This window comes from Vigna angularis, chromosome 3 (genome assembly GCF_016808095.1).
Source record: "Vigna angularis cultivar LongXiaoDou No.4 chromosome 3, ASM1680809v1, whole genome shotgun sequence".
Lineage (NCBI taxonomy): Eukaryota > Viridiplantae > Streptophyta > Magnoliopsida > Fabales > Fabaceae > Vigna > Vigna angularis.
The window spans coordinates 42,074,660-42,146,748 of NC_068972.1; the positions used below are offsets into that span (position 1 = coordinate 42,074,660).

The 72,089-nt window shown below is 29.3% G+C and overlaps 4 protein-coding genes and 1 pseudogene across 7 annotated transcripts; 2 read left to right on the forward strand and 3 right to left on the reverse strand.

The window, feature by feature from the left end:
- Window positions 1-5,891: 5,891 nt before the first annotated feature.
- LOC108326672 (uncharacterized) lies at window positions 5,892-13,178 on the forward strand. 2 transcript variants are annotated; one of them, XM_052875146.1, is made up of 9 exons: window positions 5,902-6,177; window positions 7,015-7,108; window positions 7,195-7,245; window positions 7,354-7,527; window positions 10,546-10,722; window positions 10,834-10,953; window positions 11,835-11,893; window positions 12,018-12,151; window positions 12,894-13,178. In XM_052875146.1, exons 1-9 carry the CDS (start codon window positions 6,032-6,034, stop codon window positions 12,980-12,982), a joined length of 1,044 nt encoding a protein of 347 aa, XP_052731106.1. In that variant the 5' UTR covers window positions 5,902-6,031; the 3' UTR covers window positions 12,983-13,178. The 2 variants fall into 2 exon arrangements, with proteins under 2 accessions (XP_017415772.1, XP_052731106.1); XM_017560283.2 differs by lacking the exon at window positions 11,835-11,893 and having other exon boundaries at window positions 5,892-6,177.
- Window positions 13,179-18,203: 5,025 nt separating this feature from the next.
- LOC108325100 (protein IQ-DOMAIN 19) lies at window positions 18,204-20,883 on the reverse strand. 3 transcript variants are annotated; one of them, XM_017558107.2, is made up of 4 exons: window positions 20,123-20,883; window positions 19,665-19,898; window positions 18,650-19,295; window positions 18,204-18,453 (listed from the first exon to the last, which is right to left on the reverse strand). In XM_017558107.2, exons 1-3 carry the CDS (start codon window positions 20,534-20,536, stop codon window positions 18,657-18,659), a joined length of 1,287 nt encoding a protein of 428 aa, XP_017413596.1. In that variant the 5' UTR covers window positions 20,537-20,883; the 3' UTR covers window positions 18,204-18,453; window positions 18,650-18,656. The 3 variants fall into 3 exon arrangements, with proteins under 3 accessions (XP_017413596.1, XP_017413595.1, XP_017413594.1); XM_017558106.2 differs by having other exon boundaries at window positions 18,204-18,459; window positions 20,123-20,882; XM_017558105.2 differs by having other exon boundaries at window positions 18,204-19,295.
- A 7,443-nt stretch (window positions 20,884-28,326) lies between these two features.
- LOC108325707 (uncharacterized) lies at window positions 28,327-30,664 on the forward strand. Its single transcript, XM_017558803.2, has 6 exons — window positions 28,327-28,521; window positions 28,780-28,938; window positions 29,556-29,636; window positions 29,712-29,837; window positions 29,988-30,086; window positions 30,486-30,664. The coding sequence occupies exons 1-6, from the start codon at window positions 28,434-28,436 to the stop codon at window positions 30,560-30,562; spliced, it is 630 nt and encodes a 209-aa protein (XP_017414292.1). The 5' UTR covers window positions 28,327-28,433; the 3' UTR covers window positions 30,563-30,664.
- A 1,879-nt stretch (window positions 30,665-32,543) lies between these two features.
- LOC108326369 (uncharacterized) lies at window positions 32,544-41,152 on the reverse strand. The gene is made up of 12 exons (XM_017559846.2): window positions 40,834-41,152; window positions 40,413-40,523; window positions 39,109-39,195; window positions 38,293-38,346; window positions 37,987-38,132; window positions 37,674-37,824; window positions 37,458-37,595; window positions 36,462-36,533; window positions 36,307-36,380; window positions 36,065-36,206; window positions 33,918-33,996; window positions 32,544-32,899 (listed from the first exon to the last, which is right to left on the reverse strand). The coding sequence occupies exons 1-12, from the start codon at window positions 40,990-40,992 to the stop codon at window positions 32,802-32,804; spliced, it is 1,311 nt and encodes a 436-aa protein (XP_017415335.1). The 5' UTR covers window positions 40,993-41,152; the 3' UTR covers window positions 32,544-32,801.
- A 2,056-nt stretch (window positions 41,153-43,208) lies between these two features.
- Window positions 43,209-48,085, reverse strand: LOC108324373 (DEAD-box ATP-dependent RNA helicase 57-like; annotated as a pseudogene).
- Window positions 48,086-72,089: the final 24,004 nt, after the last annotated feature.

The window sequence follows — 72,089 nt, forward strand, 5'->3', positions numbered from 1 at the left end:
ATAGAAAATAGTTTATAATTTGGTGCAAACCTCACTCTATAAGCCGGTTTTATGGGGTTGAGTTAGACTTAAAAATTCACTTTATAGTAAGCCTTGTCGTAGAATATATGGTGAAATTTATGATTCAGTCTTTAATTATGCAACATGTTATGGTAGAGTATTTTGTTTAATCACAACTTACGATAATGATGATTAATTGTGATAATAATTGTATTGTAATGGATATTCTTTTATCAAGAATCTTTATGGTGGTGTGTTAGGTGAAATTTGATTCCTTTACTAGTATGTCTTTTTTTTCTAGAATACCATTTTCATTATTAATAGTTTGCAGGGTTTAACAATTAGATTCAACTCATAATTATTTAACAATAATTCTTATTTTTTTGACGTTTAAGAAAATCGTTTTGCAAAAGAATTAAAAATAACTTTTAAACACCTAATATGCATGATGAAAAGAAAGATTATAACATTGATAGATTAATTATAATTTTTTTATAATAAGTAAAAAAGTAATAAACTTCAAAGTAAAAACAAGCAAAAACTTGAAAGAGATAATAAATCAGTTCAAATACAAAAAAAAAAAAACTGACAATAATAAGTAAAAAAAAAAGTTAATACTAAATCTTAAAAAAAGCAAAAACTACAAAAAGAAAAATTTAACATCGGAGAGACAAATTATAATTTTTTTAATATATTATGTTCTTTTCCTAGTATATAGAGTTCAAAATATAAAATGAAAGAAAACATAATTTTGTTTTCATAATAATCTTTTTTATACGTAGTTTTATCATAAATTTAGTATAATTTTTATGTGAAATTAAATATATGATTATTAATCTAAACTTACATTGATTAATATCAACGTTACTTTAAGTATATTCTCCAAATTGAACTTAAACATGCACTAAATTCGGTATGAAGTTTTAAAGTTGCAATTGCGTTTTACAAAATGTAATATACACTACACTAACTTAATAATTAAGTATTCTATCTTTTTTTTATCATGAGCTATTAATTATATCATTTAAAGTGAACTAATTTAGTTAGAGCAAAGTTATTGTGGTAGATCTAATTACACTTTGAAGGTCTCAGTTCATTACTGAATTGCTTAACTTTCTTATTTAATGATGAAAAAAATTGTTTTAACACATGTGGTTATGTGTTTTTCAATTAATTATGGATATTGAATGGGTTCAATAATAATAAAATTTGTGGATAAGAACTTAAGAAATTATAGACAATTTCAGGTGCTATTTGACATTAATGTTTGTTCACTTTGCTTAAGTTCATAATTATGGTGTAATAGTTTAGCAAATCACTCCATTTTTTTTACACGTTCGTATGTATACACCAAATCATATTTCCGTTTTCCATAGAAATTTTAAGGAAACAAATTTTACTGTTCTTTTACTTATTTGTGACAATTATATAATAGTTGAAGATAAGATAAGTAAATAAAACTCTTAAAAAATAGAAAAGAAACAAATACCGTAATACAATAATTCATTTGCATTTGTAGTATTTGTAGTATGGTATGAATGTGACGTGTTGTGTCTTTTTCTATGGTTTAAATATGTTAAATCCTAAAATCAATAATTGTGCTTTTTTTTGTAATAAAGGGGGGAAAATGTAGAATGACATGGACTACTTATGCAGTGTCTTTTAGGCATATAACGACAAAGGGAAAAATAATATCCAATACATGGAATATATAGAACTATAAAATTACCATGAAAGAACATCACGTGTGTAAGTTGAGAAGTGTTCCGTAATTTTATTTATATATTATAAAATAGTTTCTAACCAGTTCAAAATAGAATTTACATATTTATTGATTAATGTTCAAAATAATATTTCAAAATAATTTTAAAATATATTTATTTAATGATGAATATAGAACAAAACTTTTATTTTTTTCTAATTTTTAAAAGGGTGTCTTGTTTAATGTATGTATTTTTAAAAAAATATTTATTTAATATAGCTAGTTTATCACTATTGCATATGCAATATATATAAGCACTGTAGAGACTACTTATGAAAATGGAAACAAATAAAGCGTTTACTGTTATATGATTTTGATTTTATAATATTTACCTAAAATGCATCAGTCGATTGTATTGAAAAGAGTAAAAGAAAAAATTGTTTAAGGTAAAATATAAACTTCACAGAATAAATTTCAAGTTTGGAAAAAAAAAATTGAACAATCGATAATATTGATAAAATGCTTCAAAGATTATAGTTTGGAATGAATTTTAGCATGGTAAACGTTTGAATTTTAGTTATGAAATTGTCTCAATTGATCCAAAAATTCTAAGTTTAATTTTTAATTACAATCTCCTTTATTTTATATATTTCCTTTTTTATATTGTGAAATTTTTTTCTACTTTTTATTAGTTAAGTTTATTCATAATTACAAAGATGAAAAAATAATAATAATGTTATTAATGTGAACGTAAACAATATATATATATATATATATATATATATATATATAATAGATTATAATATCACATTCTATTGATATTTTGTTTTACTAATTAATGTGTTAAAATTTTCTTTAAATTTAATATGCATTGAACATTGAATAGTTTGTGTAGCCTTTCAATAATACAAAACAAAAATCACTATTACATTTTTTTCTCGTTATTGCATTACAACTTTGAATTCTGAAAACTAAAGTAAACAAAATCAAATGGTAACATGTTATAATATATAATTTAAAAGGCTTGAATTGACAAAACTCAATCATAATAATATCTCTTAATATTTGAAGATAAGTTTCTAGAGTTTTAAATTCAAATCTATCTCTTCCACTTCTGAGTTGTTATCATCATCTGTGTTAACCAAGTCAATGAAATCAATCTTTTTGATGGGTTTCTCCAACTTCAAGATGTATGCCTTGGACCCATCATCATTGATATTTGCACCATATGGAAAAAGTTGTGATGGAACTTGCATTCTCCTAATTGGTACTGAGGAAGAACCAATTTGGCTAGCATTAGAAACTGGATTTCTTCTAATTGAGTGATTTGTCTCCATAATAGGTTGTGGTTGTGCTTGAAAAACCCTACCACCACCCATGATAGGTTGTATAGGCAATTGGAAACCTAATTGCTTTTGAGAATTGACATGTTGAGGTAATGAGTGGAGTCTTTTAATGGCTATTTCTTCTTGTGCCATGTGAGACTCAAGATGAACTAGGAGAGCTTGTGTGCTAATGAAAACTTGATTGCACAATTTGCATCCTTTTGAACTTGTATTGTTACGAAGTTCAAATAATTGTGCATGATTTAACACACCATTGTAAAAGTTGGTCATGGTGGTAGTGCACAAACAAATGAAAAGAATTGAAAAAGTAGGTTAAAAAGGACAAAGCCAAAACTAATTTTCACTCAAGAATACTAATTGAACACCACAATGGGGTTTTATATAGCTTACATATGATCATGTGAATATATTGCATTAATTTAGATGTGATAGAGTATGTGAACTTTTTTTTTCTACATATATTTTTTTTCTAGAAACAATCTTATTTGAGATAGATATATTAAATACAATACTCTTTTTTAAGTATTTGATATGTATGAAGTTGACAACTAATTTGTAAGTTTTGAAAGAAAACGTGACATTATAAATTTAAAACAGCACTTGATTCATTTTATTTAGTTAATATATTATTATTACACATGTGTTAATATGTGCATTGTAGAGATTAATAAAGGAAACATAAACAAACAAGGTATTTGTCATTTATATAATTATGATTTTGTGATATATACTTAAATTGTATTAGTGAATGCATTTAAAATTAAGAATGTTTTTAAGGTAAAATTTCAAGATTTCCTCAACATGTTCAAATTAGTTAACTTTGAAATGAATTTTAGTATCTCAACTAAAATCATTAGAATGGATTGAACTCATGGGTTACGCCGATTGATATTAGAATGATAGTAAAAAAAATTACAAGTTAAAATTTTGGATATTTTTTATTGAACATCTTTATTAAATTATTTATGTTTCAGGTAACTAATTTTTCAATGGCACTCAACCTTAGTAAAGTTTACTTGTGATAAAAAAAGAAGAAGAAAAGAATTATCCTTTATACAGAGTATAAAAGTGGACAAAAAATTATTAAAAAATATAATGGTAGTAAAAAAGTAATTGCCTAATTAAATATGTTTATAATCACTCACTGATGAAATTATAAAAAACAGATTAATTTTAGAAATTTTTTAGAATGATAGTTGTTGGTTGTATTTTAAGAGCTTTTCCTTAAAAGTTTTCTTTATAATACATAATTTTATATGCTCTGTATCACATATTTAAGAAATGACAAATATGTTACTTAATGGTATTTAGAAGGAAAAATTAACTAAAAATTTATTATATATTTAATTTCTTACTTTATATCAATGCTTATTTTTATTCTCTTATAAAATGTTATAGATTTTAATCATTTAGAAAAACTTCATTCCTTTTAATTAGTTTTTTTCCTCAAAAAGTCACTTTCAAATTAAAATTATAAATAAGAGCTTACAAATAAAGTAAATGTTAATAATTGTGCTAAATATACAGAATAAAAAATTAAAAGTGGAAATTTTTAATTTGATGAATTGATTATGGTGGATTGTGGTTGAGGAACATATTTTCATACTTTGCATGATTTCTTCATTTGATATTTAGAATAATTTATTGTGAGTGATATAAATAATTGATTTGTTTTCAAATGGTCACCTAGTGCCCTATTAAATAAAAAACTAAATACGTGAATCAAATGTGCTAATGGAGTCTTTCTAAGCTAAATTACTCTTTTATTTTATAGTTACCCAATTATAGCTTAAAAATCATGAAGTGACTCATTTGGTACATCATAAACAAGTTTATTCATCAATCAAACAAACCACATCATCATTAAAAATATCATCCCAACCAATCAACACTTGTTTTAATCAATTATAGTTAAAGAATAAACCAATCAATTTAGCATAATTACTCAACTTAGAAAATACTATATTACTATATAAACAAAAACTTTCAAGTATTACTTATTTTAACTTTTTTCTTACTTGAATCTATAACTTCTCTCATATTCCCTTCCAAATTCATCACTAAGTTAATCTTAGATCTCTAAATATGGTTATGTAGCAAATTAATTTTACAAATATTAGTGTGTTTCACTCTCTTTGATCAATTTTTGGTTTTTTACATTTGATGGAGATATTTGAGTCACCTAGATGATAAACACAACTATGCAAGATCATTTTATTCAAATAAAAAAAAGTGAAAAAGAACATATTAACATTTTTGTGGAGAAAATAATTTTTAAGAATAAATTTAACATGCATACTCAATCCATGCAAACTTGTTAAACAAATTAGAATATCTTGACTAAAGTGTATCAATATGGAATAAGCCTTAATCTATTTTAACACTCATGTAACAGAATAAAAAGCTAAACACAAAAATAGATTACTTTTTGTAATTTTTTTTTAAAATTGAAAATTTAAAAGTATAATGCTGATTAAAAATTATCATTCAATCACTCAATATTGTCTTGATAGTTAAATATATACAATTCAAATCTTTAATTTAATTTGGAAATTAAGTAAATTATGATTATCAAAAGAAAAATCTCTACATTATTTTTTCACACGGGTAAAGAAACTGAATTCAGCTGAAGTAAAAAATATAAAAAAAGTTAAATTAATTATCACATTTTTAGCATGTAAAAAATATTAAATTTTTAAGCAATGTTAACAAATATTTTTATTTTAAACTGATAAAGTAACAATATTCAACACATTTAAAACATAAAAAAATTAAAATGATTTCTTAAAAGATAAGATTACAAATTAAATATAATAAAAGTAAGACAAGAGGGGAAGGGAGCTTATTTGTTAGTATGAAATAAAAGCATCTAAAACCAAAGAAAACGGTTTTGGAAGGAACAAACATCTTCGTGGTAAACCCTACAGACATCCTTTAGGAACCGGAATCACAGATTTTAAGGTTAAGAGGAAAAAGATCATCAATGGCAGAAACCAAAGAAGGTTCAGGTTCGGAGATGTCTCTGAAGGATCAGGGCAACGAGTTTTTCAAGTCAGGAAAGTATCTCAAAGCTGCTGCACTCTACACTCAAGCCATCAAGCAAGACCCTTCTAACCCTACTCTCTATAGGTACCTTTTTTCTTTTAAAACTTTCACCTTTTTTCATTTGGATGTCATTGTTCAATTCTTTCGATTGTGGGTTTCAAAATTTGCTTCAGCTCTGCTTTTTTGTCTTGTTTATTTTGTTTCCCTTGAAATCACGAAAGGGTTTCTTCTTTTCTTTTGTTATCATTATTATTTTAGTTGGGGTTTTCGGTTTTTATGTAGACCGAGGTGTCAGTTTTTATTGCCAGTATATTATCAGAGTTTCAGAAATTTAGTCTTTTAGTGACAGTTTGGCATGACTATGTGTGTTGTTTGGATTGGAGTTAGATAGACGCTTAAGGCTTAAGCTGAAGCTCTTAAATAGGAAAAAAAGACTCCCTTTTTAGGTTTCTTTCAGTTAACTGTGTTGGTTAGCTGAGTGGAATATACTGAGCTTCATGGTCTGTTTGACACTGAGGAAGCAAGTGAGTGGAATATACTGAGTTTCAATTTTTCTTTTTTTTGTTTCTGGAAGTAGAAAAAATTTATCTTTGAAAGGTTAACTATTTCATGGTATCTTTTTTTATGTTTACTTTTCATTTGATATCAGTATTTGTTGATTGTCACACACTATAATTCAGCTTCTTATCATATCTCATGTCAGAGGGCATATTGTTAGAAATAATTATTAATTAATAATATAGGCCATTCTAGAAATGTGTTGCGTGGCACTTAGAAGTTACTGCCTTTTTCTTTCTTATATAAATTTAGTAGTTTGGATCAACATTTTTCTCATGTCAGATATGTTGTGTGAACTCAATGCATAATAAACCTTATCTTGATTCCTGATGTAGTTTCTTCTGTTTATTTGGTGGCTTCCAGTAATCGTGCTGCAGCATTGCTGCAATTGGATAAGCTTAATAAAGCTCTAGATGATGCAGAGATAACAATCAAATTAAAACCCCAATGGGAGAAGGTAAATGTTTATCTAATTTGTTAATATTTGAGTGTCTGCACCTTTGTAATACATTTTGGAGTGATGCTGCTTGAATACATTTCCAGGGATATTTCAGGAAGGGAAGCATATTGGAAGCCATGAAACGATACGACGATGTATGTATTCAATAGCTTATTGCTAAAATTTAATTGGAAGCTATTTGTTCTGCTTCGGTTCAGGATTTTATTCTTATTGTGTATGCTTGTGTGAATATTTGTTTGTAGGCTTTAGCTGCCTTTCAGATAGCATTGCAGTATAACTCGCAAAGTCAAGAAGTATTAAGAAAGATAAAGAGGTTGAACCAACTGGTGAAAGATAGCAAGCGAGCCCAAGAAGTGGAGAATATGAGATCCAATGTTGACGTGGCCAAACATTTAGATACATTGAAATCTGAAATGGTTAGTATCCATGTATGCCCAATCTGTAACTAGGAGTGGTAAAAAATTATGTGCTTTCTCAGCTTTTCTTTTGCATTAATTAATTAATTAATACACAAACACATATGATTTGAAAAGGGTATGGGAGAAAGAGAAGGGAAGAGAGACAAAAAGGGAGAACGAATACACAGAGGTAGAAACAGAAGTTTTGGAATAACGTATATTCTTAAATCGAGTCAAAATTATCAAATTCAATGTATAGCTATCCCGGTGTAGGCTAACCTCGTAGTTAACAATCCCAAATAACAGCACAGAGTGGCTGACCATAAAATCACTATAGTGAGGTAGCACATAGTGGGATGACCACTACATTGAAGATTTTAAAATACGAATTATATATTTTAGACTACCCTTAAAATAGTTAAAAAATAAAAGTAACAATTCAAAATTTGGGATATATTCAAAATTAGTATTCAGAAGTCTCAGTTTTATGCCTAAATATACAAATCAATGATAATGAAACAAAATGTTGAGCGGCAATGCCACAACAAGAAGGTGGAAGGTAAGACCTGTGATAAAAAGAAAATACTTACGTGAAAACTGAGTCATGCTATAGAGGGCTGGCTGAACAGGGTAAGTGTGCATTAGATCAATGGTTGTGGGGCTTGACCTGAACTATGTTAGGAATCTGTGGGTTGGAGGGATTGCATCAAAGGACGAAAGGTTGTTGGGGTCTGTGGGAAAGAGTTTCATACATGGGTTTCCAAAACCATTACACCTCTGGTGAAGAAAGACAGAGATAATAAAATAATCCTCCAAAAACTAGGTATGACAAGACAGAAATGGGGTACAAAATGGCTTTTAGATGCTGTTCAGAGTCACTGCTACAAAAACCTTCAAATATTTGTGATCTCTACTCAATCCCACAAAACCGACTTGTAAGGTGAGGTTTGCACCATATATTATAAATTGGATTTATCTCTAGTCGATGTGAGACTTCCAACACCCTCGTCACGCAGAGATATAGACATCATCTCGAGCGTGAGACTAGACATTAATGGGTGGTTCGATAACGGCCTAATAGCAGATGGAACAACATGTCCAACAAATATCGTTAAAATAGGCTATAACCAGAGCTTTGATACCATGTTAAGAAGTGGACTTTAAGTTTAACTCTACTCCACAAAACCGGCTCGTAAGGTGAGGTTTGCACCCACTTATATATATATATATATATTATAAATTAGCCTTATCTCTAGTCGATGTGTGACTTCCAACAGTGGTAATGGGTGCAACATCTCACAAGCTGAATGCAAGCAATCAAAAGTGACTATAAACTCTAAATAATCTGAATTTATTAACACCAAAAGGATTAATAAATAAATACCAATATATGCAATGTTGTTGGATCTTCATAGAAATTAGCATGCATTGTTGCAATATTCTTGGTCTTTGCTTTTTTTTTGGTCTTTTCCCCTTTTGCTCTTCAAGTTTTTACTTTGTTGTCCTTTTCCCTTATGGATGTCTTATCCTCTATTTTTGCATCTTTCTCCTTTTTTTAATAAATTCTTCGTCTATGAATAAAAAAGGAAGTCAATTGGTGGAGTTGGAACTTAGAAGAAACAAATACTGTAACAGCTTTTGATTTTAAACTTCTTCACGAGTAGGAAATCAAAGTGAAGGATGACAAATGTTGGTTAAACTTCTATTGGTTTTGCAAAAACACTAAATCTGATTATGTCCATTATAGTGTTTGTATGTGTGTATGCTAATCTTAACCTAAAAACCAAATTGGATGATCAAGTGTAAAATATTCATAAACAGACAAGAAGGATGATTAAACTAAGTTTTCTACTATAAGTAATTTTTTTTCAAATAAAAAAATCAACCAAAAAAAAAACCCTTTCTCAATGCAGCATTTATTCATGATCAGGCAGACTATTGGTTTATCTTTAAAACAAAATCTCCAATGAAGTCCCCATTGAGTGTTAATAAAAGCATGAAGAGAGAAGATGACGAACAAAAGGTTACACATGTTAATTTATATACTAGTTTATCTCATAAACAGGAGGTTGGTCCTTAATCCTTGACAAAAGAGCCACGAGTTTCACTGTCCTTTTTCAACTGTTTATATTCAATGTTTCAGTGCCTAATTCTTCTTTACTAGCCTGTTCGAGCTAATTCCCGAGTATTTTTTCTTCAAATCTCTTGGCTGAAAAAATATTTTAATCTTTGATTGTGCTGCTCAAATCTCTGCTCCTATAGGTTTCTTTCTTAGATAAAATGTTCTGTTCTTGACCTAGTATGCTGTATCTTTCCTTGGAAATTCATTTTCTTCTTCAATTTAATGATAAGGACACATTTTTTTGGAGAATTTGAGTTTATTTAAAGTATAATTATGAAGTTCCTGAAATGTCTAGTGATTTTCTAAGACATTGTAAAACATCAGAAACTTGTGTATCTGTGAGATAAGACCTAGTCTTTTGTTAAAGCATTGGGGTGTCAAGGGTCTCTATTCTAGCAATAATTTTGAATATTTCTGTATGGTTGTATTTTATTGTATGACTAAAATTAACTCTTTCCATACTCACTTTATATGCCCCCGTTTTAGGATCTTCCATTTTGTGTTGTGATCTCACATTTGACCTCTTACTTCCTGTCTCCCATGTCTGAACGAAGGTGGGACTCAAAATTTCTACATCCTTGGTGCTGCTAGAAATTTATGACAATAAGCTGTAGGATATCAACACATTCAAAATTGAATAATGTATTAATACATCCAATTTCAACTGAATGAACAGCAGAGACTCAGGTTCTCAGACAGAGAAAAACAACTGAAAAAATGAACTGAGATTGTTGGAAAAATATCTATTTCCTTCTACTTCTTGGTTTCTAGATGTTTTATTTTTTCTGTTCCCTTTAACTTATATTTCATGTAATTAATATTTATTAATGGATGTGAAATAATTTATTTCTCCATATAATCATGCATCATTTTAAAATTTCCCTTGTGAGGATTAAATGATCTCCTTCATACAGGCTGGAAAGTATGGATCGGAATACGGGAAAGATTTGTTCTCATTCCTTGTTGAGACTATAGAGACTGCTGTAAAATCATGGCATGAAACATCTTCAGTGGATGCTAGAGTTTACTTTCTTCTGGATAAGGAAAAGACACAGACCGATAAGTATGCCCCAGTTGTGAATATTGATAAGGTATGCATTTTATTGTTAAATCTTTGTGCACTTATGATTATCAACTCTTAAAACTTCCCTGTATGCTATTATGAGTTTTAATATTTTTATTTTTCTCATCTTATTTGGCAGGCCTTTGAATCACCACATACGCACAGCAACTGCTTTTCATTTCTTAGGCAGTACGCAGAGGAATCTTTCTCCAAAGCAGCCTGCTTGGTAACTCCCAAAAGCATTATTGCTTACCCACAGGTAACTTCTGATTTCTTAAAGCATTGAGGATTCAAACTTCCACATCAGATGCTGTAAATGGTTAAGAAGTTCAAGTTAAATGGGAAGTTTTATTACAAGGTTAAGGGGTAGTTTTGAGGCATATCACATTTTCAACAGGGAAAGTGAAGAGAAGTCATAATTTCATTCCTAGGTTGCAAGGTGTGTGAAATTTGCACCTACCAAAATGTTTAAGCTGATCGACCTATCATTTTAGGTGGGCCCAATATGAGTTAATTCAGATGCATTCATGCCCTTTGGTGTTTCAAATTCAGTGGTATAGCACTACGTGAAAAGTAAATAGGAAAAGGTCTGTAGTTTTATTCTTGTAGTTAAAGAATCGGGGCACTTGATACCATTAATTTTTTTTTATACATTACATACTCTAGGCATGGCCACACAACACATGGAGATGGTAGCGGAAGGACTGAACTGAAGGGATATGTCTCCCATCCAATTGGCATATCTTTTAGTTAAATTTGCGCTTTGATACAATAGATCTTTGTTGCTCAAAGAGGATTGTCAAATACTTGGCAAGCTTGACCTGGTAGTCTCAATAGGAAAAATGGTTTTTGTTCACTGACGAGCTCATTACATCAATAATGATGATGTAGTGACTCACAAGGGTGTGTGTTTAAAAAGACAAAACGGGTATAAGACATAAAATGAGGCTTCCCTTCAAAGATGTGCTTCTTCTTTTAGCTTATCACTTCATTTTCAATACTATTTCTTATTATAGTTTAACGTTCCCATGGAATCCTACATGTAAATTATCAGCTAGTGACTAGCTTTATACTTGCCTTTCCATCCCATCTCTCCCTTTATTTTATTTTTTTCAATTTCTCTCCTTTTGGGCTGTTCAGGTTAATACAAAATTAGAGGTTCATGGTGGGATTCTGACTACATCGACCTTTTTGAATATGTAAATCTATTTAGTCAATGTTCATTTTCTGACAGATCGGCCCACAACTTCAATTCCGTGTGTATTTTAGAATTGTGAATTCTAAATGACTGCAGAATCTATTAATTCTATTCTATTCATGCAGGTCTGGAAGGGCCAAGGATCAAGAAAGTGGAAACATGCACACAGTGACGGTTTCTTTGTGCAGTTTGAGTCACCCTCCCTGCGAAAGCTCTTTTTCATACCTAGTTCAAATGAAAAGGGACAGACATTGTGCAGGTTTTTCTCCTATTATCTCTTGCATACACTTATTTACGTGAATATAAGTTTTTAACAATCTATGGGAGTGATATTGCAAGTATAAAGTGTTCTTTTTGGGAAATATGAGGATATATATGCTTATAATAATTGTTTCTTATCAACTTTATTCTCCTTTCCTATTTTTACTACTTCCTATCCACTAGGTTGGTAGTGTTTGACTGGGCTTATTTTAGGCTTCTTTTCCCCTCAAAAGAAGTTGACCCAAGCAAAATTTTAAGAAAAAAAGCTTTAAAAGGCTATCTTTTATAACGGAGAAAGCCTCGAAAGGAGCCCAAAAAGGCTAGATTACAAAGTTTAGACTTCTGTCAAATAAATTTCAACTTCAGAGTAACTTTTATGTTTAAAAATGAAATGAGTCTTCATAAGCTAAAATTTTCTTATGGATAGGTTAATCTGTACAAGTTGTCTCATGGCTTCTCTAATTCTCATTTTAAACTTGTACATAAGCTAATTCTAACTTATGGAGAAGTTCTTTTCATTTTTTCTTTTTTCTCGATGAAAATTGCTTATGGAGAAGTTTGTCCAAGCAAGTATATAAGAATTTGTTATTGGATGACAACATAAAACTATTTTATATCATAAGCGCGTTGCCATTTTCCTTAAAATTTCATCCTTATTTTTAAATTGTAACTTTTAATAGGTCAAGCCCTACTGCTGTTAGAGGTTAACAAATTATAACTATATTGTTTGATATTTTCAGGGATCCAGAGGTTTTGGACATTGGTGTTCATGAAGTTCTTCCCCGGTTATTCAAATAAAAGATGCCCCGATCTTAGTGTACTTCACTAGTACTTGGTGTATATTTATTTCGTAAGGTAGAAATGACAGGCTCACTTGAAGATTTGCTTGTTCAACAAATACAGATGGAATTTGGTGATGTTTTGTTTGTGTTCTTGGGATGTGGCAATTGCTGGCAAGCTTGTGTGCTTCATAATTTTGTTAGATCCATATATAATTTATTAATTATTTGAAGTTATCCAAGCCATCAAGGAGTTGCACTTTTGGTACTTTTTTTCACAATTGGCTTTCTGTTCTTCTGGTTTGGAAGCTTTGGCCTTTAGTTTGTTTGTGCTGTTATATTTTGACAGGGGAAGTATTCAAGCAGTTAGCATAGATATTTTATATGTAACTTTTGTGGTTCAGATACGAATATTGAGTTTGATGGTGGATGTCCAAATTTAAATCAACTATTTATTTATGTATCCTCTTTCCATTGTAGAATAAAATGGTCTATTCATACTATAATCATATATTCATAGTAGTATGAAAGAACGTTCTTTCATAGTATCCTATTGAACATAATCACTGAGGTTATTCAAATTTTGAACAGAAATATTTGTCTGGTATTAAATATTATTGTATGGTTAAAAAGTTCTATTTTATCCATATAAATGAGAGATTCAGGTGCCCTGCAAAATATAAGATAAAAATATCTGTTTCATATGTGAATGGATTAGGAAAAAAAATGTGACAGTGTTAGAGCTCATAGTTTGTCCATAATGGTTGACGTCATTTATTTGGGAGGCATGTCTGTCAACATCCAATTTTGTCATTTATTTGGCTTAAATGAGGTCCCAGCAAAAGTGGATCATGTTCTTGACTAGTGATTACAAAAGAACATTCATGTGGGTCACTCAGTCTTTGTATGCCAAAGGATCAATGAAAACATTATTGGTATGAGCATAAGAGGAAATCAAAGCACTAGCAGAATTATCAGAGATGCAAAAAACTTGGTATAAGTTGCTCAACCCTAAACTATTATGCTTACTTTGTAGAATTTCACAGTTTGGTCTTTCTGTTATCTGTTAATAGTCTCAAATAATATGGAAAGATACTCCATTACTAGGTAGATTCTTCATTGGTATAAACCGTATTTTATTTTTGAAGTATTTAATATAAGTGCCTACTCATTTGAGACTACTGGTTAAGCTGGAAAAATCTCTGTTACTGTGTACACAAGTTGGATACATGTTTAATATAGGTTTATACTGAACTTGAATGTGATACTAGTTAAGTTAGAAGTCCTGTGTTTGTATATGTAGGTTAGGTTAATATGCATGTTTAATGGTTATTTATTGTGTGAAATATCCATAAGAAAATAGGAATACTATTGGATACAGCAACACTGCTAGTATTGATTGTTCAGGTTTGAGATGATATATGTTAAATTATTTTTTCAGGTTTGGAACTAAAGTACTGATTTTTACGAAGAAATCTTTCATTGAAAAAGTAAAAGTTTCGGATATCCTACGTTTTTTGGGACTTGGACATAAATTTAGGCATGTTGTCTGATAAAAACTATTAAGTTAAAGTTGATTTAGTAATATCTTCATTTTTTTAAAATTAATTGCCTAAACTTGATCATTTAATACAATGTGTCTTTATATTTATCTTTGTTACAAATTATCAAAATGAATTTAACCTTTTCGATATTGTATATTTAAGTTTAAGCAATTGTACTATTTTCTTTTTATTTGGAACTCAAGATAAGAGATTAAATACTTGATAATATTATATATTTTTTAATTTATAAATTTTGTTAAAGATATTTAATAAATATGATATACCATGAAAAATAAATATTAGTGAATGTAACATATTAAAATATAGCATAATATTATATCATTGATTAATCACATATAATAATATGATAGATCAGTTCTTCAAGAGTTAGTAAAGTATTTAAAATTACAGTTATCCAAAATAATCATAAAACTAAAAACTTTACAAAGTACCATAAGTCTGATACAAAACATAGACATAAACCGAACGGTTATACAACACCCTGTATAAAACGATTGGTTTACAAAAGATAAGCTAAGCATATTCACCGATCAGTCCAATCTAAAACTAAATACAACTGGTGACCGAGCGGTTCTAACCTATGCAGCAGGATCCTCGCCTTTCAACGTTTCCTCCACCGAACACTCAGTGCCTTCTACTCACATCCGCAGGATGGTCATTGCAAAGGAAAGGTAATCGAGAGAACAATATAAGACAAAACAAGAAAGTAGGGTAAGCTAATGTAATTTAATTATAAACACATCTATACATTTCATGCAAGTTCAAATCGTACGAAACCGAACGTTGCATCCTGCAAACACCGAATACAAGCAATCATATACAAGCCTAACACCAATAATCATGCATAGACCAAACATCTGACTTGACCATTCAGATTGTATGAATATGTAGTTACAGTCGTCCTTGCACTTGTGGTAGTATAACAGCTAACACCAATCAAGCTACTACCCAAGGTTAATCCTATAATACCTACCTCGACACCCTGAGGTGATAGGACCTCCTGCTATTCTCACAAATGAAATATCTCTCTATGTGAGAAAGATACTCATAGAATTTCAGGATGGACGCTAGCTTAGCAATATCCATATTCATACTTTACAATTCAATAACCATCCGCGAGACATTCCGCCTTGGAATTCTCTTCCACAGTATTTGAAAGCATAATTCTCATAACTTAACATACACAGTCATTCATCAATTATATTTTCACTCATAAAAAAGATAAAACCTGTGAACATTGGAGACCGAACACCTTCACACTTACCAAAGGGACAGGACCGAACGGTCCATAATAAATAAAATTGAAGAAATACCCGAACGTTATTACTGACCGACCACTATATAAAAACCAACTACTAATAATTTAGCCCACATCTGAAGAGCTTAAACCGAACACTCATAGCTCAATTCGAACGATAAAAGATTTTATACTGAATGTGTACATGACCGAACACTACCAAAGAAATACATGACCGAGCGCTACAGACAACGACCAACACACCTAAAACCGAACGTTCAACATTGGTAACACTAAAGAGACCAAACCCGGTAAGTGACCAATCAGGCTGATCGCTATTAATAATGTATACTATTAAAATCGAACGCTAAATATAAGACTACTAAGGACGAACGTTAATACCAACTCGAAGATTACTGAGGTTGAAAAACAAATATTTTGAAAACGGAAAGCCAATACTAAACCGAGCACACTAAGTTAAAATATCACTACAAACCTAATATTACTAAACCCGATTTCAAGACTTGACCGAGCGCTCGATAATGAGCACTCTACTCCCTACAATTCTTCAGAACTTCTCAACCAGTTCACAGGTATCGGCAATACACATAAAACAAACAAATATTAATTTATTCACACATACACATGTTCAACCAAGCATTTCAATCATAAACGAACATAATTAAATTACTAGCTTCCTTTACCTCGAATAAACCAGACACTTCCTAAGCTTCCACTGTGTTGACTAACCAGAAATTAGCTTCTAAGGCAACCTACTACTTTCTGATCGGTGAAAAGGAACTAACCAGACAATCAAAGACAGAAAACAAACTCAGAGAAGTAGATAATGAACACATGCAAGCTTGAACAGTGCTTCCATATATCGGAAAATACAAAAACTTCAAAGAACGAGTGAATTTAACTTACCAACTCCAAATAACAACTTGATTGGTGAAAAGAAAAACTCTTGCCACCAGGAAACTCAAGCACGGTCTAAATTGATGATCAGAAGAAAAAGAAGATGAGAATTTGTAGAGAGAAGAAAAATTTTAGAGAGAAGGAGGAGAAAATAAAACTCAGAAATTTGGAGAGAAGAGGTGCATGCAGAAAATGGTCGGAAACTTTGAAAAGTTTACTTATATACTACCGTCAAAAACCGATCGGTCCAACCAACTGCATACACCTGGATTCCACTTTTCTCTGAATTTAATGATCTGATAGTGAGTGTTAATAAATATTATAAATTTAAATTTTTACTTTTCGAACAAATATAATCATGTTCTTGTCAATCCTAGCTAAAAAAAATAATATTTTTTCTAATTTTCGTTCACCCCAAAATCTTAAAATTAATTTTAAAGACTATTTTAATTTTTTTAAATGTTTCTAATGTTTACTGAAAATAAACTCAGATCACTGAACTCTATCATTTTAAATAAAAACGTTTCCTAGTTTGTCCACTTATAGCGTGGTGATATATGTACTTTTCTATAAATGTATTTTAGTGTTATTTGAAAAGACAAAACCCTTAGATGACCTACTTATTAATGTTATTATAATTGGATTAGTAATTCAACCAATTGAGGTATTGGATTAAGGAGTTAATGATTTGACCACATAAATCATTGATTAAATTTAAAATTATATATATTTAATATGGTTGTTTATATTAAATAAAGTGTCTTTGGAGAATTAATATGCATTTCCTTTGATAATCCATGCTATTTTTACATTATTTGATAGCTTAAGTACCAATTTATTTCAAATGATAAGTAGTTTATGCCAGTCTGTTACTATATAACTCTGTCCATTTGTAGGCCTGCATGTGCTATACATTATAACACTTGTGTGTTAATGACAGGGTATACAACATGGCTCCAACTTATAATAATATTGCAATAACAACACTTCTGCATAAGATTTAATCTTATCTTCTAAATAGCTTGTTTAGAATAAGACATTCAAACATCTAAAGTGCACAATGCTTTTATGGTTGAGAAACTAAGTGTGAGTTCAAGTCCCATATTAGATAGAAATGAGAAAGTAGAACATTATATAAAGATGAAAGATCCATTAACCCATTGTCTTTAAGTTGTTGGGTATAGAGTGGTGCTAATCCCTTATGTGGTTGAGCTCCGATGTCATTGGTGCTTGTGTCTCTCTAGACCCAACAAATGTTGCTACATCTGTTTTATTTTTGATGCATTAAAGTGTGTATTACACTGATATTTGAATAGTTTACACCATTTGACACATTTCACCTTAAATGTCAAGAATATCATTTAATAAGTAAAAGAAGTTAACATTATTAGGTTAAAATGATTATATTCATTTATTTTTTAAGTTTTGAGACTACAACATGTAACAATTTGATCCAAATAGAAGTTTCAATTATGTGTTGAGTTTAAGAACTAAAAACATGTTTAATCTATGTTTATAACTATAATTATGAGGAATAATGTCCAAATACAATTGCTGTTAGGAAATATCCGACTTTGCACAATTTATACACAGTTCACAAACAGTTAAAATCTGTTCTCGTAGTCGTAGTGTAATCCACATGACAGTAAATACAAGAAGACACTCTTCAAACTTTGAACTTCACTCAAAAATAAAGAAAGGAAAATCCTTGGAAGCTAGGACCCTTAATTTGTAAATGCAGAGTCTAAAAGATTAATTTGCTGCAAAACGGGTACTCTGTTGCAGTGGAAAGTCCATGAGGCTGCAGCTAAAACAAGCAATAGTGAAACCTTATCAGATCAAACAGTATTAACAAAACTAAGTGACATGACCTAGCCTTTATGCAAGACTATTATTGTTAATAGACATGGTTCCTTTGAGTTGTTTTTGTGTTGCCCTATCAATTCAGTTTTGTGGTGAGAACATGTCACATGAGATTGGTTAGTAGCAGTACTCACATCAGGATCATGTGCAGTAGTAATTAGAGTTTGTGAGCACTGTGCTTGTAGAGCCACACTCACTGACTATGGACCTGTCAAGCTTTATTGACCAAGGATATTGGTAGTTTTGAGCAGTGACACCAACATGAGAAGATGACCTCTGCATCCTGACTGGCTTTGGGACATTTCTCCCTTCCATTGAAGCCCTTCTTCTGCTTGGCTGCCTCTCAACAGAATCTGGCCTTGCCTTTGGTGCACTCTGTGATCTGGCTTTGGCCCTTGATGATTCTGTGTTGGCCATGTAGTTTGGAAATAAAGGGTAGTCATAGGACATGGCTTCTGTGTAGGCTGGTTTAGGGAAGGAAAAAGGTAGCTTTGTGTTGTTGTAATAGGGACTGCTTTGTGCTGTGCTGAAGGAACAATCCTCAAAATGACCACTGTATGCTCTCGGACTCAATTCTGTCAGTGTTGATGGTGCAGGTGATGCATTGTAGTTTTCCTCCTTTGAGTATGAACCATTTGATGAGTAATATGTAGAAAATCTGTGATCAGAAAGTTCTCGATTTGGAGAGCTTTTTCTGCCTCTGGAGTTAGCTTTGGATTCGCAAACAGCCAGCTCAACAATCTTGGCATTCTCTTCCAATTCCAGACCACTTTCCATTTCCTAGATGAACAAACAGAACATTCTATATCAATCAAACAGAAGAGCTTATTGTTATTTTCCTTCCTTTTCTTTTTGTCTGGCCAGACTAAATTAATTTAGTTTCCAAATTCAACAGTGCAAGATATTCTTCGCATAAAAGAAGCAACTCTATATTGTGTCTTGCATGATTTGAATAGTACTAAGTCTGTTTTCGTTTATAATTGCTACAAAGTGTTTTTCCAGTTAATTCAGAATGAAAATTTATCATTTTCTCACTACCTTAGGCAGAAAAGACCAATGTTTATCAGAAATTTTTCATGTAAAATTTTAAAAGAAACCATGCTTCTGCAATTTGAAAGGTAGTCAGTTGGCAGCAGTTATTGAACTCACATTATACATGTGCATGAAGAAGTTGTCCTCTGGGGACATTCTGTAGGGTGAAAGATTTTGATCAACCTTTCCTTCTGACACGATCCTTGCCCTCTGAGCACGAGCCCTGGCTTGTGCTACGACCAAAGCCTGCATGCATCTTAGTGTCTCCCTGGCCTGTTTTCTCACCAAGTGACCCCTCACCAGTGCCTGCAACTTCACCAGTCCTCTAAGAGCACACAGTGCCTTTCTTGCCTATTGCAGAAACATTGAAGTATTAGTCACACGCACATACCAGTATCAGTTCTCTACACACAAAGTCCAATATTAGCCTATCGGGTCTGAGAAAAAAAGTTTCTGTTTTCATTTCTTGTTTTCATCGTCTCCTGTTTTCTGAAATATATACAGAATAAAGTGAACAAAAGTTGAAGAGATGTTGTTTTTTTTCAAACCAAACAACTCCAAATGACATAACATACCAAGTAGGACCGAAAAACTGACTGAATTTTAATGGCTGCAGCCTCTTCAATACTTGTTGACGATATATTGGAATCAGGAGTCAAGCAGATGATAGCAGGCACCAGAGCCACCACAGTGTCATGTTTCCTTTGATCATTCTCAGCATCTGTGGTGGTAGTTTGCACTGTCACTGAGGCAGTGACACCAGATTCTGCAAGATTCAGTTCCCTGGAAGCTGATGATCTCCTGAAACTCCACCTTCTTTTCTCCTTGGGGGTTGTTGTTGTTATTGTTGTTGTTGAAGAAGCAGGAGTTGTTGGATTCTCTGTTGTTCCATTTAACAGACACAAGTTTGTACTACATTTTTCCTTCTCTTTTTCTCTGTCTCTCTTCCCTGTCAACAAGTTCCTGAGCCATTTGCCTGTCCTCCCCATCTCTTTCAAAACATGAATAGCATAAAAAACTCTGAAGAAAGTAACAAAATGAAATGCAAGATTTATTCACATCTGTTATTGACATGTTGCTTTCAATACCATGGTCCCCATCTGATGCTAAATTTAGCTCAGCCCCCCTCAACTTATTCCATCACAACTATCTCTTTCAGTGCATATTTGGGTCCCTGTCCACGTAACTGGGTAACTCCTCTGCTTACACAAGGAGAAGCACAGATGCAGCTTCAATGATAGGCCAACGGCCACCTCCTTAACACTACTCATACAGATCCATTGCCACCAATCACAACACTTACACAGATAAATAAGGAATGTGTAATGTTTTTAACTTCAATTTTATTCTGAAATCTAAAAGAGTTTCATGATCATGTCTGCCGTTAATCAGTTAAAGATCATAATTACTAGCAGTTATTGTAAAAGTTAAGGTAAAAAAGAGATTTGCTCGGTTGCAATGTGTGGTTTGGTGAATTGAGTTGTCGGTTAAGGAGAAATGGGTTGGATCAGAAAGCATGTGAAAAGTACGTCAACAACAACTGGCAGAATCCTTCTAAAATACTCATTCTTGGGTACAATGGTTTTATTGGCTAGGGTCCATTTTTAAGGTCCATATTCAACCTTGGAAAAAAATATAACAACTCCTACTATCACCACCAAACATATTTTTCCATCAATTTCACACCTCATTCAAACATGTGTTTCTTTATAGCTAAATGCTAAACTTGTCATTTTTGTCTATTTCTCTCACTTTTCAATTTTTTTCTTACCTAATTCTTAATTTTCCCTGTGTTTTCTATTTCTATTCAATCCTAGACTTAACCTATTTATTTAAAATACCATAAAAAATAAATAAAGAATTTTAGTTCTTTTAAAAGTTGAAAAATAAATTTTTTTAGAATAAAAACAAAGTCTCACATAAAACAAAAAATAATATAAATTTATATAAAATATCTTTTTTGATAAAAAGTTTTTTAATTAATATCAAAAATAGATATGCGAGGATCTTATCTATAATAAACCATACCTCATCGATACGGAAATTTAGGTGTATGTTGATCTTTTTCTACAAAATCTTAAACCAAGAATTAAAGGGAAATAAAATTCCAATTTACCCTAGGCTAGTTTCCTTTCCATGACATGGCAATGCATTGTGAAAAGTAAACCAACTTTTTTCTTTTCATTATATTCCTAAATCCAATAAGATTGCATGGATTCAAGAGCTTTCATGCTTTCTTTTGGCAGAACGTGTTACAGGTTTCCTGGGTCATTGCTTAATGATCATGGAGGATTATGAATTTCAACATCTTTCTAGATAAAATTCTCCCTTTTCTTTTTCCTTTTTTTTAATTCTTTAATATTTTATAATGTAGCTAATACTATAAAATTTGATTCCCAAAAAATGTGCTTAATATTTCACATTTAAAATATGTGAAGAAAAAAAAAGAGTTTTAAATTTATTCTCTCATGTCCCCATAAGAGGAAACTCTTGACTTCATCTTGTTGGCTCCCAAATTGCCACAACAACTACCAAAGTGCAAGTGATTTTGTCAACATAGAGTTCAATCAATTTATGTTAAAATCAAATTTTATGCTACAAGTGAGGACCACCCATGAGTACCTAAGCTTTTAAATGGCTAGATTAATTAGTTTGGGTAACCAAAAGTCACTCATATCATATTGAATGCTCCATGCACTTTAACTCTTTTTGTATCAAAGTGCATTAAGACAAAGAAAAAAGATAAGATTTAGGTTGTAATAATGAATGCATTTTTGAAGTTTTAGGAAATAATTTTCTTGAAAGCATATTGTGAGAAAGAAAGTTTAGCTTAGGATGTTATTAATGGGTAAGAAAGAAATAGAGTGATATTTTGTATTATGGTGGAATGAAGAAAAGAAGTTGAAAATGGAGTCGGTGGAGAATAAAATGGGAGAGAAAAGGACAAGTTTGTTGAAGCACATGGGTATGAATTTAAATAGGAAAAAGGGTCCCATTAGAGTTGTGATTTGTGTTGTTACATAAATTGTATATACATCTTTGCTTAAACAAATAATTTGTTGGCAATCACATGCTATGTTTTATGATCATTAAGCTCTTCAATTTCATTCAGGAAACAAAAACATAGGGATTTGCTCCATTCACTTCCCTTATTCTCTATTTTTAAATGCTTTTTTTACTTGCTATTATCAACACCCAAATTCCTCAATGCGCTGAAAAGCTTCACATGCCTTTCAAACCAACGCACCCATCCTCATGTGCTTATTCTATAATTTTCTTTTTTCTAGCAAAATCTTATAAGTCGTATTGAATAAATTCACTTAGGTTTAAAGTTAATTTTTTTGAGAGTTATAATTAAATTTATTTTTACAAAAAAGATTATTTATTGAGTTTATAATTTTATCTGAGTTATTATTGAATAATCTATTAACTTTTAGTTAAAAACAATTATTAAAAGAATATGATTTTGATATCAGGTTGATCATGATTAATCTCTTTTCTTTAATACAAAAAATTGTGTTTATAATAAAATAATATAAATTAAACATAAAATACAAATAAAAAATAATAAACTAACAAAAGATACCACCAAAATAATAGATAAGATATCTATTTAAAAGATTTAATAATTTAATATATTTAACACTTTTTAAATTAGTGTATATAAATAATATGTATGAAGTTTGTTATAAATATAGTTAGTTTTTCATTCATAAAGATTAAATGAAAATATCTATTTTTATACTCGAGTAATATTAAATTGTTAATGATATACAAATATGATATAGAATACATTGAGATACATAACTTCGACATAATAGTTTGTTAAAAATATTATATTGACTAAATATATAAATAAGTGTAAATCTTATCTTACGTGAATTTTGTAAAGGTAAGTCTTAAATTTAAGTTTTTAATATATTAAAATTTCATTTTAAGTTTAAATGTATAAAAAAAACAAAATTAAGTATTAAATTTGTCAAGTTAAATTGATTATTCTAAAATATAATTTGGTATAAAAATTGTTATAAAAATTGAAGTAGTGATAAAATGGTCTCTGGCATAATTATGAGAGTTTTTATTTATATATAATAATGATAATAATATATGGAATTCATTCTTTGAACATGTCTGTTGCATAAACTCCTGTGAACATGCTCATTTGTCTCCTTTTGAAGGTGACAAAAGAAATGTTGGTATTGGAGGATTTGATTTGGAAGGAAGAGAAGTTGGTACATCCAAAATTAATTTGGGCCTTGTGGTCCATCATCCAATTAACACTGTTCCTAAGTCATCATGGGTTCCTTAAATGGGCCCCAGAACATCTATCTAAGTGTGTATAATGCCAAGTGGATTATCTTATACGTTTTTTTTTCTAATATTTGTTAAAATTATTTAATGTAGTTTATCAGTTTTTTTTTGTCTCAATGTAGTCTTCTTTTAATGACTAATGACAAAGAGATAAATAGTACAACTTAGGTAAATATTGTATGGTCAGTGTAATCATTGAGTGAGGTGAAAAAAAAATTATTTTGTGAAGATTGAAAACAAAACCAATAAAATTTTGACAAATAAAGTTTGTTGTGGATTGAATTTTTGCATAATAAATTATTAATTATTTTTAAATTTGTATGTAAAATTTCTATGAAAAAGTTTCATATGTAATTCATTTTCGGAAATTCGTAAATAAAATTTATATGTAATACTTATATTATTTATGAATTTAAATTTGTATGTAAATATCAATAAATAACTCATATTTTTTTTAATGAATTGCCTATTTGACCTTAATTTATGAGGAAATTATATCTTCGCATTTCAATTCTCATGACCGATTGCTATGATAGTAAATAAGGAAGAAGTTAGCCCTTTTTGTAAGTCCTTTCTTTGATATTTTTTGTTTGTCTTAAAGTTGAGATTTATTGATCTTGGTTCGAAGTTTTCTACAAACTTATTTAATGATATATAACATATGAATATGTCAAATTATCATTTCGTGAATGTGAATCTAATTAAAATTTTTAATAAAAGTAAAAATCACAATGAGACAAAAAATTAAAAGACTATATTGAATAATTCAAATAAATATTTAGACTAAAAAATATTAAACCACTATTTTTTTATAATAATATGTAAGTTTATGATTAACTAAGTTTTTTTTTACTTAAAATTTATCTTAGAAATATAAAATTGAAAAGAAAAACTTTGAAAATTTTATACTACCGTTGATCCTTAATGCTATAAACTTATAATATAATTATAGTGACTAAAATCATTTTTAGAAAAAATATTTTTAATGTATTAAATTGATCTATTATTAATATTTTTTTGTCATTGTTCATTAATACAAAACGCAAACATTCTTTAATGAAGGTAAAAAAGAAAATAAAAGAAAAACAAGTCTAAAGATTATAGAATTATAGAATATGTTATAAAAAGATCAATATTTTTTCCATAATGGTATTAATAAATAATTTGTATTTCTTTTGATTTAAAAGAGATAATGAAAACTTGGGAGAGAGAAACAGTGAGGTGAAAGAGATGACAAGAGAGAATGTCTGAGCGTGGTTAATAGAATTTCTAAGACTTTGGATAATTTCTGGAGTTCTGCCCTAATCAAATTTACGAATATATAATTTAGTTTCTAACTTTTGAACTCTAAAATATTAATTAAAGTTTAATATTCAAATAATTTCTACGTTTTACTTTAAGATCATTAAAGTAGTTATATCACATATTGATATCTTTATCATAACACAACTCTTGTTAAAATGGAGAAACTTATGGCAAATATAGAAAGGATACGCTTTATTTAAAATTTTTTAGAGAAATTGTCTAACAATATATATCTTTTAAGTTTTAGAATTAAAAAGACGTGACATCTCATAACTCAATCTATGGCATGAGTATTATTATAATTTTGCTTTAAGACATTAAACATAATTTACAAGTTATTTTATTTAGAAAGTTAAATTAAATTTAGAGAAAATATTTTGGATAATAAATTGTTATATTTGAAACTTAAAAATAAAGAAATATCATATCTAATTGATTTTTTATTTAACATATTATTTTATTATTTCTTTCGAAATGAATGGTCAAAATTAATTCCCACATACATGATATCAGTTTAAGGACATGTTAATGTCTAAGTCAGTTTGAGTTTGACAGTTTAGATATTTAATGCGTATTAAATGTGATCACTTATTTCTTCACTTCAAATTTGTGTTTATAAATTTTAAAAGTGAGTTTTTAGTTTATGTTAACATCTTTATGACTATTTGATAATAATTAATATTGTACTAATTTAATCAATATTAAAAGTAATGTTTATTTAAATTGACCATTTGGTTTGTAATCATATTTATTATGTGATCGATCAGAAAAATTATCCGATCTGATCTAAAGTTGACTAAACGATTATACAATATATATGATATTATTATTTAATTATAAAGAAATATTGTTTTTTTATTTAATTATATTGTTATTATTTTAAGCAGAATTTGAAAAGAAAATACTTAATTAAATTATGCATATATTCAGTCAACCCTATTAATTAATTAAATTCATATATTACACGTAATAAACATGAAATATGAGAATGAGTGAAAAAGGTGTTTGGCCCACATTGTTAAATAGCAATCAGAGATCCTTTTCTGAAAATCATATTTCAAAAATTCCAAAAACCTTTGTTGTAGAACTTTTCGAAAACTAGTAATACGGAAGGTACTTTCTGAAAACTATGGGGGTGCACCAATAAATTATGGGGTGGAAAAAGAAAATGTCTATCACTCCATGCTCTCTCTGTGTGGAAGAAAATTAGAAGAGTGTGGTGAATTTGTTTTTTTTTTGCTTCTTCGGTTTTTTATTTCAGCTTGATTAAGAGCTCATATTTATAGAGTTGAAAACTTTTCCAAATGAATATGAAATTGTACAAATTTTTCATCTTGGATTTAGAAATTTGGAAGATTGTGGAAGTAAAGAAACAAGTAGCATGTAAAATTGATAAATGTTTGTGATTTGTAATGTTATATATATTGAAAGTGCATCTTTTTTGGTTGGATTGGTGGATTGACATACAAGTTTTGGTTTTTTCTTATCATCCAAAATATGATATGATTAATGAGTTGATTAGATGAAATTATCTATTAGCCTTTATTAATTAAGAATTGACAATTCTATGATTAATGTTCAGTATTGAAGTTAATCGACCATTTTATTTCAAACATATACCTTCAACAATTCCTAATAAATTTGTGAAAAGAAAAAAAGAACAATAATGATGATAGTCACTCATTACAATTTGTTTTTCGAGAAAATGATATTAATGAGACGGAATGAAGGATGGTAGGTTTAGTTTGGTATGGTTTGATATCAGAATTTCAATTTCCGAAAACGTTTTTGGGAAATTTCCACTCTTCATTAATAAGAGGGCAACAAAATCAAAGATAATGGCATAAAGTCAAAACATACAAATTGAATTGTCTATCTAAACATCCACAACATGCTATCAACAATAATTATGGAATTAGAAACATGTCTATGTCTACAAAATATATCATTTTTTTGGATTAAAAATTTGTATTTTTTTTAAAAACTAAAATTATAATTAAAATAAAAAAGATGACAAGATAATAACTAGAGGTAAGGATGCATGTTTGATTATAATAGCTCTCGTTTTTAAAATCAAAATTTGCATTTATTTTTGTTTTCTACGTTTTGATAAGTATGAAATTTGTGTTTTATATTGATTTTTGTATGATAATAGACATATTTATACTTTCATCATCTGATAAAGAAAACGAATTTGGATAATATCTCTATCTATTGATAAATGTTTATTTGTCATCATGATAAATAAAAGTGAAAGATTTAATAAAAGAAAGAAAATGAGGAAGACACATGAATCCAATAGGAAAATGGAAAAGGGTTGACTTTTTCAAAAGGGCTGATATAAAATTGGATAGTATTATTTTTACAATTAAGAAAATTTAAACACACTTTACATCTATTATATTTTCTTTTAATATATCCTTTTTACAAATATAAAATTAACTTTTTTAATAATTAAAATATTCTTAAAAATGAATTGATATAATGTAGTCATATTTCACATTGGGCGGTTGTATGACCTAAAAATCATTTATGAAGTAATGAGTACGTGTAGCACAGTACTGGTGACACCAATACACAAAAATACGAGTCAAACACTCAACTTCCAATGACTTACTCTGTCCATACACTGTTTTTTCTGCATTATTCCAACCTTATTAATTCCTCCATTCAAATAAAAACTACTTATATAACGATATCGAATCCAATTTTTTTTAATTTTTTAATGAAAAGTAAATTTTAAATTTAATTCAAATTTTATGTATAAAATTAGATATTATTAAATTATTTGATAACAATTTGACTGAAGTATAATAATATGTTCTATAAATAATAAATCAAGTTAAGATGTAAATTTTAAATTTAATTTAATTTCATAAAATTAGTTCCTAAATAATATTTATACTTATTTATATGTTATAAATTCACTTTAATTCACCTATCGTAATATTTCTAAAAATTTGATTTTGAAGCTTTAAAATATTCAAATAATATTTTAACATAGTAGAAAATATAAAATCATGGAATCTTACAAGATTTAGTCATTAATTGATTGGTGTAACAGTAATTAGAGAAGAGAGAAAAAGGTTGAGATTTTGGTTTAAAAAGAGTGCATTGAACAGTATTATCACCCCATACACTATATATTGAACATAAATGATTGATGTGCAAGTATCCAAACTCAAATATCTCAGTTTTGTTTATTATCTCCAGTTAACCTTTTGTGTTGTGTAAAGCCCTTCCTTCTCATTCTCTTTGACTTTGACGAAAATGGCATTTGCAAGTCTCATACCCCTTCTTGCATTTTTTCTTCTGCACCCTCTTCCTTCTACATCTAACCTCCTTTCTCCCATCGTTGGTCTGTAAAATATCTTCTATGCATATGCTTCTTCATTTTCATTTCTTCAGTCTTCGTGTCAAACTTTTTCATGGATCTTTATATGACAAGACACAAGATACGGTTCTTGCATGCAAAAAAGTTGTGTCTTTTGAGATCATATGTTGCTGATTCAAATCTTTAATAAAAGGATCTTTTCAACAGTTTTCTTTTCGTTTTCGATGACAGCTGTGGATTTTTGTTTTGACATGGTGTTTTGTTTTGTTTTTTTGGGTTCAGACGAGGTCTGCAAAGGAGTGGAATGTGGAAAAGGAACATGCAAAGCTTCTCAGAACAGCACTTTCTTCTTTGAATGTGACTGTCAACCTGGTTGGAAGCAGCCTCTTTCCAACGATACAGATTCAGCCTTCAAGTTTCTTCCTTGCATAGTTCCTAATTGTAAGAAAATTAACAACTTTCCCTTCTAACTTCACACTGTATATCATTGTCTTGTTCTTTGTTGAATTAATTTGTGACACTGTCGCTATCAAGAAAAGTATTTGCTTATATAAACTTCTTACACTATAACATAGCACAAGGTTTTGCTGTGCAGTTCCTTTTCTTCTTTGTTAGGTGGTTCTTGTGGTTGAAATGGTCACTGCTATATGACTGTTTGGTGAAATTGTCTACCATATGTTGAAGTAAAGGAATAGAGAGATAACATGGTGGAAATTTTTCAAAAAGCATATTTCTTGCTTTAAAGGGTAGAAATTTTCTTCATAAACTTCAGATTCTGTCATAGGTTTATGTTATTGTAATGCAACATAAACAAAGTTTTAGCTGTTTTTAGAAGTAAATAAAGAAGTAAGATGTTGAGGAATTAGAATAATTCAATTTATGGTTTATAATCTATAGAGGTTACAACAGTGAGACAACCATGCAGTTGAAGATTACTACAGTTATGTATATTTTGGCATGAATTTCGCTTCACTGAATAAGAAAGTGTGACTAAAAAGTGTGTTAAGAAGTATCTTACTATCTGAAATAGTGACAGATTTGAATGATATTGTGTGCAGGTACATTGGATTATTCTTGTTCCAAAGCCCCTGCCCCTGTTCAAGAAAAGGCAACAAAATCCAATGAGTCAAGTTTTGATGGTAATGGAAAGATGAGTAACATTTTGAGTTTGACAAGGTTTTATGAAACATCATTAACATTGTGTCAGTGTTTAGCTTGTCGTTGGGTTGATTGTGGAGGTGGCTCGTGCAACAAGACATCAATGTTCACCTACAATTGTGAATGTGATGCTGGCTATTACAATCTCCTAAATGTCACTTCCTTTCCTTGCTTCAAAGAATGTAAGATTACAAACCTCACTCATAGTTCTATGATTGATGTTCATGTAAAAAAAAGACAAAAAAAACACAAAGTTTGATCTATGTTTACGTTCTACCCGTAAGTAGTTTAAGATAATTTTCTGGAGATTTTGAATTTTTTGTGTGTTTAAGGTTCTCTTGGCATGGGATGCTCTGAACTTGGAATATCAGTGACAAATTCTTCAAGCTCTGCTGCACCACCGGCTTTGAATGACAACACTAAGAACGAAGGTAAAGTCACAACTCTGGATTCATGGTTGAGAGATTTAAAAAAAATTATATTTTATTGCAGATATAATTCTTACATATTTATAAAAATAAACACATTTTAATAAGTGTTAAAAATCGTTACAAAGATAAATTCAAAATTATATTTGAATTTTTTTTCCAAAGAAATGATTATATAATATCTATTAAAGATTAGTTTTTTCTTGCACTTTTTCAAATTACAAACTCTAAACAGGAAAAATGAAATTTAGAAAAATTATTTGGTCAACAAAATTCATTTCTTTTAATTTCTTAATCTTGGTATCTCTATACTGTTGTAGGAATGTTATTATAACATAGTATAACCTTATTTTATAATACTCTTTCTGATTTTTTTTATTTAATATTTAATATTTTTATCAGGTTGCTCAATTCTACAAGGAAGTTACCTTAGGGTGGCCATGGTAGTTTTGTTCATGGCAATGCTCCAACTGCAATAGGATAATCAATCACAGGATTATTTTAGAACTATTTCATCTTCTGCTATTTATTTGATTACCATACCATCACATTAATTAGAGTTTAATGCACAACGCTTTTAGTTATTATATATCTTCATTTGTCTTGTTTCTTTACTCTCGGTATATAATACAATATTCCACAGCATATTAATGCAATGATTGAGGCTGTATTTAAATGTTTGAGACAAATACTAATTATTCTAAAAATATTTGACACCTAAAAATAATTTTAATAAATATAAGGAGGGTATTTATGATTAAAACTATTTATAAACATATAAATATAAAATTATGTTTATATATGTTTATACCAATTTCCTATTCTTATGTCTAACCAATCAGTTTAGGAGACTAAATTCTTTTGAAGCACTGAGAACTAGAATATAAAACATAGCTTATTACACTAATTGTTGATAATTGCTTATTAAATTATTTGTCATTTTACTATTAGTGTTATTGAGTTAGAGTAAACTTTAAAACCCAACATTTTCACTCTTTTTTACCAATATTTTTTTCTATAAAAAGTGGAACATATTGTAGAAGTGGATATAATAAATATTTTTCATATACCTGATTATTCTTTAGGGAAAATTTTCACTGATTATTCTTTAAGGAAACAAAATTCATCACATTGCAAGTGCATAAAAATTTAGTATACAAACAAAAAAAAACGATTGAATAACAAAATCCATAACTGTAATCAGAACTAAAAAGAAAGATATACTTTACTTAGCAGAGATGTTGAGGTAGGCAAGATGAGAAAACAAAATTAATATTTATATTGGTTCTTTCATTCAGTTGTGATGCAGACTAATGAAATAGAGAGAAATAAGTACATGTTCTTCAAATAAAAAAATTTATGTATACTTATAAATAACCTTTCTTAACAAATTCTTATTAGTTCGGCACTAATTAGATATACACGTTAGAGTTCTTATTCTTGTATAAATATTTTTAGATTTATAAATACTTCTTAAGCATCAAATTGCATGATTAAAAGTATTGAAATGTTGTTAAAAGAATGGGTATTGATAGTGAATTTTTGCTTTAAAAGCCAAGAAAAAAACAATTAAACAAGAAATCAAAATTTCTACAATACAAATAAGAAACTAAATTAAATGTGCATGCAGAATTAGTATATAAACTAAAAAATGATAAAATAACAAAAATGCATAATTGTAATCAAAACAAAGAAGAGAGATGATATTCTACTTAGCCGAGACGTTGAGGTGGACAAAACGAGAAGAACAAAATTAATATTTGTATTGGTTCTTCCATTCAGTTGTGATAATACAGAGAAAGACAAGTACATATTCTTCAAAGAAAAAAAAAGTTCTACTTATAAATAATCTTTCTTAACAATTTTTTATTAGTGGAGATGTTGAGATGGACAAGAGAAGAACAAAATTTATATTGGTTCTTCCATCTAGTTGTAAAGATTTTATTAGACAGAATAATAAAATAGAGAAAAAAAAAAGTTCGACTTATAAATAATTTTTCTTATACACATTAAAGTTCTTATTCATATATAAATATTTTTAGATTTATAAACATTTCTTAATCATAAAATTACATAATTAAAGGTACTAAAATATTGTTAAAAAAATGAGTATTGAGAGTAGATTTTTGCTTTAAAAGACAAGAAAAAAAATTGAACAAACACTCAGAATTTTGACGATAAAAAAAATCAAATTCATCACATTTACAAATACATACATAATTAGTATAAAACCAAAGAAAACGATTAAATAACAAAAATACGTAATCAGTATAGAGATACCCTACTTAGAAGAGATATTAAGGTGCGCAAAACTAATATTTAACAACCTACACGGTCTACTGCAATTTCTTAGCCCTTCCATTAGGAAAATACAAGAATAAAGTGCATAAACTTGTATTTGTAGATTTGATATTTTACTCGACTAGCATAGAAGAAAAGGGTTACAAAAGGACAACCACAGGGAGGATGAGGAGTATAGTTATATAGTTATAGAATAGAATTCAATTACACTCTAAATTCCCTATTCTAACTTGTTTGAACATTTCACAAATAAACCCTTACAATTAAATGCAAATGACATTAAAGCTATAATCTTGATTTATTGTCCACAATTTGAAATGAGTACATAACGCTACCTAGCTCTAGGTAGATACATATCTACAGAATGTCTTGAAATTAGACCAGCAAGAGGGGGAAATTGACAAGCTAAAACGACAATCATTCCAAAGACTTGAGAAGTCTAAACAACGCAGCTGCCTCCCTAATCCTTGAAAACTCGATGCAAAACGCTTGAACTTCAATGAAGAGATCTTTAACTGCAAGTTAGTATCATTTACTAAAATCAGTGACATGCTGCAATTTTCTTAGTTTTTTGTTCAATGTATAAAATGACGTCCATTTACAGGAAAATACACTAAGTAGATCCATAATTGTGAATTAATAGCGAACAAGAAACAAGAAACTCGACAATATCAACTCTCAATACTGTTTTTTTAATAAAGGGTAAGATATCATCAAAAACACTAGTCCAGTAAAAAATGACAAACTAACGTGGAACATGCAGCACTGCATGTCAATTTCTTTTGCCACAAAATCCCAAATATTGTTCTTTTGCCACAAAATCCACAAAATGACAAACTAACGTAAGAAATACAAAGGCGGCCTCCAATATTGTTCTTTTGCCACAAAACCCCAAATAAACTCCAATGATAAAAGGTGAGCAGAGAAAATAGCATTGTTTTTTTCAAACCGGACAACCACAAAGTGTCCTTGAGCCTCTATTCGTGTCAAAACCTCTATATCTGATATAGGAACTTATGGAGATCCTTGGAGAAAACCCATGCTTTCTTCTAATTCATATAAGGTACAGGCCTAAAGCATAGTTAAATCCAAATTGCAAGGTGGCAGGAACATACGAAGCGGTTAAAATGATGATCCGAAAAATGATTATCCAATGGAGGACTTACTGATTAGCCGTATGTACAATGTAACTGAATTTATTTTCCAACTAATTTTTTAAGCTAGCTTGCAAAGCTTATTTAAGGTTTATGTAACAAAAATTTCTAGAATTGTTCAGGAAAGAAAAATTGTTGGTTAGTATGTGTGCCTTTAACAAAGTATTATTCATTTCACTCACAATATTATCAAAAAACTGTTTAAATGAATTCCATACATGTTCAAGTGTGTTATTTCCACACCTTCCACCACCAATCATAATTTATCCAGAAAAAAATCAATAACCAACAATTCATCTTCTTTCCTTTACTCACATTTTAAGACAAAATGTTGCAACAGACAAAACTATTCAACAATGTACCAACAGAGTAAACTCACCATTAATAATGTCATTCCGAATGAGGCTTTGCAAAAACACACAGACAAGTCTCACAAGCCTGTTTTGCATGTATTTATCCTGAGAAAAAGTAGAAAGAATAGGTGTTAATTATGAAATAAAAAAAAATAGCATGGTAATCTTGTGAAGTGCATAGACATATATGGCTACTAGAACAATGTCAAGTTTGCAATTTTCTATGGAAATATTATTTTATGGACACAGCATATCTTTCTCTTTCTCTCACTGTCCATCTATCTCTCTCTACTTATCTATGTGTATGTGTGTGTATGGAGTGTATCTAGAGAGAGGCCCATCAACCATTCGATGTTATCATGAATGGTCAAGATTAAAACAAGTGATCTTATCATGAATGGACTTCTGTATTTAAAAATGTTACACGACATCAGTTGATCATTTGAAAATGCAATTTCAAGTTTCTCATATGTATAGAGAAGAAAGCAACTGATGCCCTGATCAACTTGCTTTTTGACATAGAAATAAGGGTAGCTTTGGGTGTGATGGGATTCCTCCTGTTATTTCTTGACTTTTGTAGAGACAGCTTTTGTTTCCCTCATTTTTGGTTTTTAGTGGGTTTGTGTGTGACCGCTCCCACTTTACCTTTTATTTCTTTATTTTGTTTAATATGAATGAGGTATACTGGTAGGGGAGCCAACCTAGCTCAGATTGCAGTCAGAATAGATATATTTTTGCATAGATGCTTCATTAATACATACATATACAAAGATCAAATTTCATAACTCTTTGTATGTCTGAATAAAATGATCAAACCATTAAACTAAAGTTCTTGTTCAGTATATCAAGTCTACAAAATTTTATAAATTAGATAATATTTAATACTACAACATATAAATCTAGCATAAGTTTAACTTCTATAAAAGGAGAATAAATAAATGCCAACTATAAGATTATTAGTTACCAATGTCCGATTTAGCATAATTTCATGATCATTGAAATAATATCAAAACATTCAATCATTTAATATATAATACAAGCAGTTATAGAACAGAATAACTCAACCAAGAGTTACTATTGAAGTTGCCCCTCGTCCTATGTGCGTATAGAATTTTGCAGTAGAAAAAAATCAACAAGCAAATCATTGTAAGGAATAAAAAAGAGACCACATAAAGGTCAGACAAAACAGAAAACTGTGTAACATTTGGAATAATATTTGGATTAGTGGGAAATTAAGCTGCAGATGCAGATAATTGGACAAGGAACAATTATCCCTGCAAGAACAACTATGCACGCATGCATGCCTCATGCATTCATATGAGATTTCTGTCCGGTTCAAACAATATTATGGTGAACTCAAGTGGTTGTCAAAATCTTGAGTTAACTCTTGAATACTTACAATATTATTATTATCATCATCATCATCATAGGTAGACAAATCAAGGTGCTATCTACATAAGTAAACTTGCGTAAGCTTGGGTCAACTCTCAAGTCAAGAAGTCAAGAAGTCAAGTAGTTTGAAATCAAATGTAATTCCCCCCTAGAAACCATAACGATGTGTTTCACCAGGACTCGTGATTTGAGAAAGTCCGTTTTGACAAGTTTTCACTTTAGAATCTTCTGCTTTTTTTAATTGATAAATGGTTGGTCATTTATGTACTTTGATCATATATAGTACTAAAGTACTACCGCACTTCTGTCTGCCGGTGCTTTATTAGGCAGTCAAAATGTTGAGCAATGATCAAGATTACTATAAATGCATATAATGCATTAATGGGGTTTTAATATCATTTGATTTATATATTAGATAAACTCTTAGGAGTTTATAAATCAAGTTTACTAAAACTACACAAGCTTACATAGACTCTACAATTTGACAACTTTTACTATCTCGAAAGCAGCACTTTTATCATACCACAACATTATTCCTTAAGGTCAATATTTCCTATCATGTCTTTCCAAATTCTCACACATCCATATTGTTTTTATGATTACCATGCTACTTCCATGTGTGAATAAAATATCAGAAAGAAACTCAATCCAATATCGCCACGTAATCTACAAGTCAAGAACTAAATACCAGTAACTACTATACAAAAGCCTAATCTTTTGTGAAGAACATAATTGTTTTGTGGAAAGTAAAAGCTTATGGTAATAAGGTAAAGTGAAGTACCTTTATGCTCACACAGGATGCTATACAATTCGTTATGTACATATGAATGAATTGTGACGGTAGTTCAACTGCTGTCGTAAGCCTGTTCACAACTTCCATTGAATGTAGACTCATATCCATATTGACAAGTACTGTAAAGTATCTGCATCCATAAATAAGCAAACAGAAATAAAGAAAATAATAGGAACAGGGTAATCTATATACTAGAGGACAGAAAAATATAATAGATAAAAAATGCATACTCTGATATTTCTGGAGACTTAATCAACTTAGTGAGAACATCAACTGCAATAAGGGGATTGTTTTCCACCAGTTCCTGATTTTAAGAAAAATGAGAATGAAACACCAAGACCTGACTTTGTCATTGATTCACCAAAAAGATTACAAAAACACATACTGGCAATTTTCTTGGTGTCAGTCCACAGTGATATACAAGCTTTGGATCATTGGCTAGCTCCACCAGAACTTGCTGGATTAAAGAAAGTTACAAGTCATATTTCATTAAACAGTAGACAAACTAAAACAAAGGTACAGATATCACTTTCCATACTGAATATGTAGCAACTAGCAAGGAATATATACAGCAGATTATCATTGGAGTATAGTTTTACTCTGTATTTTTTATTTCTCAGCACAGTAATTCAGTTAGATTGTTATATTTTGATAAACTACTGTCACCTCAAACTAACTGATACTTAGAGCTCGCTACAATCAGTTACAGCTATATAAATCTGTTGAAATCTCTTGTACAGGAGGGTTGGACTCATTTCAATAAGAATTTCAGAAACTCAGTCTCTCACCTGAACTCAACAATCATTGATGCTAAAGTACAAAGAGAAGTATTACAATGGTTAACTTAATTTTCCTAAATATCCCAACCTAAAAGAAGAAAATGCTTTTTCCCTAAAAATCAACACCGCATAAAAATTAATCAGGAGACCCATTGCATAAAAATCAATCATAATCTTACAAGTTTCAGCATAGGATACAAACCACAAGGTTGATTCCCTTGATAAGTAAGAAATAGTGTACTGCTTGTTCTAAATGAGTTCACCTTTACTTAAATGTTCTGCTGCTGTCTCTTAATGATGTCCAGTGTTAGTAGACCAATTTTTAACTAGCTTAGAAGATTTTGGCCATATTAAAGAAGCTAATTTTTATGGTCATCTACAATCCACATGCCACTTGGTTATTGTAACAGTCATTTTAATTGTTTTGAGAGTTGAACAAATGATTTGATAAGATTAAGAGTTTGGCTTTATTCAGTGTAAAGTACATGATATTTTCACGTGGCTTATCCATTTATCCTTAACAGACATGTAAAGAGACTGACTAGGTATCTTTGCTCCTACAATGTTTTCCTCTTCTATCAAACAATAATAATAATAACTACCTCTTGCTGTGCAGGTGCGAGGGCTCCCTTCAGAGCTTTTGCAATTAAGTCCCTTACCGCAGCCCCCCTGCTGGTATCAACACACATACCATAGTCCCACATAAGTTCATGATTGTCATCAGGGTTGAGCCAAACTAGCTGAAAAGGTTCCAAGTATAAATAGTATTAATCATTAATACTCAATAATCAAATATAGAAGATACAAATATGCAGCACCTCCCCGTCAAGTATAGGCAGCCTTGGTGGAAGTGGTCTGATCCAATGAGGATTTAATCCTTCCAATGAAAGATTTGACAACAACCCAACTACTGCCTCTTCTTTATCTCCAGCACCATATTTAGTTTTTGTTCCAGGTCGCACGTCAAACCTTTAAATTGGTAATTATAACAATTTAGAGCATATATGAACTTTGAATTGCCACTCTAAAATAGCTATGGGAAACCATTGAAGAGACTGAAAACAAAGTAAAATTTAATAATAAAAAAAAAACTATATATATAAATTAGTCAATCCACCGCATGGGCCATACTCTAATGAATCTGCATCACAACTTGGGGGAACATCTGGGTCTGGGACTACACTTTTTACAGTACCATCTTTTAATAAGCAATGATATGGTTCTAGATGAACTTTATCAGAAAACTGCTGCTTCATCTGATCTAGAGGCGGGAACTCCTGGAATCAGAGAGCATAAATAAGTATAGAAATCCTAATCCAAGGGAAGGACTATCCTGAGAAATTTTAAAAAGCAGGGATGTATCTCAAAGACATTAGATATTAAGGAAGGACAATATTGGATATGGAACGGGTAAGTACTTTGCATATCGTGACTTACATGTAATGACTCATCAAATCCTTTAACATAATCTGATGCAGACTGTTTAAGAAACTGCAATCCTCCAGGAAAAGAAAAACACCTCAGAAATAACAAACCACTAAAGATATATATCTAATGCAAGAGAAAGTAAGGAAGATCAAAAGCAAACACTTAGATGCATGTTGCATGGGAAACAGGTGACAGAATCTAAAACAAAAGAAATGCGTTAGCAACATGTTTAATCAACATACAACATTCCTTTCACAATTTTTCCAATATAAAACAAATTTAATGACCAAAAGGAAGATATATTTTTTCAAGGAAATTTTGAGGAGACAAGGTAAATGCAACATAGGAGGGTTAGAACTCCAACAGACAAATATGTCGGCTGAAAGGAAAAAAGATTAAAATAATCATATCAGCAGTATCTATTAATAATAATATGAACCAGAAACTAGTCAAATAAACTCCCTTAAAAAATTATTTCCTATATCATACTACTTACTAAAATTTCCCTTTTCCAGCTAAATTTCAACAAAATTACAGATAAAAAGAACACCTTTAAATTATTGACCTGCTTATTCCACACTTGACCAAGGGTGACTTTTGTATAGTACCTATAACATCAAAACTTGCACAAGACTAACAACAATATCTAGAAATATGCTCTTTCCCAGACTATAAACTCGGAATAATTGCAAATAGGTAACAAGAATGAAGTTTAAGTGTATAAAATAGGAATGACGTTGAACACAAAACACCATTATGGAGAATAAATAAAAGACTGAACTATATATGTGATAATTGTTAAGGCAAAAACAAACAGATTATAACCTCTTTCCCACTATTGGAGCTATCAAAACCGAGTAGCTGCAGAATAAATGCCCTCTCAACTTTTTCTGACCCTTCATCACAGGAAGCCTGTAACCAAGAAATTATCCTAACCTCAACAGTAATATAACACGATAACAAAAAATGTAGAGAAAAAAAAGCAAAATCTAACTTATTACTTGTATAGAGATGAAATATGATAAGATTCCAATTGCTTATCATTAACCTTGCATACTTGTTTCAGATAGGATTTTCACAACAGATTCCAAATTGGAATTGTCTAAAGAGAAATCTTAACAACATTCAATGTATTTCAGCAGGCAAGCTTGGCTACATAATATCCAGATTCAAATAACACCATTTTTTAAGGTTTTCCTTTTAATGGTTTATCTTATTGCTCTCTTAGCTCTTCCTCTCACCTCCAATTGGACATCTGGAGTATCTTCCATTCATCCACTTATCTTACTCACATGGTTGTCCACTAGCTAGTTTAACTTTAAATCAAAAACTGTTATTTTGTACTGCATACTGCATATGTCAGTAAGAGCTGTACTTGTTAGACAGTCATTTCCTGTTATTATTCTGTTGTAAATAACTAACAGTTGGTTAGATCTAAGTAACTATAGTATCCTAAAAAAGCAATCAGTTGTACTTTTCAAACCATATCAATAGTATATTTTTTCAGGTTTCTCTTTATTCTCTTAAAACCATCTCAGTTTAGCACGAACTCAAACATTTTTCGGCACATAGTGACAAAATTGTGTTAATTCACATAAAATCACCATCACTTACGGTACACTTAGTTCAAATTCAATTTCTACAACCTCAAGTTTATGGATAAACGTTGTTTAACTCTTTTTCTGGGTAGCATGTTCGTTAATAACATAATTCTAATTTAGAGGAAATACAGTTAGTTATACTCTGTCATAACTCCAGATTTGAGAATCAGTGAACAGTGGAATATCACTCCAATAAAAGTGTTAGCTTTCCATATGTGTCAGATTTCGGTCACAGCCTCTTAAGTGCAATGCAGTAAAGATGCGGGTATAAAATCAGTCCTTCCATTCCTCTGAGCAATGTATCCCCTCACATATCGTTGACGATATATCAACTAATTCAATGATAAAACCTTATTTAAGGTGCCAGCTCATCCTTCTTATGGTCACCATTTCATGTGTTAAACAACCATATCATCCTTCTCTTGCATTCAAAATCTGGCCCAATCTTCAGAGAATTAGACAAACCATATACAGTACCCATACAAAAAAGTTCACAAGACAACAACAGCAACATCAATAACTGCTTACGTTGACAACAAAGCTTATGAAGGGATTTGAAGCAGGTTTCTGGGATGAATAAGCCTCAACAAGCAGAGAAAAAGCTATTAACCTCTCAGCGGTGGTGAGAACCTTGATGTCCTGCTCACAAAAGATTCCAATTAGACAACCTTCAAAACCACTCCCGTAAAGCTGTGTCGAACAAAAATTAAAACACAAATCCCCCTTACAAAAAATGAAAACCCAACCCATTAATTTAATTCAACACATTATCCAGCTAATCATCCTAACAATTTAAAAGGAGTAAATAAAAAATCGCCCAAAACGCTGACATGCAAGAATGAGTTTCGAATCAGTACCAGATTATGTACAAGATTTCTGATAGATAAACCCTAGAAATTTGAATTGCGAGTGAGGATTGAAAAAGGGCAAAAAGAAAAGGGATTGTTACCTGCAACAGGATGAGGAGATAAGAAGAGAGAGTGAAATGACGAGAGGAAGGAAATGAGGAGTTGAATTGCGAGAGGATCTCATGGAATGGACGCTGTTCCGCTCTGAGTAGAGAGTAAAGCGCTTGCGATTCTTCGCTACTCAACCTTCGAATGCTCATCTTCCAGATTGCGTTCCTGTGTTAGGGTTTCACAATTTGGGACACGCTCTTAAGTCAAAAACGCGATTTCTAGGTTTTCTTCCTCTCTCTCTGTCTGTCTCACTCTCTTCTATGCCGCTCTGCTGTTAATACTCACCTCCATGAACAAGAACAACGAAAGGAAATTAAATTATTTTTTAAACAATAAACAAATAAATAAATTATTTATTTATTTACCGACATTGCTGAAGTTATTTTATTTACAGTGAATAAATTATTTACTTCGTATGTTTTTACCTCAATAATTTGCTTCGTATGATGCTTATCAATCTCTAAACATGTGCTTATTATTATTATTATTTAAATTTTTGGAATTTAATTAAAATCTGGCAAAAATTTAGACATTTATTTAAAATAATATGACAAAAATACAATAGTGTGTTTACAAAACACATGTTAATGTTTAAGTTAGTAGGGTGTATTTCAATATATTATTTATTTCAATATATTATTTATAAGATAATTATGGGTTTATTTAATATTTAAAATTAAATAAATTATAGTGCACATCTTTAATTCATTTTAGACTTAGTGCATTATTTGTGTGAGTTGCTTGTTTAATTGTTGTTGTGCATAATAATGGTTAGTGACTCAAGCTAATAAATAAATGTTCTACTTTAAAACATTGAATAATTAAATTTTAAAAAGATTAAAAAATAGTAAATTGTAGTTGAAAATAGTTTTACCGAAAAAATAGGAGATGGAGGTCTTAATGAAGGAGGAATGACTTCCGTCGTGAGTGAAGAAGAAGGAGATGGAGTCTTGCTTTGTGTACTCCCATTTTTTCATCCTCCACCTTTTATGTTAGTTGTTGGGCTGGGTCCATTCATATTGTGCAGCCCATATTTTCTTGCTGGGCCATTTTGATTATAAATTCGCACACCCCTATTGTTTCTTTCCCCGCACCCCTGTTTGTTTACATTATTATTGGGCTGGACCGCGGTCTCATTTCCCGCACCTCTACCTTAAAACAAAGTTAATTATGATATTAAGGCTTAAACATATTTCATGTCTATAATAAACTTAAAAATTATTTATTATTATAATAAGTCTCGATTTACTTGATAATTAAAATTTCATTTAAAATATTAAAGATTATTAATTATTATGTCAAATATTAGTTTTGTTTAATAGTTGAAATTTTTGTTCAAATAAAAAAATTTAAAAACTTTTAAATTTCAAAATTAAAAATATCAACTAATAAATAATTTTTCTTTATCCAGAACTATGTAATATTTGATAATGAAAACACATAGTAATAATGTCTTTATCCAAAATTTTCCAAAAATATTTTGATATAATTTTTTAAAGAATTATATAATATTTATTTATTATTGTATATGATAATATACCTTATATTCATTTTGAGAAACCGTATCCAAACAAACATTCATGAATGTTTGTCAAAGTAACCGACACCCCCAACATATTTTGATTTCTCAAACTATTTATTTTTTAAATGATTTTTCTACAATGGTTGCGATTCCCTCTATTATATTATTTATGGTTTTTCTTTACCTTTGTTTGTAATTGAAAAAAAAAAGATATGCCTTTATTATCTTAACATTAAGTATATCATATCTATGGACACTGAGATGATTTTTTAAGTCATCTTTAATTAATAAAGCAAATTGTTTTGTTAATTTATAAAGAATTTATGTTCTTTTCACTTTTGAAAGAAAAATAAATATTTTTTTTATAAATTTAAGGACTAATTTTAGTATTGAGTATTTACAATTCACATAAGTTTAATAAATTTCATATTTATAAGATATATATTTGTTTTTATTAGAACTATTATTAAAATTAATTCATTTGAGCCAAAATCATTGGCAAATTACAAGATTGTGAAATAATACTAGTAGAAAAATGACATTTTATGACGTACAAAAATGATATATTATGACATAGTTACTTGAGATATAGTTAGTTTTTGAACTCCGTCATGTGCAGTTTATTATGAAAAAATTTCATTTGTTGATATAATAGGGTGAAAAGTATTATGACATAGAAATTTTTCTACATTATAATATGTGATCTATTATTATGTATATATTTTTGTACGTTATAATATGTCATCAACTTTAAAAAAAAATGATTATTAAATTTGACATCCAATTATCATCTCATCCAATCAATTTATAATCAATATAGCTTCAAATAAACAAATTTAATGAAACTAACAAAATAGAATTCATTTCAAACATTAAATAGTCTAATAATATTTAATACATCATTTATACAAGAAACTATATATTAAATCCAAATATTACATTAATGTACATACACTATTGAATTGTAATTAACTTTCTACTAACACTTAAAATAAAAGAAGCTCAATTCCTTCTAATGTCTGCAGCTTCCATGGGAGATAAATCATTAAAGATCTACAAATAAAATAATAGAGTTAAAACATTCCATGATTCAGTAATGTTTATACAAACAATGGTATGCATGTGTTTCCTTACATAATACCCACACTCATAGATGCCTAATTGACGTCGATACTACAAATTAAATACAAATAATCAAGACTCATTCAAACCAAGGACACAAAATATCATATTATACTCTAGCTAGCCTTTGCACCATGTAGCTTTGTATATTTTGCTAAACCAAATTTCACAAAACCAACAACACACCCAATTTCTCATAAAAATACCAATATAGTAATAAGAGGGGGACTACAATATTATATGCATTTTGCAAGTTCCAAAGCCAAGCCAAAGTAAGTGATATGGAATTAAAAATTCCAAGTATATATTATGTTCACGACACACTATCTAACACCAAACCCAAAATAAACAAACAACTTAAGTATATCCATGTGAGACACTCAGTAAAACAAACGAGACTACAAAAAAAAATAATAATAGAAAATATATATTAATAGTAAATTGTAGGGACTTTCTTTTAAAACACACCAAAACCAATTAGCGTTTAATTGGGAGACACACAACCCCTCGACGCATATGAAAGTAGGACTGACTAGAATTATTATCCGAAGAATTAGTTTAGCCATTTACCTCTGCAAAACTTTGACGAATTGCAAGAAGTTTTCCTTCTTCACTTCCTGTAAAAATCACTTTATGCTTTATCGTTTTAGAAGCCATATTCCTGATTCAAATAAAAACACTAGACATTATCTACAAAATAATGTAAACGAAAATTGTATTAAGGATATGCTCAGGAGCATCATGTTTGCAAATATTTTACATTGAACTTACTTCCTGCCAACAATGACACGAACAACATCATGCATAAGTTATCGAGCTCGAACTTCAACAAAATCAAGTAAGGGGTTGGAGCATGCCTTGAGAACAGAATCAATCTGCTTGAATAATTCGAGCTCAAAAAGCTTATCTGATTCATCCAGGACAAGAAACTCCACTCTGAAGCACCCAAAGTAGTTGGAAGAAATGAAAAAATCAATACAACGAGCTATTTAATAAATCACATCAGATATCTGCTACTAACTTTGTAGACACAATCGCAAGATGCATCTAAAAGAATCTGGCAAAATTTTATAATGCTTGAAGCATTATAATCTATAAAGTAGAGCTACACATATAGCACTCGTACCATGACACTTTCATACAAGCAAATAAAAAAAAATGGATAGCAACAGAAAAACTAACCCTCCCAAGGCTATCATACGTACAATTGATTGATAATTAATTAATCATTGCTCAATCAATTATTATGATAAAAAAAACTACAATATAATATGAGTAAGAGAGCAACAATAAACCATATAAGCATTCAAGATAAATAGTTGTTGATATAAGACACTTATACTGCAAGGATTTCAAGTTTAAATCAACAAAAAAAATCAATCATCATACCTGCTGAGATCAATTTTCTTCTTCTTGATAGAGAATCGTAATCGGAGTGGTGTGGATATTAGTATATCACATGAAAACTTTGAAAAATCAACATTTCTTAAGAGATTTTTAGTCATTAACTTAATACCAAATTTTTTTCCTTTGGCAAGTTTTTTGCACTCTCGAAATATTTGAGCAGATAATTCACGGGTATGACAAAGGATAACAACTCGAATGCCACCATTTTCTGGGTCCTGTAAAACATAAAATACATATATATTATAGTAATCGAGTACACAGGACATCAGGAACTGCAAACTGGGTTGGAGAAAATAAGCAAAATACCTTAAGCTTCATAAGCATTGGACATACAAATGCAAGGGTTTTCCTAGAACCAGTTGGTGCACACACAAAGCACTCACGACCCTATCACAAATAATAGAAGAAATACAACAATGTAAAAGAATATTCAGTTAATACCTATCCGAAGGACAACATAAACTACTTATGAATCGTGATCGAACTTCAGTAACAATTTTCTGAAGAGAAAACCAAATGAAAAATACTTATACTACAAGTAACTAGACATAATTCGTACATCTAAAAGTACTGGAATAGTCTGTCTTTGAATAGGCGTTGGTTCTCTAAATCCAAGCTTCTTCAGATTGCACAACAAATACGATGGACACTTATAGTTGCATACAATTTATTAATATTCTGAATCATCCCTTTCTAGCAAACCAAATACCAGAATGAGAAGCAGACGGAATGCAGGATATTACTCAGATATGGACAACATAATATTCTTATGAAAGATACCTTGATTTCAATTCGCCAAAGCTTTGAAGAGGTGACGGTACATTATAACCAGAGACATGAATGTTGTGTTGCTTTCTGAATATCGCGTCCCGCTGAAAACATGTTCAATATATGAAACCATTGCACAAACTTACTAAAATTTGTAATTACGAAATTGCACAAAACAGAAAAGGAACCTCGAGTTGTCGATTTTGTTCCTTCTTATTCTTCTTCTTACTCAACTCAATAGACTCCTGATCAGCTTGAACTTCACCACTGGACTGCGCCACAGATGCAGAATTTCTAAACACATTGAATCCTTCAACATTTTCTTTTATGGGTTTACGAAAACGAAGCAACAGTGAGGTACGAAACTTTGAATACAAGAGACGAAATAGTGTAAACAAAGCAAAATGGTGTGAATACCAGAAGAGTTTCCTTTGCGCTTCCTCTTCTTCGTGGACGCTGTTGCTTCCGTCGTTTGTCGTAAATTTCCCCACCAATCCAAACACAATCCCCACTAATCTAGGAGAAATTAGTGAAATTAATAGAAGAAAAACATAACAAATTAGGAAAAAACAAATAGTAGAATGTGAACTATGAATCATAAAACCTACTTGGTCAGACTTTGGAGATTTCGACGAAGAGGCAGCGGAGGCAGAAGCAGTCTCCGAAGGTTCGCTGTGCTTTCAGTTCGTTGGCCTTCGCCTTCCCCTAACTTAACTCTCCTTCTCTTTATAGCCTAAATCACAACCACAGTCACGCCGTAGAGGGAGGAGTGTTCTCGGAACCAAGAAAAGCACAGGCGCGAAGGAGTGTTCTCGGAGTGTTCTTGGAGGAGTGCCGAGAAATGCAAGGGTTCAGAGACGAAGAGCGAAAGAGAGGAACGAGAGTGAGAGGGAACGTGAAATGAAATTAGAGATGCGAGAGTGAAATGTGAAAGATTAGAGAGGAAGAGATATTATAACTTATTTCTAAAATTCCGTTATAATATATTAAGAAATTTTCAATAGGTGATTATATTTATGGATAGGTTTTGAAATGACCGCATTTCATATTATAATTGATATATAAAACTATATTATAATATATCTTAAATTTATTTACAAATTTGTCATCACGTTTCATATTATAACTTATTTACAAAATTACTTTATAATATATCTTATTTTTATTACGATTCTGTCACCGGTCCGCCTATTATAATAGATAATTTTTGTTCATCATCATAGGTCATGATATAAAGGTATTTTTCCACTAGTAATATCTTCAAATCACAAATTATAACTCTTCAGGGTAAATAATTGAAGTTTAAATCAATATATAATTTATAATACTTTAATATCATATCAAGACACTTTATTTTGTGAGTTTTAAAAAAAATAATAACTTTAAGAATTATTTATTTTTTTCGTTCTTTAATATATCCTCTTTTAGTTTTCACATTTTGGATAAATTCTATTGTGAATAATTATATTCTTTTAAGATAAAATGCTTACTAATATTTATATTTTATTATTTTTCATACTCATGGTTGTTTAAAAGTTATAAATATTTTATTGACCTTTTATATTAGTTTAATTTTAAATTTGAAATTAAATATATATTATTTACCTTCAGCTAGTGCCGTCAAAATGAGTTGAAACTCGTGAGTCAATCCGGCTCACCACGGGTTTGAGCCGGGTTGGATTATGTGAAAATTTTGATGTGAGTCAATTTTGACCCGACTCGCTAAGAACCTGGCTCACCTAGATTGAACCGATGGTGAGCCGGGTTGGCTCACCAACCCAGATATTTTTTTTTATTGAAATCAAATTAATTAAAGTAATTATTCAAATTCTATTTTTTTTTATTGAAATCAAACTAATTATTCAAAACGCACAACCTTTACTTCGCAGTAGAACTTTTCGTGCTGCATTGTGTTGTTGTCTATCAAAAGTTCATCTCTGCTATATATTGGCAAAATTTTATGCTTGATAGCTTAGAATATATAACAATAGAGTTCTTTTGTTTCATTTTCTTTTATATCAATTGATCCAATTATTATTGTTTCAATTTGATCGATTAAAGTAATATGTTATAAGAATCTCAGAAGAAGAGGGTGAAAAAAAGTTAAGTGAGTCAATGAGCCAACCCGTTTAATCCACCAGCCTGTGATGGGTCGGGTCGGATTCAAATTTTTTCGACTTGCTAATAAATGAGTCGGGTTGAATTACTCATTAAGTGACTAACCCGTGGTGGGTCAGATCGGGTTATCCGTTTTGACCTCTCTACCTTCAGCCAAATGAAATTTTAATTATGAAAGAGATTAATTATTTAGGTTAAAGGCATGCTATATTACATATTTGTATCCTTTATTTTTATGTTAAATATTTCAAAATTCATCAAATACATTAGTGTAACATTTTTTTTTACCAGCACGTTACCGTCATATGGAATTAATAACTAATACTGTAATTTTTAAAAAATTATATATGATTCATGATTTCTTGAAATATATTTTTCATTAACGATTCCGTAAATTACTATCAATAATTAATATTTAAAATGTATAAAAATAAATATAAATGTTTATATAATTTTAATTTTGTATATTTATTAGGAATACTTATAAATATGACATTGGAATAATTTTATTATATCAATAAATACATTAATCCCATTTGTTGCACAGAAAAATATTAGTAAAATTTATTTGGGACTACATAGAAAAAATAATAATATTTAATAAAAATTGAGAATATCAATATTTTTAAATGATTAAAACTCCTAGTATATATAACTTTTTTTTCCAAAATTATCTTTAAATATAACTATTTTTTCTAAAATATAAAATTATGTGTCCTTAATTTTTTTCGTTGTATTTAACTTATAGTGACTAAATAAAAAATAAAAAATAAAAATATTTCTTTTAATTTTTTAATTGCCATATTGATTCATATTATTTTTTAGAATTTTAAAAAGATTGCAAACATATTGTAACACCTTTTGTACACTATAAATATTTTATATTTTTATTCTTCCACTCATTAATTTTAATATGTAATCATTAATATTTAGTATATATCTATTTATCTCTCTCTCTCTATATATATTATATAATTTATCTTGACATTTATCTTTTTTTCGAAATTTGATTTTAAAAAATCTTAACCACATAAGGATTTGAATATTTTGGGAAGATTTTATTATTAAATCTTAACCATCTAAGCCACTAGATAAAAATTTAGTTCTTATAATTTTGTTTAATTTTTTTTTAAGAAGAGATAAAAGTTTATTAGATCATTTAAAATATAACTAGTTTACAATTTAAAATTTAAATTTCTTTATATTATTATACTTAAATTTCATTATCTTGTTATATTAATATAATATCAATATTGATATTGAAACTGATTGAAATACTGATAGCAGTTTATGAGAATATTAATTGATATCAGTTATTATTGTGATAATATTAATTGATAAGGGAAGATATAGAGCAAATTCAGATAGTGTTACTCCTTTAAATACAACATCTCCTTCACAATTAATAACCTACTCTACACAATAAATCTGAAGCGTAAACACTTATCTATATGACGAGATTTTCATTATGATTACTGCAATCATAGTAGCAACCTTTCTCCTACTTGTTTAGAGGTTTTTTCTTTAACTTCATTTGCTTTTGCTTTATAGTAACCAAGTACATTCTATGCATATTTGTTTTGAAACTTTTCATAAGATTTATGTGTTGGATTCCAAGTTACATCATGCAAAACCATGCAAATGTAGTTCTTGCAGGTTGCTGTGCCGTACGTGATTTACAAAGTTGAGAGTGAACAAATTGTTTTTTACAGTTCAAAGCTGCAAGATTTCAAACAGTATCAGATACTAGTGTCAGTGATAATATAGGTTGAAGTATGGTTGTAATGTTGTATGTGTTGATACACTTCTTATAATATTATTAAAAATGGTGATTTCTATTTTACCGTGTATTATATTATTCACTAACTTTGATTTCTTTATTTTATAGCAACCATGTCCTCGTCCTCACAAGAGCATAAAAGTAATGGTAATGAGGAAAACAATCTAAGGAAAGGGCAATGGACAGAAGAAGAAGATGCAATACTGGCAGCATATGTGAGAGAACATGGATCAGGAAATTGGAACACAGTGCAGCAAAACACTGGACTACTTCGTTGTGGGAAAAGTTGTCGTTTAAGGTGGACAAATCATCTAAGACCAGATCTGAGGAGAGGTGCATTCAGCATAGAAGAACAAAACAAAGTCATTGGGTTACATGCGTTGATGGGAAATAAATGGGCCAAAATGGCACAGGAGGTTTGAATAATGCTCTTTTACTTCACGTATTTTCTTTCAAAAGCACTCATATATTCATCAAGAGTTACTCACATGTTATGTTATGTTATGTTACATATGCTCTTCCATGTTTTGGTTTAGTTGCCAGGACGAACAGACAATGAAATCAAGAACTTTTGGAATACTAGATTAAAGAAAAGGAAACGAGTTGGCTTAGAAGTCTACTCAGATGGCATAGAACCTGTGTTTGATGCTCACAACACAGAAACCAGTCTAGCTACCAACACTCATCGTGACTCAGAAGTAGTAGGTACATCATCTCAACATGCGATGCTCAATCATTCCGGTAACACTCAAAATCAACCACCCCGTGTACAACCAATTTCTATGGTTCGTGAAAACATGAATTTGTCTGTGAAACCTGAAGAAAACCAAATGCATGATGTCACTCAAGCATCTACATCATCTTGTGTACCACATGTGGTGTTCAACAATTCCAGTAACACTCAAAATCGACCACTCTATGCGCAACCAACTTCTATGGTACGTGGAAACATGAATTTACCTGTGAAACCTGAAGAAAAGCAAATGTATGATGTACCTCAAGCATCTACATCATCTTGTGTTCCACATGTGGTGTTCAACAATTCCAGTAACACTCAAAATCGACCACTGTATGCACAACCAACTTCTATGGTACGTGGAAACATGAATTTACCTGTGAAACCTGAAGAAAAGCAAATGTATGATGTACCTCAAGCATCTACATCATCTTGTGTTCCACATGTGGTGTTCAACAATTCCAGTAACACTCAAAATCGACCACTCTATGCACAACCAACTTCTATGGTACGTGGAAACATGAATTTACCTGTGAAACCTGAAGAAAAGCAAATGTATGATGTACCTCAAGCATCTACATCATCTTGTGTTCCACATGTGGTGTTCAACAATTTCAGTAACACTCAAAATCGACCACTCTATGCACAACCAACTTCTATGGTACGTGGAAACATGAATTTGCCTGTGAAACCTGAAGAAAAGCAAATGTATGATGTACCTCAAGCATCTACATCATCTTGTGTTCCACATGTGGTGTTCAACAATTTCAGTAACACTCAAAATCGACCACTCTATGCACAACCAACTTCTATGGTACGTGGAAACATGAATTTACCTGTGAAACCTGAAGAAAAGCAAATGTATGATGTACCTCAAGCATGCACATCATCCTGTGTTCCACATGTGGTGTTCAACAATTCCATTAACACTCAAAATCGACCACTCTATGCACAACCAACTTTTATGGTACGTGGAAACATGAATTTGCCTGTGAAACCTGAAGATAAGCAAATGTATGATGTACCTCAAGCATGTACATCATCTTGTGTTCCACATGTGGTGTTCAACAATTCTAATAACACTCAGAATCAACCACTCTATGCACAACCAATTTTTGAGGAACATCATGATTTGTAAGTAGTAACATTTCTTTAGTTGAATTGCAATATTTTTATGATTGTTGCCTTCTTGCATTAGAGTCACTTATTCATCTCAAAATAACAAGTTTTAGTAACTGATAAATGCAGTGATTGGTTACCGAGAGATTGGGCGTATGACGATTATGCAGAGCTGCCTCCATTCCCACCATCATGTGATGACAATGCAAAGCTGCCTCCATTGCCACTATCATGTGATGACTTACCATTTGCTGAGTCAATGAGCTTGAGAGAGAATTCTGAGGCTGAGACTAACCGGTATTATGAACCACGTTCTCCACGTAGCAATGGGTATTTGGAAACTATGTTTTATCCACCAAAGGTTTCGCAAGAACCAGATGATTTTCCCATGCAAGGGGAGTTGAATGTGGGAAATTCCGGAGAAATTTCCGACCAGAAAAAACCTGAAGATGAAGATGATTTGGGTGACTTGATTTGGATAGAGAATGAACATGGTCCTTATAAGGATTCTTCATGCGGCTATGTCCATCCTTTTTTGAAACCTTAAACCTTTTCTAATTTTATTTTATTTTTTATAATTATACTTCTTTTACATAATTCATATATTATAGAGAATCAGCCCTGTAATAAGTTTTAAAGATTTTATTTTAGAACAATAGTTTCACACATATATATACTCATTTGACATTATTTTTATATTTAACATTATTTTAATAACAAGGAAGCGAGAAATAATATGTCAAATAAAGATAAAAGTGTATGAAAATATATTTGTTTTATATTTTATTTTGTACATAAATATATATTCCTTTTTTCTACATCATGTTTCCAAATAGGAAATTTACATTATTGAATTGATATTAATGCTACTTGCGAATGAAAGACTAGTCTCTTATCTCAACAAAGCTTGGTCACTAAACAAGTACTTAAAGAAAAAAAAAGGAAAAAAATGATTTTTTATAAACTAAATTCAGGTATATACAAGTTAATTTGTAGGAGTTGTTAATTCATGTATACGAAAGTTATATATGTGGTTTCTTCTTTTTCTCTGTATATATATAAACAAAAAAAAAACTTACACAAATTGTGATATGTATGATCATTGAATATACATTAACGTCACGCATTTAAAGTTTATCACTCACTAGCCATCAATTGATTATAAGACGTAGTCAGATATTGAGAAGTTTGACGTCCTATTGGATAATCGCAAAAATGTTTGGCGGGAGGTTGAAAATTTCCACTTTATCTTAGTGCAGACCAACACATGTAGTCTTTTTTTCATTTGATACAAATGTATATTGATTAACTGTTTTCGTGTTTTTCTTCTTCATAGGCGCGTTATGTTTTATCTGACAACACTTTATTCCGACGAACCCACCTTTTTAAAAATTAGTTTTCGTTTTCAAAAACTTGTTTGTTGAACTTATTTATTGAACTTGTTTGTTGTTCATATTACACTACATTATACATCTAAGCTTTAGGGTAGAACTGAGAATATATTGAAAACAACTTCAAATGATCTGAAAATTTATTCAAAACAACAAAATGTCATGAGAAGCCCCCACAAAAAATTTTAGATCAAAATTCAAAGTCTAACTATTTTAAATATTTTTGGAAAGTTTGAAAAAAAAACAAAATAAATTTTCAAAAAATAGAAAATAGCATTTTCTGAAAAAATCTAGAAGGATTAGTTGGCTACGCGAGCTACCACATTATCAGAAATTTTTTTCTACCCCAAATTCATATATAATAATAGTAAATTGGACAACCATAGCAAATGTTATATTTAAAGATATCATTGTTTACTTTTCAAATAATTTATATACTTCACAAAGACCCAAAGTAAGAGCTCCTGGTGTTTTTTCTTGAACTAGGGGGTTGTAAAGGAGTGGTAAAAAAAGTCCAACCAAAACCAATAAGCATAGCTATCAAAACCAAAAATTACAAGTTAATACTACTATTGTCATAGTTTTTGTGCTTTTACTTATAGTTCATATTTCATGCGATATAAAATACCAAAAATTGAATTACATAGATTGTTTTTTTGTTTTTCACGTCTGTAGAGTTGTAAAAATTGATTGATTAAATAAAATGAAGTGAATCTCTTCAGTAATAATTGATTTTATGATTTTTTAACTAAACTTTTCTTTTTTGCTAATTTCTTATGGACTAAGATTATTCTGAAAGGATAAAACTGATTTGGTGAGTTGAGTTTATAAATTTTATCACATAAGTCTATAGGTTAGATAAATTATATAGTAAACATTTGTATCTATATGTTGTAAATAAAATATTGTTTTGTATAAGGTAAAATTTTATTAATTAATATTTGATAGTAAGTTAGGATGTTTTTTTAAGAATGTCTATGTTTGTGATTATTAAAAATGTTGTTGTTACCTCGACGCTTTGCCGGTTTATTGCAGATTCAACTCTATCACACAAATCTTGTAGAAATAGCTCTACTTAGCTGCAACGCATAAACATGAATCATCACAAATCAGAAAATATTTCAAAAAGGACTACTTTCTCTTAAAAGAAAAAGAGAATAGCAAGGGCTTATAGTTAGCAAATATGGGGAGTGCGAATAGCAAAGCTCCAAATCCTAACGAGTTAAAGCCCATAAAGCCTATCCAACTTTCACACAAAAACTGAATGGGTTGTGTGTGTCAATTCTTAAAGTTTTATTTTTTTTTTCCATCAGATTTTTCAAGACACTTTTGGAAAAAAGCATAAATTAAATTAACTCTACCGAAGTTATTTTATCTAAGTTCTATATTTTTAATGTGTATGTAAGTTATTTAAATTATATAAAATTTTATTTCACTTAGATATATATATATATATATATATATATATATATATATATATATATATATATATATATATATATATATATATATATATATATATATATATATATATATATATATATATATATATATATATATATATATATATATATATATATATATATATATATATATTTGTGAGAGAAAAAAATGGTAAAAGATGGTGAAAAGAGAAAGAGCAGAAAGCCTTTATTTGCGCGACTGGTTTGATAAGAATGTGTATGTTGAAGAGTGGATACAAAAATGAATCCCATTAGAAATTCAACTTGAATAGTATATGGCACCCTAGTTTTTAATTATTTGAGCTATCATCAACACTATATATGTCAACATTATGATCTTGTCCTCAAATTATATCATAAAATTCTAACATAAATTCATCATCTTCTATCTCCAATCCTAGGATACTAGTCTCTTTCACTCAAATGTATTGATACTGAAAAGGAGAATCAACTATCATCATTCTATAATACGATAGAGAATCGATTCTCAATGCTTCCCATTCAACACATAAACGATCATCATTGTTATTTCTTTTATAGTTCATTTTCATGTGTTGTAGTAATTAAAACAAATATTACTTCAAAGATAAAATTGATAAAATAATTATTTTAATTTAAAAAATATACTTAAAAGATAAATAAAAAAATAAACTCACACCTTACTCCTTTTATGATATCACAAATACGTGAAGAAATTATTGTCTGCAATCACCTAATCAAGTATAAATTATCACTCTATTGTCTCCCTTTTGGTTTTGTTCCTTTTATGTTTAATGTTTATACTTATATTGGTTGTTGTTTGATGGTATTAAATATTAACCGAGCATAACAATAATTTAATTTATTGCTTTTATGAGATATTTTTTTGTAATTAGTTTTTTATATAATTTACACTAAAGTAAAATAACAATGTGCAAAATCAAAAAATATTATTTAAATAAGTAAGTATTTAAAAGAGAAAAGTTTAAAAATAAAAATATAATGTATAACTAAGGAGGAGAATAATTTCTTGAATAGTAACTCAAATTTAACTTTAAGTTTTATCTGATTATTAATTGAGAATATAATTATTTATTAAATACTCTTTGAAAATAATCAATACTTTTTTGCGAAATCATATTGAAAACGAATAGTACGTTAAGCATAGGTATATTGTATTTTGATGATAAATTCGTATTGTACTTTATTTTTTTATGATAACCTAGAACATTGAAGCTTGACATTTATCATTAAAATAAGATAATCAATGTCATTTTAATCGTAATAAAATAAGTGTTTGATTATTATATTATAAGAATAACGTATAAAAAATAAATTTAAATTGATCTTAAATAAAGCTAAAAATATTCACAAATATGATTCTCTTTTTTACATCAACAAAGACAAAAACATAAATAAATAAAATATAATTAGATATTAAAATGAGATTTAAATATTACTTGATACCTCTCTTCTCTTTTATAAGAAAAATAAATCACACTTGTACCTCGTACTTACTCAAATATTAAAAAAAATGTTATTTACTTTTATTCCATCTAATGTATTTTTATACTAAAATATTTAATTATTTTGTTATTTTTTTAGGAAAATTACAATTACATCCACTGGAAGTTGTGTGAAATTATACTTAAACTCGCAAATTTTAAAATAAAAACACGTATATCTTATTATTTTAACAAAATGACACTCATTCATTTATAATTTTTAAAGACATGCTCAAAATTCATTCGTGTTAAAAAAAATACTGATCGTTCTTAAGTTTTAATAAAATGACTCCTATATCTGGTTTTTTATTGAAAAAATAACATATTTTGAAGTTAGAATAAAAAATATGAAAAATTAAAAATGAAAACTAAATTATGAACAAAAATTGAATGGTTTAGTTATAGAAAAAAATGTGTGGTTGTAAAACAAAAATAATTATATCACGTTCTGATTTTAAATTGGATATTTATTTCCGTTTTGTTATTAATGGAAATAAGAGTGACAATGTGTTGGGTGTGAGCGGACCTACTATAATTAGGATGAGATCAAAGTCTTGATCCAGCTGCCATTTTAAAAAGAAGTTATATATCTTTTATTTGTTTTTTATTTATTTTATATCTATATCTTTATAGGATTTTTTTTTACATTTATTTTTTAGTTTTATCCTTGAAATGATTTTTTTAAAATTAAAATAATTGTTTTGTCAATGTTCTTATGTAAATGATCATTCATTTAAATTTAATTTTTTTTAATTTGACCTTTTTTAAACATAATATTTTTTAAACAAAAAATTAGCTACAAAATAAATAAAAACTTCTTAAAGTAAAATATTAAAAAATATTTATATTTAATTTTATAATAATAATAATAATTTTATTAATTTTTACTATCATAAAAAAATAACACGCATGTATTAGTAATATATATATATATATATATATATATATATATATATATATTACATTTAATTTTTAAATACCTTAATATTTAACTGATTAGTTAATATTTCTAATTACACATTATTAGTTTTAAATTACTCTACTTAGTAGAATTAATAATAGAAACTTAACTTCAGGATTTAAATTTTCATAAAAAGACAAAATAATATGAAAATTACATATCTATTAAATATTATTTGTTTTTAATAAAACAATTTTGATAAATTAAATAAATGGTCCCACGGTCATCATCATAGACCGAAAATGTCAACTCGCCCCAGAAGAACTTTTCCACTCTTAATAAAACAACAATCACACTCCTTATTTTATTTATATTTATAAAATCACATACAAATATAATAATAAATTTAATAACATATAATTTAATATTGAAATAATGGTTTCTAATTTTTTTTTTCAAAATTTATAATGCAGAATGACAATATGTTTTTTATGATGATTTTGTATTTTAATTTTATCCCAAAAGAAATAAATTGTTATTGATGGAAATCTGCAAGTACGAAAGTTGAGGCATTTGATAAACAAGACACATGACTCTAATTATCTGCTAAGTGCAACTACCACCATTGGCGCTTCCTTATTTCGCGGCTTAAGTCCCACCACCATTATTATATCACATCCAAACTACCCACACTCATTCCTCCAAAACCATCTTTCATATATTCAACGCCATTCAACTACAACCACACCTTTATCATTTCCCTTCCTCCATTTCACTTACAACATAGTTTTTATATGTTTGCATCAAAAACAAAATTTGTGGTCAAACACCTTTCTCTTCTTCTTTGTTATGTAACCACAAAATATGAGAATGTTAGTTTAAAATATATAAATGAATGAAAATTTCATCTTACATTTTATGAAATTGAGTTATAATTAAAGTTCGATACTTAATATAGTATTCGAGTCATGATTATCCATTATTGGAAGATTTGTTGTTTGTTGAACTTTTTGTTTTACCTAATATTAGACCATCCATTAATGTTTATAATCACACTTAAGATATGTCTCAATATGAGAAAGTGTGTTGGAAGTCTCATATTGATTAGTGATAAAAATATATAAGCGAATGTAAATCTTATTTTACAAACTGGTTTTGTAGAATTAAGTTAGACTTAAAAATCACTTATTAGTAAACATTAAACAATAAGTATAATTATTAGGAGAAGTTTTTAATTTAGATTTATTATTTTTAACGTTTCTTTCTCTTCTATGGGAGTTGAGATGAAGGTCAATGTTGTTGATGATTAAGAAAAATACAATTGATTAGTGTTATTTTTTACATGCAATGTGGGAATGATGCAATAGGCATGTGAGATGAAGAAAAACTTGGTCATATTATCTTGGATATATGAGAAGTGAACCATTACATAAAGATTAAACATTAAAATTATATTTAGTTCAAACATATTATTATACCTTCTTTAAAAACTATTGATTGAGATCCTAGTAGCACTTTAAAGTTAACAACACAGTAAACCATAACAACTTACAAAATAAAACAAGAACAATTAGTGTTATCTTTCCAACATCCTCCTCGTCTCATTGCGGGAGCTTGCAATTTGAAGGTTTTATCACTCAAAATAAATTGTTCTTTTGCAAGAATTCAATCATCGTGATACTTAAAAGACAGGTAGAATAATTTAACAGAGGTCAAGTTACAAATCAAGCCTTGTGAACAAAACACACGAATGTCAGTGCCTTTTGAACTGATTGTGAAGAAGACGGAGACAAAAATAAGCTATCCACTAGTGTCACTAGTACAAAAATAACTTTTAACGAACCTAATAAGTTGCAGTTTCAACGAAAACGAAACATAAAAAGATATGGTGACATTTTTGTAATTTTACGAATTTATATCTTTTAACGTGGAACATCTCACTCGTTTTTTATTTTCTGAAAACGTCGTTCATCTTGACAATGTTGCTCACAATGAAAAAAAACCTAAGAGTTTTAAAAATGAAGGTTTATAGTGAAGTTTTGTAGTGAACTGTGATGGTAAGATGGAGAGTTGGGATTAATGATGAGCTTTGTGACTGGAGTTCACAATGAGGATTTGATGAAGGGTTAAAAATGAGGTTTTTGAGGATTGAGATGAAGTCCGAAGTTAAAACACTAAGAGTTTTGAAAAAAAGATACGAAGTGTTTTGCTAATGAAAAATTTAAATTTATTCTTTTTTTATTAAAATTGAGAGAATGAGAAAATAATGTAAGAGAAAAAACAGGAAAATAAGATATTTATTGGGTCTGTATGTAAAATTGAATTACCTATAAATTAAAATTGATAGGTAAATATTTGTATATAATATTGAATTTATCTATAAATCAAAATTGATAAGAGAATATTTATATAATATTCTATTTACCTACGAATTACAATCTGTAAAAACTATCCGCATGTAATATATATATATATATATATATATATATATATATATATATATATATTAAATAAACCTTATGGTAAGTTTTTTATTTCGTATACGACTTTTACTATAATTTTTCAAGAAATAAGGAGTATATTATATAAATTTTGAAGGTAATAAGTCTACTGGGTAAAGTGGGATTTTGTCTTTAAAAATATAAAACATGAAATAAAAATATTTATTAAAAAAATATTACTTTCTCGAATAGAAATCAATGTGTTAGTTTTAGAAAGAAAAAGTAATTTATTGGTCTAAATAAACTCTAGCATATTTGAGTTATTATTGATTTTCTTTTTCATTCTTGAACTTCAATACCTACATACCCTTTTTTCCATTCTTTTTGTGTCAATTTTGATCTTAATGGCAACGTGGTGTTTCTTTTCAAAATTTGAACCTATTCTAACTTTTATATGATTGCTTTATTGTTGAATCTATCAACTTGATTGTTCGCGGCAAAGTTTTAAAATGGTCCCTTTTCGTTGTCTCATTTGATGCATAAATTAAATCATTCATCATTAATAAAATTTCAATTTAGGATTAACATTCCCATCTTTTTACTAAAAATGTAACATTTTCTAAGACAAACTGGCCAATGAGAAGTTATACAAGTATTTTATATTAACTATTAATCAATTTCTAAACTTGTTAAACTTTGTGTATGTTTATTCCTTTTTGAAAACAGTAACATTTAACAAAGAACTTTGGAACTTGAAACTACGTGTGCCTATCTTTTGTGCTTCGTTATGTTCCAATTTTTTCTCGAATCCCATGCACTTTGTCTTTTTCAATAAATAAGAAACGATAGTAAAAGTTAATCCATATTTGTTAAAATATTTAATCACATTTATTGAAAGTTTCGTATCAGACTAAAAATAATATTAATTTAAAATATATAAATTGTGAAAATTTCAATTTACAAATTAGTTTTGTGGTATTATATTATATTTAAAATCCATTTTGTTAAGTATATTGTTCTATATCGGAGCATGGTCAAACCACTCGTTAATGTGTAGTTTTCCATATAAACTGATTTTTTTAATTGATTTAGACTTAAAATATATTTATTAACATCTATTAATTGAATAAAATTTAAACAAAAAAAAAATCAGCACATCTCAAGTTTAAATTTTATTATATTATTTTAGTTTTAGAATTAGGTATATAGTATACTATAAAGTCTTCCTATTAAAATCTTCATTTCTCAACTTTTTATTTATGTGGCTATGGTATAGGTCCATCCCACTATGGACGAAAACAACTATGTCAATTATTTATGAACATAAGTAGAGATTAGTAATATTCCTAATTTAGGTAAGTGTGTGGGTTGATTATTATATTATTGAGTTTGAGTTTGAGTTTGGTGTTAGCTTCTATGGAATCTTGTGTTAGCAAAAGCATGCCCCGTGAGTAACATATCCCAAAGATTTAGGGTTAATTATTATAATTCTTCATTATCTTTTTCATTGTTTTTGTTGAATATTTTAGAAATTATTAGCACCCTCGAAATCTAGTATTCTCTTCCATGAACAATATTTCAAGGTGATGACGATAACACAATTTTTTAATAAGTGTAATCAATTACAATGTTATTATATTCTCAAAAGCTATTTTTAATCAAACATCATTATGAAAATCATAAAAGAAAATTAACTTCTCTTCTCACTGCCCCCGTTTTACAATGTTTTATAGTTCCAATGAATTAAGCTACACTTCTATTTTCCTTTTCCGATATGAAAATGATTTAAATTTGAATTGAAATTTTTTGCATTAATAAAAGATAATATTTTTTGTTGGGATTAAGGGTTATTGTATTAAAGATTTAAGAAACCGGAGTTGAAGATAATATTATATATTTTTATAGTTTGATTGAAATTTTAATTTTATTGAATCTTTTTATAAATCTTTCTCATCATTGATATAACTGAAAAAGATAAATATAATATAGATTATGTGTATTGGAAGTTTTTCAACGAAAATTTATAAATGTATAAATTATAAGCTGAGAATTAAATAAAAATAATAAAAAGGTAACATACAACAAAAAAATATTACAAAAATATAATATTTTAACTAGCTCTAGTATTTGATCCAAGAATAGGAAATTGGTGAAAACCAACTTTATGAGTGTCAATCGCATTGTGATTGAGATGTGATGTTAAAGTGAAATTAAGTCTCCCTCAGTATCAACACATTTGCTGTGTTAGTGCTCATAATCAAATATTCCACTGAAACCAAATTTGAAAATGGATGCAAAACCTTCATATTTACTCAATTGGTTGCTTCTTTCACCATCTCAGCCATGAAATGAGTCATTTTGTTTCCTATAAGATATGCCATAATCATTCTCCAATTCATCTTGTCCCTTTGCTTCCTCACACACATCTATATCTACTTCTGTCACATCATAATTATACTTTTTCAATTTTTCACAGTTTCTTAATCACACAATCGCAAGGAATTTTTTTTTTTCAAAACTACGTCGAAATTTGTATTTATTTATATATTATAAATTTGTCTTATATTTTTAACATATTTTCTTATATTTTTTAAACATGAAAGTAAACATTAATAAATTATTGTTACAAAATTTATAATTATATCAAATCGTGCAAAATAATAAAGGAGATAAGTCTATATATATTTTTTTACAGAGACTTGTCTTGCTAAAAAAATCATGTTTATTTTCTAATTAAAGCTGAAAACTTTAACAAAAACGAGTATAAATAAATCTAAAACTGATAAATAAATCATTATAGGATAAAATTTTTATTGGAGTTACATTTTATACATTAAATCAATATGAAAAACATTAAATAATATATTTTCAATTATTACTTTAATATTTACACCACTATTTAATAAGTATTAATGTCTTACAAACAAATCTAAATTTCTTAATAAGAATTTTAATGTTTTAGAGATTTTCTTATTAAAAATTCGCATTAAGCATTAAATTCGTATGTTATGAATGATTAACGATGAACTCTATATATACAATGTTCTAATGACTATCTTTTAACTCTGTCAAGACTTCATTGATAAGATCTGGCGAGTTTGTTCAAATTGGACTCGATCTCAAACTTATATTTGATTTTTGTAATTGAAACAATTCAATAGATTAATATTTGATTTTGTTGAGATATTATTCAATTTTCAATAATTTTTATTTATTTGCACAATATTTTCATAAATAACAATCAATATTTCTATTTTCCAGTTTATTAAATAAAATTTTAATTATCTAAAATATAATAATATAAATATCAATAAAAGATAAAAATAAACAAAATAAAAATAATGAAATATTCAGATAAATAGTTAATGATTGACACGATAAGTTCAATTAAATAAATTTTAATTTATAATTTTGATACCACAATAAGAAATTAACTTCGTACTTAATTCAATCTTATAAAATTAACATCGTATAATAAATTTTGGAACTGAATTTCAACACCGTTAAGAAAAAATGATTTTGATTCCTTTTAATATTTTATTGTGATTTTATTTCTATCTTTTCAGTTCTTATACTTCTTATAAATTCATAAATTTGTTACAATCTTTAGTGGGGAATCTTACATATAAGAAAAATTGAATTTACTATTTTTTTTTTCAAATTATCTTGACAAAAGAAGGGCTAACAACACATTTTCTAACACACATTAAAAAATTATATTATAGAATAATAAGTCAAATAGAATCAATAACTTTGCATAATTTGGCACGTACAACGGTTCTATAATTGAAAAAATTTGAGACAGAAACCAGTCCAAATACTGAATCGGCTTTTGATTTTTGATGACTTGATGGAGCTCTGACCCATCTCATAATATATACACTCTTCAACTTTTGAATCATTGCAATGTATGATTAAGTTCCAGCACTACCCACCAATCACAACTTATTATTAACAAAGAAAAAAAAAGTTTACTTTTTAAATCTCACACAATTTGATACATACACAAATAAAAGTTTATTTCTTAATAAGTTGCTCTTAATACCATTTTATTAGTTTTTAATACACTTCTCTTTTGAATATTTTTATGACCTCATTAGGGATTCTCTATTATCCTCAATTTATTAGATTTTCAGTTTATTTTTAACTTGAAATAATCCTAATAATATAAACATTGTATTGAATTATTCTAATAAGTTTATTGAAATAAACTTATATGAACTGAAACTAAAACTAACCTAGTAAATAATAAATAATTTAGTATTATCATTTTATATTAAATAAAGATAGTACGTAAAGAATACATTTGATGTTTTTTTTTTAAATATCAACATATTGCTTTTATGACAAGTTTAAAAGTGATAATTTTTTTAATGTAAAGTCTAAATAGAAAAACCAAGTTTAGAAAATTTAAAACGTATTTAAATAATAAATAAACAACGAAACAATATCCCCATTTTCATGTCATATCCCCTCCACAAACATTCAAGAGAAATGACTTATAATAATAATAATAAAAAAAGTCTTAATATTAAGGTTTAAAATATGGACGTAATCACAACTTCAGCAACAACCTTATCGTTTTAATATCTTCTTCATCATATTAGAATAAAACTTGTGAACAAGGTTTGAATAAAACAAGGTTGCAAATTAGAAATATACGTTGCATCAAGTAATTGAAAGTCTCATCAAATTTTCTGGATTGATTATTTTTAAGTGTTGCATTATTTTAAAATTTTATTTCTATTTAGCTGTTATTTTAAAGTTTAAAAGAATAATAATAATTTTATTATTTATGTTTGTACACTTTACTTAATGTTATATATATATATATATATATATATATATATATATATATATATATATATATATATATATATATAATATTGCACATACTTTATCAAAAATAAAAGAAACAAAAAAATAAATAAAAATCAGATCACAATTAGAAATTAAATATCCAAATTGGTTCAAGTGATTGAAGTCCCATCAAAGTTATATAAGTGGATCCATCAAGTTTATCAAATTGTATCATAGATAAGAAGCATTAATTAATATGCAGTTGAAGGTCCCATCAAGGCTTTAATTCCAGAATTTTGGTTTTAAGAAGAATTACTATAGGGATTATGAAAAGGTACTAATAGTCTAATAGAGTTCAAACCACTATTTTCTTTAGCTTTATTATCTCTGTGTTAATGCTGAAAACTATGCCTTTATGACATTGGACCATCCTATTTATGCAATGCACCCCACCACTTTAATCTCATAATAACCATATGATCTATTTCAATGATTTATATATTTTTAATCACTTTATTTTATTTTTTTATTCATTCACATAAAAAAATAATTTATAGTTTCTTAATTTAAAATTTTTATTTAATCCCTTACACTACAAGAATGATTGAGATTACCGACGGTCATAATTCGTCGGTAATGTATAAAATCCGTCGGTAATTAGCATTTACCGACAGCCAAAATATCGTCGGTAAAAAGTTGTCCGTAAACTTTATCGACGGATATTTTGGTCGTCGGTAATTACCGAAGGCTTTTGGTCGTTGGTAATTACTGAAGGATCTAGGCCTTCGGTAAATCCGTCGGTAAATGTCGCGACCTGGTTCATCTTCTTCCTCTTCCTTCGTCGCTGTGTAATTTTTTTTTTTCAATTCCACGAACTCCGCCACCAAAACGGCATCACGCTTCCAGCAAGCTTTGAAGAGGCAACCTTGGTCCAACAAGTTTGGAGATGGGGCTGGACACGCTGGCAACAAGGAGGGTGCACACGGAAGTTGAGCTTGCAAGGAGAATCCAGTAGCTCGATTGCAGGTCTAGCTTGACGGTCCAGAAGAGGGCAGCGTATCCAGCAGAAACCCACGTACAACCTTCACGTTTCCAGCGTCCAGCGTTGGGAGTGTCCAGCAACACTTGGAAGCACTTCACGGGCTGAAGGGGATTGAATGGAAGGGGGTGCATCAATTAGAAGAGGGGAGCGTCCTTGGAGAATTGCACGTCCACAAGAAGTGATCCAGCAGGCTGCACGTCCAAGAATGCCACGGTCCAGCAGAGCAAGGGGCTTCCGCGGAGAAGGAGAGGCACGTATTGGGTTGCCACGTCCAACGGTGGTGGAGAGAACGGTGGTAGAGAGAAATGAGAGGAGAAATGAGTGTTTGCCACATATATTGGCACTGGATGCGAACCTGGTTTCGAAAAATTCTGATTTTTTACCAACGGTCAGAGGCCTTCGGTAAATCAGTCGGTAATGTCGTCCAGCGAAATAATGGGCGGGAAAAATCCCTCTCTTTTTACCGACGGCCCAAAGCCTTCGGTAAATCCGTCGGTAATGCGCATGTCACTTACCGACGGCCCAAAGCCTTAGGTAAATCCGTCGGTAATGCACATAAAAACACCGTCGGTAAAAATCCGTCGGTAATATTAATATTTTTTGTAGTGTTAATTACTAATTTTTATACCTAGATTGTAGTTTTTTTTCTTCTACAAATTGATTTATATATAAACTCGTATAAAAAATATACAAGTTAATTTTGACATATACACTAATCTATTAAATTAAATTTGAATTCACAAATACTATGAATTTAATTTAGATAATTGGTATTAAAGTTAAAAAAACTATAATGGTGACGGGGTTATTCACTATCATGAAATAATTTTTTCTACTTTGTTAGATTTAGGGAGGACCAATGTATGTTTTTGTAGCCTTTTCTAAATTTAGTTGAGTTTGACTAAAATAAAAAAATCGGAAACTCACAAAAAAAAGTAACAATGTTAATTTACATACAATACAATATTATGTGTTTCTGCATATAATGTGTAGGACTGAGAGACACATATTTTCTGACGTGACTTTCTTACTTTCTAATGCTTAAGTCGCTTGCTCGGAATGTTTTCACTCTTAACCAGGGAAGGTACCTGCAAAAGACACTTTGAGACAAGTTAGGAGCGGTTTAGTGAATTGTTTAACACAATTAAGTATTTTGGATCTAGTCGAATGTACCTTACTTTTGGCTCTGTCATTATATTTATAAGTGTTTCATAGATCAAATAAAAACAAACTTACATTTTCTCCAGTCAGTTGCTCATAAATTGTAACATCCCAAAATTCTCACCCTTGAAAATTCATAAATTATGTAATGTAGCATTACATATACGGTAATATCCCGTAATCTCCTTAAAAATTCGTAGTTGATATATATATATATATATATCTATACATATTTTTGAAACTCAGATTTCAACTACAAACTCATAATTAAAATTCAAATTCTTCTAATTTATTCTTCTATATCTTTCTCCATCGGTATTGGATCAGACGACATTCCTTCATCTGCTCCCGTATAACGAATTATACGATCATCGCACATACACAAACACAAACAAGTAGGGTGAACTAACATGCAATAAATCATTTATAAAACATGCATAATTACTTCAATACAAATGTCATATAATAATTAAGTCAGACACCCTCATACCATCGTACCACAATTCCTATTGGACACTCGTCCCACAGTATCCAATAAACACCACAGTACCCAATAAACACTCATCCGGATGATACGTTGATGAGCAATTCAACGAAAGGTTTCCCACTTGTGATGCCATTCTTAGTCCCCTCACTATGTCCAAAACCGGTACATAGACCAAGACATCCGACCCTCCATATCATTCAAAAGGTTAGTCCCCTCACTATGTCCAAAACCGGCACATAGACCAGGACCTCCAACTACAGGACCCTCAACATCAATATATACACAAATACCATAACATTACTGAATCTCTTCACGAGACTCATACCATACTCATATTCCTCAACTCACATTAATCATCAACATCAATCTAATAGCACTATTAGGCCGAACGCTATTAGATCGAATGCCTTTAGGTTGAATACTATTTGGACGAACACTAAGATCGAGCACCTAGGTTGAACGCTAAAACACCGAACGTTATATTAGACCGAATACCATTAGGTCGAATACTATTTGGATGAACACCATTTAGCCGAACGCTATTTGGCCGAACACTATTTGGCTCAACACTATTTGACCGAGCACAATGTCGCCGAACACTATTTGTCGAACGCTATTTGACGAACACAATTTGGCCGAACACTATTTACTGCACTATTAGGTCGAACGCTATTTCGGACGAACGCAAAGAGACCGAACGCTATCAACCGAACACTGTGAGGTCGAACACTATTTTAATGAACACTGTGAGATCAAACAATACTAGGCCGAACGCTCAAAACCGAACATTATATTAGATTGAACACAATTGGCCGAACGCTAAAATCGAACACCATAATGGATCGCATACTGTTTGGACGTACGCTCAAAGATCAAGCCTCATCAAGACCGAACGTTAACCATTACTAATACACCAAGACCGAACGCTATCAACCGAACACTATCAGGTCGAATATTGTTTGTACGAATGCTTATATGTCAAATACTTTTGGACGAACGCTTACAGACCGAACACTCTCAGGTCGAATACTGTTTAGACCGAACACTATTTGGAACGAACGCTTACAGACCGAACACTATCAGGTCGAATACTGTTTAGACTAACACTATTAAATCGAATACTGTTTGAACGGACGTTAACAGACTGAACCCTATCAGGTGGAATATTGTTTGGGCGAACGTTTACCTATATAAATTACCATTTGGGACGAACGTTTACATATTTAAATTACTATTTGGACGAACGTCACTTTCGAATTCTGCAGAATTTTGCAGAATCACAACCACGTTTCCAGAGCCCCTTTTTCATTCCCTTTTTTCCCATATTTTCATCAAAGAACAGAATATCACAGATCTCAAACACAGTTTAATATTTCTACAATCTATAGAAACAGATATAGCTCCCCTTACCTCTTGAAGACTTCCTTTGTAGACCTTGAATCAATCTTCACAAGACTTGCAGTACCTTGGCCTTCTTTCACTTTCGATACGTGCTGGACTCTCTTCTTCTTTTGATGACCAAAACTTCCTCCTTTGATTTCCTCCGTGCAGCATTTTTTTTTAGCTAAGTCTTGCTTCCCTACGTGTTATGCTCCCTGGGCGTTGAAAAATGAAAGCAAGGGGTCCTCTGTGCTTTTCCCTAAAGGCTAAGGAAAATGCATATCCTAAAGTTGCCCTTCCCCTTTCTACTTCAGCAAAATGAATGCACCATCATTTCAAAAGAAGACAAAAGTGACAATTGTGTTGCTCTCCATTTGCCAAATACAATAATCAACTTCTTCCTATGGGGCGCCTGGTGCTTCCAAGCAATAATTGTGCTTCTTAAAAATTCAATAATTGAATGACCCCATCTTCTAAAATATATATATATATATATATATATATATATATATATATATATATATATATATATATATATATATCGGATCTTACATAAACAACTTATCAATATCTTTCATCAGATATCATTAATATCGTTAAATAATATCCTTTAATCGTATTATTTTACTACTTGTTGAATTATATCATGCCTTATCCTGCTGGATTTGACCCAATAACTTAAGCGTTTGTTCTATCAGGGCCCAATGACCATAAAACATGTGTCGGCCCAACATTTGATTTGTTTTGACCGTTGACAAAAGTAGTAGACCGAACGGTTGTGAATGTTGATCGTTCGGTTTATCCCATATACCATACAATATGATATACAAAATTTTAGAATATAAAAAATTAAACAATATTCATCAACATATTAAAAGTACAAAACTAATGAACATATTAATGCTTTGACATGATTAAAGATTGCAATGACGATTTAATTTTAATAGTGTAATAAAAAATAACATTTATCTAAGAAAGATAAGATCTACAAAAAAAACTTGAATGCATTAAAGGAAAAATTTTACAACTACAAAACACTCGTTACCATTGATTTAAATCACAAAAATACTTTCAAAACATCCATAAACACTCACATAATAATACTATTATTATCGACGCCACTATCCTAAAGAAAGAAATGTGAAAGGAAAGGGGAGAAACGACCATATACATATTTATTTCTGTCTTCATCTCTAGTTGAAAAAGTCAAACATTAACAAAACATTTACTCATGCAGAGATTTTCCATAAAAAATTAGACAAATTTAAATAATATTCACTTAAATAAATTTATTTGTTATTCCCATAAATGTTGAATTCTTCGTCATACTTCTAAAAATATGGGATAAATAAGTTTCAATAATTTATAAAATTGTTAATGGAAGTATATTTTATTGTTTTGCTTTGAATTTGTCGATAATAATGTAATGTTAAAGACTAGTTTTGTACTAATAATTATGCAAGTAGTGCATTTAACATTTGAATCTGTTAAAATATCAAATATTATTAATATGATATTAAATTTAGGATTTTGAATGTTAAAGAAGACCTTAATAAATTCTCTTGATAATGAATAATAAAAGCAAGTCTTAAACTTTTTAAGTGAAGATTAGGTTGGACCTTATTAATAGAATGTGACCTTACAAATTTTTTTTAAAATTATTCATTTTCACAACACGTTTATTTTTCTTTCAAAGTGTTTATCTAACAATACTGTATAAAAGGTTTGGACATATAAACTAAAACAAACTCTCTTCAAATCCTGAGGATTCAAAAACACCAATTTTAAATATGGTGACCACAAATAAACTTAGTTCAAAATTGAGAAACTATAAACATATCTGAAGTCATAAAAACTTTAATTATATTAGATGATTTCCATGAAGTTAGTCTACAAAACTATTATTAAAAATTCATCAAATAAAAAGGTTGTTTATGGCATAGTTTTCAGTTTGTAAAGTTTCAAAGCTCTATTTTGCCCTAAATTTTCCTAGTAATCCAAAAAAAGATTCGACTTTTTTAAAAACTAAATAACCATTGCAACAAAACTATGGTTTTTCATGAGATTCAGCATAGCATAAAGGTGAATTACTCTGTAACATAAAGGAGAAAGTTTGAAGCAAAACATAAATTTTTTGTTCTGGTAATTAATTATTCTAAAAAATGAATGAAAAGTTGAGCAGGAAGATCCAGCAAGGTTGATGAATGTTTTTGTCATGTGGGTGCAAGTGCCAAAGATGTTGGCATTAAAAGAAACAAAAGTACAAACATTATCCAATTATTCACCACTGTGACCAGCCAATTAACCATTTACAGCCCCACATATTTGACCACACAAATATTCCTTTGCCCTTTCTTTACTTCCATTGTCTCTTCCACATTACTAACATTCTTAAACAACATATAAAATGAAAACAAAATTCATACCGACATATATGTTCTAACAGCTTTGTTTTTTCGAAAAAAAAAATCATATCTTGCTCCTCAATCCGAAATTGTTGATGTTTTTTAAGATGTAGGGTTAGGGTTTGATTGTCGTATAACTGAAATTTCGGTACTTAATTATAAAATGAAGTAATTTTGAATATTGGTAGAAGAAACAAAAAAGGGTTTGAGAAAAGGAGAAAAAGTGACAGAGAAGAAAGTGAAAGGGGAATGAAAGTTAGGGCAAAATAAATGAAGAAGCGTCAGTGATTCAGTGATTGAATGAAGGGTCAAGATTTTGCTATGGTAAAACGTATCTATCTCAGACTTTCTTATAATTTATTAATTCGGTCAGACACTCAGGAACACTTTGGACCCACCTTTTCATTCTTATTTTTCATGTTAATTTCAGGGTCACCCTCAAATATTCAATCATATTTTTCATCCTCCTCTAATTTTTCAAAAATAATTTTTTTATAGTTAATTAAACTTTAATATATTATTTGATAATTTTATCATACCCAATAATCTTACATCACTTAATAATCAATATTAAATATAATTTAAATATCTTTTCCTTTTCCCACGTCTTTTTAAAGATAAAATTATAATGAGCAAAACTTTTAAAAAATAATATTTTAAATGTATTGATAATTAACTTATATCACTTCACAAATTTTAACTAATTCTAAATTCACCTTTCAAAAGTATTTAAAAAAATATATATATTTGAATTACTCTTAATTTCTATTCTTAAATGATGTGCATAATATATAGTTATTAAAATTGGTTATTAAAAAGTATGATTAATTTGAAAATATTGTTTTGACTTAAAAATTTGTTAATGAAAATAGGACATGTGATTATATCAATTTTCTAAGTTGCTCCCCTTTTAAACCAAATTAATATGTATTAGTGTTTTATTTTTCTTTATTAACTGTAGTTATTTTGTTGTAAAAAGTTGAAGGAGGAGTGAAATAATAGTTTTACAGTAGGTAAAAATGGAAAATAGTTTATTGCATTAAATGGTCCAAAAGGTTGCATGCGCAGCATGGGTAACATACGACGTTTCTACTAGGCCTTCTATATGAATAGTTTCTCTACATATTTCCATCTTAGGATATATATTACAAAGATGAAGAACAGATTCTTTAATTTGTATAATTTTCAATACCTTTATGAGTGAGGTCATCCCTTTTCTTAACCCATTTTTTCTAGTTTTTAAATGAATCTCATTCAAACATATTACTTTATATCCTTTATTTCCATGTTCTTTTTGTCAATTTTAGTTCAAATTTATTATACTAAGTATGGGTATTTTAACCTTTATCATATATATACTACACAAAAATTATTAATTAACAACTAATTTAGAGGCAAAAAATAATATTAATTCAATTAGACACTATTTGTAAATAAAACATAATTGATATCTAAAATCAAGTCTATAGTTAATAAAAAATTATAATTAGTTTGTCAATTTAAATTAATTTGTGAATTAGATATTGTTTTTATAAATAATTATATATTTTTTTAATAAAAAAGTATCATTTTAAATATCAATAATTTTTAATTTATAAAATAGTGTCCAACTTAATCAATATAATTATTAATTATTATTTTTTATCTTTAAATTAGTTGTTATTTAATAATGTTTTTAATGATAAGAAGAAGTTGAGCATAAACATATAAAAAAAGATA

Bases quoted from the DNA above. Each gene is read 5' to 3' on its own strand.
- LOC108326672 (XM_052875146.1), top strand. From the start codon at position 6,032: ATGGCAGAAACCAAAGAAGGTTCAGGTTCGGAGATGTCTCTGAAGGAT. The intron at 10,723-10,833 runs GTATGCATTTTA...CTTATTTGGCAG, and splicing joins CAGTTGTGAATATTGATAAG to GCCTTTGAATCACCACATAC. The intron at 10,954-11,834 runs GTAACTTCTGAT...TGGGCTGTTCAG, and splicing joins GCATTATTGCTTACCCACAG to GTTAATACAAAATTAGAGGT.
- LOC108325100 (XM_017558107.2), bottom strand. From the start codon at position 20,536: ATGGGGAGGACAGGCAAATGGCTCAGGAACTTGTTGACAGGGAAGAGA. The intron at 19,899-20,122 runs GTATGTTATGTC...TTTCTGCAATAG, and splicing joins CAGTTTTTCGGTCCTACTTG to GCAAGAAAGGCACTGTGTGC. The intron at 19,296-19,664 runs GTGAGTTCAATA...TTGTTCATCTAG, and splicing joins TCTTCATGCACATGTATAAT to GAAATGGAAAGTGGTCTGGA.
- LOC108325707 (XM_017558803.2), top strand. From the start codon at position 28,434: ATGGCATTTGCAAGTCTCATACCCCTTCTTGCATTTTTTCTTCTGCAC. The intron at 29,838-29,987 runs GTAAGATTACAA...TGTGTGTTTAAG, and splicing joins CTTTCCTTGCTTCAAAGAAT to GTTCTCTTGGCATGGGATGC. The intron at 30,087-30,485 runs GTAAAGTCACAA...TATTTTTATCAG, and splicing joins TGACAACACTAAGAACGAAG to GTTGCTCAATTCTACAAGGA.
- LOC108326369 (XM_017559846.2), bottom strand. From the start codon at position 40,992: ATGAGCATTCGAAGGTTGAGTAGCGAAGAATCGCAAGCGCTTTACTCT. The intron at 37,596-37,673 runs GTGCTGCATATT...GAACCTTTTCAG, and splicing joins TGCCTATACTTGACGGGGAG to CTAGTTTGGCTCAACCCTGA. The intron at 33,997-36,064 runs GTACTTCACTTT...ACTTTTTCTCAG, and splicing joins CATCCTGTGTGAGCATAAAG to GATAAATACATGCAAAACAG.